The sequence below is a fragment of the Trachurus trachurus genome (assembly GCF_905171665.1).
Source record: "Trachurus trachurus genome assembly, chromosome: 13".
NCBI classification, from domain to species: Eukaryota; Metazoa; Chordata; class Actinopteri; order Carangiformes; family Carangidae; genus Trachurus; species Trachurus trachurus.
The window spans coordinates 11,129,417-11,190,364 of NC_139892.1; the positions used below are offsets into that span (position 1 = coordinate 11,129,417).

The following is a 60,948-nucleotide window of genomic DNA, read 5'->3' on the forward strand; positions in this document are numbered from 1 at the left end:
CACGGGCACCTGGCCACTGGGAAAGATAGCACTAATCATGATCACAATGCTCTTTCGCAACAACATCCGCTGCAGCTCCATCTTCATCACCTTCATCAGCATGGACCGGCTGCTGGCTGTGGTTTATCCTCTGAGGTCACGGCACCTACGGACCTCGCCCAACGCCTGGAAAGCTGTTATGTTCACTTGGTTGTTCGCAGAGGCGATTTTAGAGTCTGCTGGGGCCCTAAGCAAAAATCCCCAGGGGGCCCTCCAACCAGTGTTTATCACCATAATTTTATAAATAATCGAACACCAACAAAAAATGTATGAAATTTAAACTTTTTTTATTCCAAATGTCCAGTTATGGTGTAAGCTGGTGACATGTCGTCTTCATGATGGGCAGGTGTTGCTGTCTCACTGGAGGTGTAGCTACTGTACGTTCAACTGATATGACAAAAAAACAAAAGACAGTTTTACTTTAATTGATAACATATATGCCATGCCCTCTAAAGATTCTTTATGACAATATACACTTAAAGTTTTCACTGTCAGCACTGGGAGGAAGCACTTTGTCCCTCTGTTTTGCTGCTGTCAGAAACCTAAATAATAATCCTGAGGAGAGATAAGAGAGTGATTTTTAAATGTTTTCCTTGGGCATAGCTTTCATAGCACCAATAGATTACACTTTTATTATAATAATAATAGGCTACTCACTTCAATACAGTAACATAGCTTTACTATGTCACCCTGCTAGCTAGCAAGTTAATAGTGTTGTTACTTGCTGCCAAGGAGGCCAGCAGATAACGTTAAGTTAACCTTGCTCTTTTTTTTTTTGTTGTTGTCACTTAACGACCGTAACCGAGTGGAGCACCAGAACCGCACGCACCGAGTCCCTCACTCCAGTGCAGTCCCACTCGCTAACTGGTCACCACTGGTCTGAAGCTAACATTAGACTATTAGCATTTGTTCAACAGTTATTTACTGTTCACGTTACACTCTGCTCCACTTACCACCACTGTCTTGCATTCATTTTTACTTCAGCCTCTTTTTCCTTCACGTCTTGCTCCCAGGTGGACTCTTCTTTTTCCCTCGGCTTCATTAGAAACACCCAGTGATAAGGTGCTGGTGCATCATACAGGTTGACGTTAGATGGGATCAGGTCCGGAGAATGACATGGGGCCCCGTTAGGGGGGTTTCCTACTGAGATGTCATTGCAAATCGACGCTATACGACGATACGGGGAGGGGGGTGCGGTCACTGCGGGTAGCGCATTTTGAGATATTTCTGTCGATAAAACTGCCCTCGGGCCCCGACCCTCGGGGGGCCCCTAATGGCTCGGGGCCCCAAGCAGTTGCCTGCCTTGCCTGTTCACAAGCGGCGCCTCTGGTTGTTCGCGGTTGTGGTGAGCATCCCAGAGAGTTTGCAACTTTCAGAGCTTTTAATGAAAGACGAATCGTCCTGTTTTGAGCTTGGTCACTTACGTTGCTCTGTACCTGTACCTGTACTTGCTGTCTTTCTGATGGTGTTAATGTTCACCATGCTGGCCGTCAACATCGTGTGCACTGCTCTGGTGTCTTGGACTCTACGCAGACACCTGAATGACTCTGCAAGTGTCAACAACAAGGTGAACGTCATGCTGATTTTTGTCATGAACTTGGTTGTGTTCATCGTATGTTTCTTACCTCTGAGGATCGCTCTGATACTAAAACCAAAAATTGATATCACACCTTTAAGATGTCTTGCAACTTTGAACTGCTGCCTGGATCCACTTCTGTATTACTTTTCTTTGGACGCCTTCTGGAAGAAAAAACATGACTTGGATCGTCCAGGAGAACGATAGACAACACACAGTTTTCATATTTTCATGAGATATGGCACCAGATTGTCTGTGAAACTTAGTAAAAGAGACAGAGTAAAGACTTGTTAATGTGAGTCAACAAGAACTGAGGAGGTTTAAGGTCCTCTCGTGACTCATAATGAAAGTTGATTTTGATCTTCATCTCTTTGGTTTTGTGCCTGTTTACTAAGAAGTTTGATTGTGTGATCAGATAGTTGGCTACAGATTGAAATTTGGATCGTTTCATTATTCCACATCCGCTTTCCACAACACATCGTCTTGTTATGGAAGGGATAGTTCAACATTTTGACAAATTCGCCTATTGCCATAATCTCACAGGGGTACGTTCATTATCACAATCCAACAACTCCAAAACACTCTTGTGGATAAATTGTGACCTGCACATTCACCACGCTATGAAATCATCATGTAACATTACGAGACAGAGTTGTTTTCGAGGCAAATGTAAAGCCGGAACTACATTCCAGACACGGCTGCTGGGCGGAGTGATTTCAAAAGCGCAAGTAGTTCTGAGTATTTGCTCAATGTGTCGTAATGTTACAGAATTATACATGATTATCTCATAACGTGGTGAATGTGCAGGTTACAACTTGTCCACAAGAGTGTTTTGGAGTTGTTGGATTGTGTACTTGATGAGTTTGATGAGGGACAGGGGATCTGTACCGTTACGTGTTCACTGAGCAGCTCCTGTCTCTGCCCCGCGGATCTCAGAACAACATGCATTTAGGGAAATTTCTTTTGAGGTTTGTAGTTATAGTGACTGAAACCATTTATGGAGTGGAGGGGTGGGGGTTTGGAAGGGACGGGAACCGTGCTATTTGTTTGTCTGCTTGTGCTTTGGTTTTCTGTTTGTAGTTTTGTTTTGTTTTGATTGTTTTTTCTTTATAGTAGGCTACTATTATTATTATTTGGAATATATTTGTGTGTGGGTATAAGTACATATGTGTAAGTATCTGTGTAAAAAAAATGTTTTAAATATATTTTTTTATTGATTTTCAACATCATAATAAAACAAGGCAAAAGGAATGACAAGTCTGCTGCATGGCACTGCAATGTACATATCCAACCATACCTCTCACCAATGCACGCACACACACACACACACACACACACACACAAACACACACACAAACACACACACACACACACACACACACACACACACACACACACACACACACACACACACACACACACACACACACACACACACACACACACTTCACAGCACACCCAGAGGCACACATGCATACAGACACCACAACACTCACACACTCACGTAGTTACAGAACAAAACAAAACAAAACAAAAACAAAAAAAAGGGGGGGGGGGGTTATACGCTGATGTATTACATTGTAGCGTTTGACTTAATATTAATAACAAAAGAAAAACATAGGTTGCAGGACAATATAGACAACTTTACAAAAGCATATTGGAGTAGTGCTGCTCTTTTTCCATGAATGTCCGTGCAATGTCCCAGTGTCCTTGAGTGTTCGTGTCATAGTCAAAGAGCAAGTTGGAGGCGCGTTCCATGCTTAGCAGGTCCAGATAGTCTCTAATCCATTTCAATAATGCAAACATGAGGGTTTGTGTTGCTTCCAATTCATAAGGATAATTCACTTTGCAGAGAGAAAGCCTAAATTCATAAGTGTAGAGCTTGATTTGACATGTTCCAGTGATTGTCCAAGAAGGCATGTGATGGGACAGACAGGTACATGAACCTTAAACATATCTGTTAGCACCATTGTTATGCCAAGCCAGAATGTTTTGACTGCCGGGCAGTCCCATAAAAGATGTAATAATGATCCATGCCCCCCACAGTTATGCCAGCATTGATCTGACAGATCTTTATTTATTTTGGATATACGAGAAGGTGTCATATAAGCTCTACATAGTATCTTAAATTGTATGATCCTGTACCGAACACACCTGGATGACACAATACCCTTCTTCCATATAGCATTCCACTGTTCTGGAGTCAGTCAGTACGTTTACATGCAGAGCTTAAAGGTGTACAGAAATGGCCGTTTGTCCTGTTTGTCGCCCCGAGTTGTCACAAGCTGCAACACGAGTTTACCCGAGTAAGGAAAACGAATTTGATTGGTCGTTATCGAGCGGGCGGGATATTCAAAGCTTGGGGCGAGCCCGAGCTCCGTGTGTGTGTGCGTGTCTCAGACGTTTGAATGACGGATTACGAATCCAATATCAGTGGCTGGTGAATCGTGTACAGGCTGACGTATAATCCATGCGCCTGCATTATCCAATGCGAAAAAAAACACACACACTTTCATCCCGGATTTACTCAAAAATAGAATTTTGCACAAAGTTTGGTCTACATCGTCTGATAGATGAGTTATTACAATAATTGTAATTGTAAGTCGGACTTCTGTCCTTGTCTCAATTTACATGCAACTGAGAAAACCGAATAACTGACGGGGTCCGCCCCCTCGTGCGGCGTCACCCGTCGTTTCAGCGGGTTAATACGCCGCCTGTCCTGTTGATTTTTCTGTCACCTCGTAAAAAAACTGAATATAAACAACTTAGTAGCTTAATAATAAATTCTCAACTGCAGTTCCCGACCTGACGCGCCAGTCTGGGCTGGATGCGCGCTGAGAATAGGATACGGGCTTCCTTTCTCTCTCTCTCTCTCTCTCTCTCTCTCTTTTTTTTTTTTTTTAAATAAAACACTCTTGCTGGTTGCGCATGCATTGAATCAGCGCTGTTGTTGGGTTTTTTTTCTTTACTTTGCTGGGTTCGGGCGGCTTCTCTGCTCCACTTTGTGCCGTCTCTACTGTTGTGGAGCATGTGCGTGACAGTGGTGGTCCTGTCACTATGCCTCCAGTTGATCATGTGCCCTGGCTACTTGGCCAAGAGGATGTACCTTTGGGTGACTGGCAAGCGCGCATGACTCTTACCCGGGAGGTGTGGGTTCAATCCCCCCCCGGGTCCTCTTCACCTTGCCACACGCACATGAATTGTCCAGTTACTGTATACTCCGACTAAGGTGTATACATGACGGAGAAAATCGAATTCCAATCGCATTATCTGGGTGTCTTAACTCCGATTTCAGTCGGACTAAGGTGTTTACATGCACTTCAGTTGTCCAGTTATAGTCGGATTAAGGCAATAATTCGTTTTTTTCAACTGTCATGTAAACGTACTGACTGACACACCAAGATCCTTCTCCCATGCCTGTTGAGTGGATATAAATGGATTAGGTGAGGCAAATAACAAAATCGTATAAATACTCGAAGTTGTGCCTCTTTTTGTAATGGCTGACATTAAGTTATTATCTAGTTCTGTTTTATGTGCGAGGGTAAATTTGCCAGTGTAGCACTCCCCTTAATAGACCTTTTACTAAGGGCAGGCTTCTGGGTTCATCTGTTCTAATTTTAACCCTGATTTACAAGTAATTTTTTAAAGGTAATTTGGATTTCGTTTTAAATGCACACTCACTGATACACCTATATGAATTGAACTTTTAACTCTGGCAAAGAAATAGCATAGCTCAGGCTACAGCGGCAGCACCATTCATCCCATTAACCATTTTTCTACCATTGCAATGAGTCTGGAAACATTATTTGTGCAATGTTTCTTACCTCTGAGGATCGCTCTGATTATAAATTACAAAGCTGCAATCATCACACCTTTAACATGTCTTGCAACTGTGAACTGCTGCCTGGATCCACTTCTGTATTACTTTTCTTTGGATGCCTTCTGGAAGAAAAAACACAACTTGGATCGTCCAGGAGAACGATAGACAACACACAGTTTTCATATTTTCACGAGATATGGCAACAGATTGTCTGTGAAACTTAGTAAAAGAGACAGAATAAAGGCTTGTTCATGTGAGTAAAGACTTGGTCATGTGAGTAAAGACTTGTTAATGTTAGTCAACAAGAACTGAGGAGGTTTAAGGTCCTCTCGTGACTCATAATGAAAGTTGATTTTGATCTTTATCTAGTTGGTTTGGTGTCTGTTTACTAAGAAGTTTGATTGTGTGATCACATAATGATACAGATTGAAAGTTGGATTGGTTCATTATTCCACATCCGCTTTCCACGACACATCGTGGGATAGTTCAACATTTTGACAAATTCGCCTATTGCCATAATCTCACAGGGGTACGTTCATTATCACAATCCAACAACTCCAAAACACTCTTGTGGATAAATTGTGACCTGCACATTCACCACGCTATGAAATCATCATGTAACATTACGAGACAGAGTTGTTTTTGAGGCAAATGTAAAGCCGGAACTACATTCCAGACACGGCTGCTGGGCGGAGTGATTTCAAAAGCGCAAGTAGTTCTGAGTATTTGCTCAATGTGTCGTAATGTTACAGAATTATACATGATTATCTCATAGCGTGGTGAATGTGCAGGTCACAACTTGTCCACAAGAGTGTTTGGAGTTGTTGGATTGTGTATTTGATGAGTTTGATGAGGGACAGGGGACCTGTACCGTTACTGCCCCGCGGATCTCAGAACAACATGCATTTAGGGAAAGTGGCCTTTAGGCTGGAAAATAATGACATGGGTTATGTTGAAATTTGGGCTCCAATGGAAAATTATTTGATGTCGTTGTGATGTACATGTTTTTGTCCTTTTGATATTTCTTTTGAGGTTTGTAGTTATAGTGACTGAAACCATTTAAGGAGTGGAGGGGTGGGGGTTTGGAAGGGACGGGAACCGTGCTATTTGTTTGTCTTCTTGTGCTTTGGTTTTCTGTTTGTAGTTTTGTTTTGTTTTGATTGTTTTTTCTTTATAGTAGGCTACTATTATTATTATTTGGAATATATTTGTGTGTGGGTATAAGTACGTACTGTATGTGTATGTATCTGTGTTGATTTAAAAATAAAATGATCTATCTACCATTGCAATGAGTCTGGAAACATTATTTTAAGGCCGATAAACCCCCTAACCCTAACATCCTACTGAAAATTTTCCATGTGGTTTTAGCAGCCTATAATCAATCAACAAAAAATAAATTCATAAAAAAACAAATAAGTTATTTACCAGAAACCCAATATTTTACTGATCATTTTGACATCTGAATTAGGCCTATAATGTCCCACGCAAGGTAAAGAGTGATGTGATCGTCACACTAACCACATTTCCTGTCTTGAGCTGAGTGCAAAGTTTCCTGTTGTATTTTTTATCAAGCTTTTTAAACATGTGACACCTCACACTAATAAAGACGAGAAGGAGGAGCAAATGTTTAGTGTTGACAGCAGGATTTTTAAAGCAGCACACAGAAACATTGCTCCACTCATCGGACAGACTTGAACATGAGCATGAACATGAACATGAGCATGAGCATGAACATGAACGTCACTGCAGAGCCTGTTTACGCTGTGCTCTTCGGCGGCATCCTGACCGTGGGTCTGCCTCTTAACGCCGTGTCACTGTGGATCCTGCTCCGCCGCCACAGCCTCAATAGCCCCAGCGCCATCTTCATGGCCAACCTGGCACTCGCAGACCTGCTGCTCGCCATCTCCCTTCCCACGAGGGTCTACTTTTACGCCACGGGCACCTGGCCGCTGGGAAATGTGGCATGTATCATGACCACAATGCTCCTTTGTAACAACATCCGCTGCAGCTCCATCTTCATTACCTTCATCAGCATGGACCGGCTGCTGGCTGTGGTTTATCCTCTGAGGTCACGGCACCTACGGACCTCGACCAACGCCTGGAAAGCTGTTATGCTCACTTGGTTGTTCGTGGTTGTGGTGAGCATCCCAGAGAGTTTGCAACTTTCAAAGGTTTTAATGAAACCAGAACACAAATCGGTCTGTTTTGAGCTTGAACACTTTCTTCACTCTGAGTTAGCTGACAGGTTATTTGCTTTCTTTCTGATGGTGTTAATGCTCACCATGCTGGCCGTCAACATCGTGTGCACTGCTCTGGTGTCTTGGACTCTACGCAGACACCTGAATGAATCTGCAAGAGTCAACAACAAGGTGAACGTCATGCTGATCTTTGTCATGAACTTGGTTGTGTTCAATGTATGTTTCTTACCTCTGACGATCGGTCTGATTCTAAATTGCGGAAATGCGATCACACCTTTAACATGTCTTGCAACTTTGAACTGCTGCCTGGATCCACTTCTGTATTACTTTTCTTTGGACGCCTTCTGGAAGAAAAAACACGACTTGGATCGTCCAGGAGAACGATAGACAACACACAGTTTTCATATTTTCACGAGATATGGCACCAGATTGTCTGTGAAACTTAGTAAAAGAGACAGAGTAAAGGCTTGTTCATGTGAGTAAAGACTTGTTCATGTGAGTCAACAAGACTGAGGAGGTTTAAGGTCCTCTCGTGACTCATAATGAAAGTTGATTTTGATCTTCATCTCTTTGGTTTTGTGCCTGTTTACTAAGAAGTTTGATTGTGTGATCAGATAGTTGGCTACAGATTGAAAGTTGGATCGTTTCATTATTCCACATCCACTTTCCACAACACATCGTCTTGTTATGGAAGGGATAATTCAACATTTTGACAAATTCGCCTATTGCCATAATCTCACAGGGGTACGTTCATTATCACAATCCAACAACTCCAAAACACTCTTGTGGATAAATTGTGACCTGCACATTCACCACGCTATGAAATCATCATGTAACATTACGAGACAGAGTTGTTTTCGAGGCAAATGTAAAGCCGGAACTACATTCCAGACACGGCTGCTGGGCGGAGTGATTTCAAAAGTGCAAGTAGTTCTGAGTATTTGCTCCATGTGTTGTAATGTTACAGAATTATACATGATTATCTCATAACGTGGTGAACGTGCAGGTTACAACTTGTCCACAAGAGTGTTTTGGAGTTGTTGGATTGTGTATTTGATGAGTTTGATGAGGGACAGGGGACCTGTACCGTTACGTGTTCACTGAGCAGCTCCTGTCTCTGCCCCGCGGATCTCAGAACAACATGCATTCAGGGAAAGTGGCCTTTAGGCTGGAAAATAATGACATGGGTTATGTTGAAATGTGGGCTCCAATGGAAATTATTTGATGTCATTGTGATGTACATGTTTTTGTCCTTTTGATATTTCTTTTGAGGTTTGTAGTTATAGTGAGTGAAACCATTTAAGGAGTGGAGGGGTGGGGGTTTGGAAGGGACGGGAACCGTGCTATTTGTTTGTCTGCTTGTGCTTTGGTTTTCTGTTTGTAGTTTTGTTTTGTTTTGATTGTTTTTTCTTTATAGTAGGCTACTATTATTATTATTTGGAATATATTTGTGTGTGGGTATAAGTACGTATGTGTATGTATCTGTGTTAATTTTTTTTAATATATATATATATATATTTTTTTTTTTTATTGATTTTCAACATCATAATAAAACAAGGCAAAAGGAATGACAAGTCTGCTGCATGGCACTGCAATGTACATATCCAACCATACCTCTCACCAATGCACGCACACACACACACGCACACACTTCACAGCACACCCAGAGGCACACATGCATACACACACCCAGACACCACAACACTCACACACTCACGTAGTTACAAAACAAAACAAAACAAAACCAAAAACAAAAGGGGGGGGGGTTATACGCTGATGTATTACATTGTAGCGTTTGACTTAATATTAATAACAAAAGAAAAACATAGGTTGCAGGACAATATAGACAACTTTACAAAAGCAAAATTGTAGTAGTGCTGCTCTTTTTCCATTAATGTCCGTGCAATGTCCCAGTGTCCTTGAGTGTTCGTGTCATAGTCAAAGAGCAAGTTGGAGGCGCGTTCCATGCTTAGCAGGTCCAGATAGTCTCTAATCCATTCCGATAATGCAAACATGAGGGTTTGTGTTGCTTCCAGTTCATAAGGATAATTCACTTTGCAGAGAGAAAGCCTAAATTCCTAAATCCATGCCCCCCACAGTTATGCCAGCATTGATCTGACAGATCTTTATTTATTTTGGATATACGAGAAGGTGTCAAGCTCTACATAGTATCTTAAATTGTATGATCCTGTACCGAACACACCTGGATGACACAATGCCGTTCTTCCATATAGCATTCCACTGTTCTGGAGTCAGTGACACACCAAGATCCTTCTCCCATGCCTGTTGAGTGGATATAAATGGATTAGGTGAGGCAAGTAACAAAATCGTATAAATACTCGAAGTTGTGCCTCTTTTTGTAATGGCTGACATTAAGTTATTATCTAGTTCTGTTTTATGTGCAAGGGTAAATTTGTCCGTGTAGCACTCCCTTCAATAGACCTTTTACTAAGGGCAGGCTTCTGGGTTCATCTGTTCTAATTTTATCCCTGATTTACAAGTAATTTTTTAAAGGTAATTTGGATTTCGTTTTAAATGCACACTCACTGATACACCTATGTGAATTGAACTTTTAACTCTGGCAAAGAAATAGCATAGCTCAGGCTACAGCGGCAGCACCATTCATCCCATTAACCATTTTTCTACCATTGCAATGAGTCTGGAAACATTATTTGTGCAATGTTGCTTTAACCCCTTAACCCCAAGCGTAACACCCTACTGAAAATGTTCCATGTGGTTTTAGCAGCCTATAATCAATCAACAAAAATAAATTTATAAAAAAACAAATAAGTTAATCACCAGAAACCCAATATTTTACTGATCATTTCGACATCTGAATTTGGCCTAATACATAATTTCCCACGCAAGGTAAAGAGTGAAGTGGTCGTCACACTAACCACACTCCCTGTCTTGAGCTGAGTGCAAAGTTTCCTGTTGCATTTTTTTTATCAAGCTGCACCTTCATTTTAAACATGTGACACATCACACTGATAAAGACGAGAAGGAGGAACAAATGTTTAGTGTTGACAGCAGGATTTTTAAAGCAGCACACAGAAACATTGCTCCACTCATCGGACAGACGTGAACATGAATGTCACTGAAAGTGAGCCAGAGCCAGAGCCTGTTTACGCTGTGCTCTTCGGTGGCACCCTGACCGTGGGTCTGCCTCTTAACGCCGTGTCACTGTGGATCCTGCTCCGCCGCCACAGCCTCAATAGCCCCAGTGCCGTCTTCATGGCCAACCTGGCACTCGCAGACCTGCTGCTCGCCATCTCCCTGCCCACGAGGGTCTACTTTTACGTCACGGGCACCTGGCCACTGGGAAGTATGGCATGCAACATAATCTCAGTATTCTTTCGCAGCAACATCCGCTGCAGCTCCATCTTCATCACCTTCATCAGCATGGACCGGCTGCTGGCTGTGGTTTATCCTCTGAGGTCACGGCACCTACGGACCTCGACCAACGCCTGGAAAGCTGTTATGCTCACTTGGTTGTTCGCGGTTGTGGTGAGCATCCCAGAGAGTTTGCAACTTTCAAAGGTTTTAATGAAACCAGAACACAAATCGGTCTGTTTTGAGCTTGGTCACTCTAGTAAGGAACCTCCAATTGCTGTCTTTCTGGTGGTGTTAATGTTCATCATGCTGGCCGTCAACATCGTGTGCACTGCTCTGGTGTCTTGGACTCTACGCAGACACCTGAATGAATCTGCAAGAGTCAACAACAAGGTGAACGTCATGCTGATCTTTGTCATGAACTTGGTTGTGTTCATCGTATGTTTTTTACCTCTGATGATCGGTCTGATTCTAAAATCAGAAATTGACATCACACCTTTAACATGTCTTGCAACTTTTAACTGCTGCCTGGATCCACTTCTGTATTACTTTTCTTTGGACTCCTTCTGGAAGAAAAAACACGACTTGGATCGTCCAGGAGAACAATAGACAACACACAGTTTTCATATTTTCACAAGATATGGCACCAGATTGTCTGTGAAACTTAGTAAAAGAGACAGAGTAAAGGCTTGTTCATGTGAGTAAAGACTTGTTCATGTGAGTAAAGACTTGTTCATGTGAGTCAACAAGACTGAGGAGGTTTAAGGTCCTCTCGTGACTCATAATGAAAGTTGATTTTGATCTTCATCTCTTTGGTTTTGTGCCTGTTTACTAAGAAGTTTGATTGTGTGATCAGATAGTTGGCTACAGATTGAAAGTTGGATCGTTTCATTATTCTACATCCACTTTCCACAACACATCGTCTTGTTATGGAAGGGATAATTCAACATTTTGACAAATTCGCCTATTGCCATAATCTCACAGGGGTACGTTCATTATCACAATCCAACAACTCCAAAACACTCTTGTGGATAAATTGTGACCTGCACATTCACCACGCTATGAAATCATCATGTAACATTACGAGACAGAGTTGTTTTTGAGGCAAATGTAAAGCCGGAACTACATTCCAGACACGGCTGCTGGGCGGAGTGATTTCAAAAGTGCAAGTAGTTCTGAGTATTTGCTCAATGTGTCGTAATGTTACAGAATTATACATGATTATCTCATAACATGGTGAATGTGCAGGTTACAACTTGTCCACAAGAGCGTTTTGGAGTTGTTGGATTGTGTATTTGATGAGTTTGATGAGGGACAGGGGACCTGTACCGTTACGTGTTCACTGAGCAGCTCCTGTCTCTGCCCCGCGGATCTCCGAACAACATGCATTTAGGGAAAGTGGCCTTTAGGCTGGAAAATAATGACATGGGTTATGTTGAAATTTGGGCTCCAATGGAAAATTATTTGATGTCGTTGTGATGTACATGTTTTTGTCCTTTTGATATTTCTTTTGAGGTTTGTAGTTATAGTGACTGAAACCATTTATGGAGTGGAGGGGTGGGGGTTTGGAAGGGACTGGAACCGTGCTATTTGTTTGTCTGCTTGTGCTTTGTTTTTCTGTTTGTAGTTTTGTTTTGTTTTGATTGTTTTTTCTTTATAGTAGGCTACTATTATTATTATTTGGAATATATTTGTGTGTGGGTATAAGTACGTATGTGTAAGTATCTGTGTAAAAAAAATGTTTTAATATATTTTTTTATTAATTTTCAACATCATAATAAAACAAGGCAAAAGGAATGACAAGTCTGCTGCATTGCACTGCAATGTACATATCCAACCATACCTCTCACCAATGCACGCACACACACACACACACACACACACACACACGCACGCACGCACGCACACACACACACACACACACACTTCACAGCACACCCAGAGGCACACATGCATACACACACCCAGACACCACAACACTCACGTAGTTACAAAACAAAACAAAACAAAAACAAAAAAAGGGGGGGGGGGGGGGTTGTAGCGTTTGACTTAATATTAATAACAAAAGAAAAACATAGGTTGCAGGACAATATAGACAACTTTACAAAAGCAAAATTGTAGTAGTGCTGCTCTTTTTCCATGAATATCCGTGCAATGTCCCAGTGTCCTTGAGTGTTCGTGTCATAGTCAAAGAGCAAGTTGGAGGCGCGTTCCATGCTTACTGGTCCAGATAGTCTCTAATCCATTCCGATAATGCAAACATGAGGGTTTGTGTAGCTTCCAATTCATAAGGATAATTCACTTTGCAGAGAGAAAGCCTAAATTCACAAGTGTAGAGCTTGATTTGACATGTTCCAGTGATTGTCCAAGAAGGCATGTGATGGGACAGACAGGTACATGACCCTTAAACTTATCTGTTAGCACCATTGTTATGCCAAGCCAGAATGTTTTGACTGCCGGGCAGTCCCATAAAAGATTTAATAATGATCCATGCCCCCCACAGTTATGCCAGCATTGATCTGACAGATCTTTATTTATTTTGGATATACGAGAAGGTGTCATATAAGCTCTACATAGTATCTTAAATTGTATGATCCTGTACCGAACACAGCTGGATGATACAATACCGTTCTTCCATATAGCATTCCACTGTTCTGGAGTCAGTGACACACCAAGATCCTTCTCCCATGCCTGTTGAGTGGATATAAATGGATTAGGTGAGGCAAGTAACACAATCGTATAAATACTCGAAGTTGTGCCTCTTTTTGTAATGGCTGACATGAAGTTATTATCTAGTTCTGTTTTATGTGCAAGGGTAAATTTGCCCGTGTAGCACTCCCTTCAATAGACCTTTTACTAAGGGCAGGCTTCTGGGTTCATCTGTTCTAATTTTAACCCTGATTTACAACTATTTTTTTAAAGGTAATTTGGATTTCGTTTTAAATGCACACTCACTGATACACCTATGTGAATTGAACTTTTAACTCTGGCAAAGAAATAGCATAGCTCAGGCTACAGCGGCAGCACCATTCATCCCATTAACCATTTTTCTACCATTGCAATGAGTCTGGAAACATTATTTGTGCAATGTTGCTTTAACCCCTTAACCCCAAGCGTAACACCCTACTGAAAATGTTCCATGTGGTTTTAGCAGCCTATAATCAATCAACAAAAATAAATTCATAAAAAAACAAATAGGTTAATCACCAGAAACCCAATATTTTACTGATCATTTCGACATCTGAGCCTAATACATAATTTCCCACGCAAGGTAAAGAGTGAAGTGGTCGTCACACTAACCACATTTCCTGTCTTGAGCTGAGTGCAAAGTTTCCTGTTGCATTTTTTTTATCAAGCTGCACCTTCATTTTAAACATGTGACACATCACACTGATAAAGACGAGAAGGAGGAACAAATGTTTAGTGTGTTGACAGCAGGATTTTTAAAGCAGCACACAGAAACATTGCTCCACTCATCGGACAGACTTGAACATGAGCATGAACATGAACATGAACATGAGCATGAACATGAACGTCACTGCAGAGCCTGTTTACGCTGTGCTCTTCGGCGGCATCCTGACCGTGGGTCTGCCTCTTAACGCCGTGTCACTGTGGATCCTGCTCCGCCGCCACAGCCTCAATAGCCCCAGTGCCGTCTTCATGGCCAACCTGGCACTCGCAGACCTGCTGCTCGCCATCTCCCTGCCCACGAGGATCTACTTTTACGCCACGGGCACCTGGCCGCTGGGAAGTGTGGCATGCAACATAATCTCAGTATTCTTTTGCAACAACATCCGCTCCAGCTCCATCTTCATCACCTTCATCAGCATGGACCGGCTGCTGGCTGTGGTTTATCCTCTGAGGTCACGGCACCTACGGACCTCGCCCAACGCCTGGAAAGCTGTTATGTTCACTTGGTTGTTCGCGGTTGTGGTGAGCATCCCAGAGAGTTTGCACCTTTCAGAGGTTTTAATGAAACCAGAACACAAATCCATCTGTTTTGAGCTTGGTCACTTTCTTCACTCTGAGTTACCTGTATTTGTTAACTTTCTGGCCGGGTTCATGTTCATCATGCTGGCCGTCAACATCGTGTGCACTGCTCTGGTGTCTTGGACTCTACGCAGACACCTGAATGAATCTGCAAGAGTCAACAACAAGGTGAACGTCATGCTGATTTTTGTCATGAACTTGGTTGTGTTCATCATATGTTTCTTACCTCTGACGATCGCTCTGATTCTAAAATGCAAAGCTGCGATCACACCTTTAACATGTCTTGCAACTTTTAACTGCTGCCTGGATCCACTTCTGTATTACTTTTCTTTGGACTCCTTCTGGAAGAAAAAACACGACTTGGATCGTCCAGGAGAACGATAGCAGCTTTCCTGTTAAGGCGGCCGCCTGAACAACAAAGAGCTGCCGCCTAAACTAACGTCTTAAAAAAATTTAAATGTAGTGATATTCTTCGCCGCCATTTTGTTTTGTTCTTTTTGTTTTGTTTTGGTTGTTTTTTCTTTATAGTAGGCTACTATTATTATTATTTGGAATATATTTGTGTGTGGGTATAAGTACGTATGTGTAAGTATCTGTGTAAAAAAAAAAAGTTTAATATATTTTTTTTATTAATTTTCAACATCATAATAAAACAAGGCAAAAGGAATGACAAGTCTGCTGCATGGCACTGCAATGTACATATCCAACCATACCTCTCACCAATGCACACACACACACACACACACACTTCACAGCACACCCAGAGGCACACATGCATACACACACCCAGACACCACAACACTCACACGCTGATGTATTACATTGTAGCGTTTGACTTAATATTAATAACAAAAGAAAAACATAGGTTGCAGGACAATATAGACAACTTTACAAAAGCATATTGGAGTAGTGCTGCTCTTTTTCCATGAATATCCGTGCAATGTCCCAGTGTCCTTGAGTGTTCGTGTCATAGTCAAAGAGCAAGTTGGAGGCGCGTTCCATGCTTAGCAGGTCCAGATAGTCTCTAATCCATTCCGATAATGCAAACATGAGGGTTTGTGTTGCTTCCAATTCATAAGGATAATTCACTTTGCAGAGAGAAAGCCTAAATTCACAAGTGTAGAGCTTGATTTGACATGTTCCAGTGATTGTCCAAGAAGGCATGTGATGGGACAGACAGGTACATGAACCTTAAACATATCTGTTAGCACCATTGTTATGCCAAGCCAGAATGTTTTGACTGCCGGGCAGTCCCATAAAAGATGTACTAATGATCCATGCCCCCCACAGTTATGCCAGCATTGATCTGACAGATCTTTATTTATTTTGGATATACGAGATATACGAGATAGTATAGTATCCTAAATTGTATGATCCTGTACCGAACACACCTGGATGACACAATACCCTTCTTCCATAGCATTCCACTGTTCTGGAGTCAGTGACACATTAAGATCCTTCTCCCACGCCTGTTGAGTGGATATAAATGGATTAGGTGAGGCAAGTAACAAAATCATATAAATACTCGAAGTTGTGCCTCTTTTTGTAATGGCTGACATTAAGTTATTATCTAGTTCTGTTTTATGTGCGAGGGTAAATTTGCCAATGTAGCACTCCCCTCAATAGACCTTTTACTAAGGGCAGGCTTCTGGGTTCATCTGTTCTAATTTTAACCCTGATTTACAACTATTTTTTAAAGGTAATTTGGATTTCGTTTTAAAAGCACACTCACTGATACACCTATATGAATTAAACTTTTAACTCTGGAAAAGAAATAGCACAAGACTCTTTTTTAGATAAATAAACAAATCAATGACTTACTTAAAATGTATTCAAACAAACAGCAATACACTTTTACTGAAATTTATGTTTCAAATAAACCATGAAAGAATCTGATTCACTGTCAGTTATAAAATTAACCAAACTACCAGAGAGTACCTTTTCAGTTGAATAGAACACTTTTAAGTTTCCCAAAAATATATAGAATACTCCTTTAAGTTTCAATAAACTACTCTTAAAGTTTTAGGAATACCCCTTTAAGTTGCAAAAATACCTTCAAGTTACTCAAATGGTTACTTTCAGTAATAAACTCAAACAGGACTCAGTGGGCCCACACTCACACACACACATACACACAGAGCTGGCCCAAGGCATAAGCGAACTAAGCACCTGCTTGGGGCCCCCAAAGGGCAAGTAATTTTTTTAAATTGTAGTGCGTAACTTCTGTCGACCCTTGGAGAAACTGTTGTTACATTTAAAATTGTTGTTGCACTTTGCTGTTGAAAAAAAAACCAAATTTAAAGAGCAGATGATGTGTTTACAGTAAATGCATTGTCTTTTGGTTTATTTTGTAACTTTTAGCCGACCTTTAGGTGACATTCAGTATCCCAGTACTATATCAATTTATAGTAAATACTAAATGTAAATCAACTGCAGGCTGCACTTTCAGCTGAATTTGGTGCCATTTCAGAATAAAAACCATAGATGGGTAAAATCTGCCAGGATATGATGATTCATAATGACAGATTAGAAAAGTGAAATAGTATCATTGGCAGTAATAGAGGGCACCAAAATAAAGATTTTGCTTAGGGCCCCATGGAGGCTTGGGCCGGGACACACAGCCGGGCAAAATGAAAATAACCCCGTTGCAGGCCTGATATGGTGACTTTTGAGTGCGAGGAAATCCACCTTTATTTCCAATGATCCAGGAACAGTTAAGGAAAAGTCTTACCTCCGATCCAGAGAACAGCTGTTTGCCCGGCCCGAGTCCGGCAGGCGACAAGGCGGGTCGACTGGAGACAAGCGATGGGGACGATGTCCACCGGCGATGACGAGTCACACACACTGGCAGCGGCCGAGCCGAATCCTCATGCTCCCGCGGTGAGACCACAAGGCACAGGCACAGCCGATGTCAGAAGCTGGTTTAGCTCCTCACGGTCCGTTCCTTAATATAATACATCCATGTATGTTAATATAATACATCCATGGTCCGTTCGCTTTGATAGCGAATGCTAACAACACAGTTAGCTCAGTAGCTTCGAGCTGAAACTTCTCGAGCTGAACACCAAACAGTACTCCAATGTCTGGGTTCTGACTGTCGAGCAGACAGTCTCTAGACACGGAAAACTACACACTAAAGGTGATAGCTACAAGTTTAAAGGTTGACTATGTAGAATTACAAGAACAACAACAGAAAAAGAATTCCAGCAGTCGATTACCAGACCGTTGCTAGGGAAAACGGGCCGTTGCTAGGGACTCCGCTCTGATCAGAGGACAGCAGAGGAGGAGAACTAAGCAGGATATTTACCTTATGTTTCATTTTTACTGTCATTAACAGCATAATAAATGACATGTAGCTTGTTACAGGGAGAGTGGAGGCTCTCTGCCTTCCACATCGCTGCTGAAAACCAAACATGCGCTCAGAGCCTCCGGGGAGGAAGCAGGAAAACAGCGGAGAACGAGCCACGTGTCGGCTACGGGCAGGTACGAATGTAAACAGAACGTTGACAGAAAGTCAGTTGTCGAGCCCGTCAAAAAAATTAAAAATAATAATTCAGACTAAAAAAATTTGTATGGAAAAGCAATACTTTCATTCTGTAGGCTACCCCTCTAAAGGCCCCGTGGATGTATTATTTTTGAAAAATGTATCCTTTTGATGAAAAAGTTGTAGCTATGACGAGCTGAAACTTCTCGAGCTGAACACTATAAACAGTTACTCCAATGTCTGGGTTCTGACTGTCGAGCAGACAGTCTCTAGACACGGAAAACTACACACTTAAAGCAGAAGTGAGTGATCCGGTCATTTTCGCTAATGCTGCGTTCCAGGCAGGCTTTTGAAATCGTAAATTACAGCTTCAAGTCACAACTTACGACTTTGTAGCGTTTCAGGCAACCCACTCGTGTTTTTCCGACCTGTTTTACCTGTGAAAGTCACTATAACGGCCACTCGTAACTTCCGACCGGTGAACTCGTACCAGATCGAACTGGTACCACTTCACGGTCGGAAAAATACGAGTTTCCTTGAACGCACCATAACAGTCCTCGTCGCTACGTCACCACCAAGGGGGCAGTTGTCGGTCTGAGGAGTGAAGCTCACTTCCGCGTTCAAAAAGCTGCAATCCCCTCGGCTGTCGCTGGGGGCTGGCTCCAGAAGGGAGCAACTCCAATTGAGCCCCATGTTAAAATAGCCGATTTTACAGCTTAAAAAAACATATTTACAGCCTGGTACATTTCATTTTTTTGGTCTCAACCGATAGTTTCTACCCCCGCACACACTCTGAGGGGGGTGAATTTTTTTTAAACTCTACTGTTTTACTATTATTAGGTTTAAAGTTCTGGCCAATTAGGGCGCAGAACCGTTGAGTGACAGGTCCGGCGACCGCTGCTACGAGGCCAGTGGGCGGGCTCTCGGCCGGCCAACGGCCGCACCGCTCCAAATATGGCATGTAGAATCCAACATGGCGCGGCTCAAACCCCCGTAGTAGCGGCACAAAACAGACTCCCCCAAACCAATGGGTGACGTCACGGACGCTACGTCCATTCTTTTTACAGTCTATGGTCACCACATTCACGGCGTTCCTTGGCTGCACACACAGCCCTGCATGCCGTTCTCTCTCCTCATTGGATAAAAACTGTAGGATACGATAAATGTTTTCTCTTCGGCTCAGAGCAGAGCAGAGGGACTGAGAGACCCGTGTTTCAGTCCAAACACTCTATGTAAGTGATTGCTGTCAGAAGATATAACTATTTAAGACTTATATTAACACAAATATATCACTCACTTCTGCTTTAACTATCTCTGTAGAATTTCACTCTCGCAGCCATGCGTCTCCGTTGTGCCTTTTTTCGTCGTTGTCCCCCTTTTTTTCTCTGTCAAGTTTTTTCCAGAAACACACACTCTCGCACTTGCTCACTTCCGGTCTACACCTGTCAATCACAACCAGTAAATGACCTAGGATCACACTTCTTCTCAATCACCCCTTCCTTATTTATTACACCTTACTCTTTTACCAAACTATTTTAACCTTTATGAAATATTCCTTTTACATTTGTATTACATTTTAATAACAGTTTCAACCCAATATGAACCTTTTTAACCCATGAATTATACCTATTATTTATTTTGTGAGTAAGGATTTTTAACAGGGTTACACCAGTAATTGATTTAATTTGTAAATAGGCCAGAAACACTGCTTCTGATTCTGCATATCTGTGTTAATTTAAAAATAAAATTATCTTCTGTAACGCAAAAAAACAAAACAAAAAAAACAACATGCACAGATAATTAAAGGTATGAACTTACTCCTATGACTATAAGGATCATGGCAGTAGGCAAATTTGCCAAAATATAGAACTATCCCTTTCAATGCATTTAGCTGTTAAAGGGACAACGAGGAGTTTTGGAAAAGCGAAGCGTTTTCACACTACATTTATGAGTCTCCGCGCGCACCGTGAAATTCTTTGACCGGCGCAAGACGGACTCATGTTTTCATTCATCAAGAATTAAAGTCAGAGGTTCGAAGACGATCACATACTGTCGTAGTTCCGACCATAAACGGCGCCACGAAACCGAAAGTACAGAGACGCTGGTCGGCTCGACCAGCATCTCCGCCACCACTAATAATAACAAAATAACGATAGAGACAAAACGATATAGGCTATTTATCGAAATGGGCCCATTAACAAGTGGGTAACGTAGATTCATCCACATTAACGTGAGACTTTTTTATAACCAAATAGAAACTCCTCGTTGTCCCTTTAAAGCAGAAGTAAGCAATATTTTTGTGTTACTATAAGTCTTAAATAGTTATATCTTCCGACAGCAATCACTTACATAGAGTGTTTGGACTGAAACACGGGTCTGTCAGTCACTCTGCTCTTCTCTGAGCCGAGGAGAAAACTTTTCTCGTATCCTACAAGTTTTATCCAATGAGGAGAGAGTGGGTTCCTCAGACCGACAACTGCCCCCTTGGTGGTGACGTAGCGACGAGGACTGTTATGGTGCGTTCAAGGAAACTCGTATTTTTCCGACCGTGAAGTGGTACCAGTTCGATCTGGTACGAGTTCACCGGTCGGAAGTTACGAGTGGCCGTTATAGTGACTTTCACCGGTAAAACAGGTCGGAAAAACACGAGTGGGTTGCCTGGAACGCTACAAAGTCGTAAGTCGTGACTTGAAGCTGTAATTTACGGTTTCAAAAGCCTGCCTGGAACGCAGCATTAGCCAAAACGACCGGATCGCTTACTTCCGCTTTAAGGAAATGTAGCCAATCACTATTAAAGCAGAAGTAAGCGATATATTTGTGTTAATATAAGTCTTAAATAGTTATATCTTCTGACAGCAATCACTTACATAGAGTGTTTGGACCGAAACACGGGTCTGTCAGTCACTCTGCTTTGCTCTGAGCCGAGGAGAAAACTTTTCTCGTATCCTACAGTTTTTATCCAATGAGGAGAGAGAACGGCATGCAGGGCTGTGTGTGCAGCCAAGGGATGCGCGTGAATGTGGTGACGTAGGGACAAGGACTGTTATGGTGCGTTCAAGGCAGCCCGTAACTCGTGTTTTTCCGACCTGTGAAGTCATACCAGTTCGATCTGGTGCGAGTTCACGGGTCGGAAGTTACGAGTGGCCGTTATAGTGCACTTTCACAGGTAAAACAGGTCGGAAAAACACGAGTGGGTTGCCTGGAACGCTACAAAATCGTAAGTTGTGACTTGAAGCTGTAATTTACGGTTTCAAAAGCCTGCCTGGAACGCAGCATTAGCCAAAACGACCGGATCGCTTACTTCTGCTTTAACTTGTATTGAGCAAATATGTTGAAGTATACACTAGCGGCCTACAGAGTGCGTTTTTAGGGTGTTAGGGTTAAAGCAACATTGCGGAGTGTCCACTGAATATTTGGGGTCACTACGCGAGTAGTTTGTCGACGGCTCCATAGCATGGATCTATAATGCAGCCATGCACCATACACATACGTATATGGCCGGCTCACTCTAGGCTACAGTCAGGGAAAAAAAAAAAGAAGAAGAAAAAAAAAGAAAAAGGTGAGCGTGTGACATATGCCGTAAAGCAGGTCGCACTCCACGGCTCTACGCAGAGAGGGGAGGCGCGGTGTTCCTATACCCGCACGGGGAAGTTAGATGCAGTTTCAGCCGATGCGACGCGACCCGGCTCAGGCTGCAGCGGCAGCACCATTCATCCCATTAACCATTTTTCTACCATTACAATGAGCCTGGAAACATTATTTTAAGGCCGATAAACTCTGCAATGTTGCTTTAACCCCTTAACCCCAACCATAACACCCTACTGAAAATTTTCCATGTGGTTTTAGCAGCCTATAATCACTTAACAAAAATAAATTCATAAAAAAACAAATAAGTTAATTACCAGAAACCCAATATTTTACTGATCATTTCGACATCTGAATTAGGCCTAATACATAATGTCCCGTGCAAGGTAAAGAGTGAAGTGGTCATCACACTAACCACATTTCCTGTCTTGAGCTGAGTGCAAAGTTTCCTGTTACATTTTTTTTATCAAGCTGCACCTTCATTTTAAACATGTGACACATCACACTGATAAAGACGAGAAAGAGGAACAAATGTTTAGTGTTGACAGCAGGGTTTTTAAAGCAGCACACAGAAACATTGCTGATTGCTGATTGCGGACAGACTTGAACATGAGCATGAACATGAGCATGAACATGAACATCACTGAAAGTGAGCCAGAGCCAGAGCCTGTTTACGCTGTGCTCTTCGGCGGCATCCTGACCGTGGGTCTGCCTCTTAACGCCGTGTCACTGTGGATCCTGCTCCGCCGCCACAGCCTCAATAGCCCCAGTGCCGTCTTCATGGCCAACCTGGCACTCGCAGACCTGCTGCTCGCCATCTCCCTGCCCACGAGGGTCTACTTTTACGCCACGGGCACCTGGCCACTGGGAAGTATGGCATGCAGCATGATCACAATACTCTTTTGCAACAACATCCGCTGCAGCATCTTCTTCATCACCTTCATCAGCATGGACCGGCTGCTGGCTGTGGTTTATCCTCTGAGGTCACGGCACCTACGGACCTTGTCCAACGCCTGGAAAGCTGTTATGTTCACTTGGTTGTTTGTGGTTGTGGTGAGCATCCCAGAGACTTTGAACCTTTTAACATTTTTAAAGGTCCAGGAACCGGTCTGTTTTGAGCTTGTTGACTTAGGTTACTCTCGGATACCTGCAATTGCTGTCTTTCTGGCCGGGTTCATGTTCATCATGCTGGCCGTCAACATCGTGTGCACTGCTCTGGTGTCTTGGACTCTACGCAGACACCTGAATGAATCTGCAAGAGTCAACAACAAGGTGAACGTCATGCTGATTTTTGTCATGAACTTGGTCGTGTTCATCGTATGTTTCTTACCTGTGACGATCGCTCTGATTCTAAAATGCAAAGCTTTGATCACACCTTTAAGATGTCTTGCAACTTTGAACTGCTGCCTGGATCCACTTTTGTATTACTTTTCTTTGGACTCCTTCTGGAAGAAAAATCATGACTTGGATCGTCCAGGAGAACGATAGACAACACACAGTTTTCATATTTTCATGAGATATGGCACCAGATTGTCTGTGAAACTTAGTAAAAGAGACAGAGTAAATGCTTGTTAATGTTAGTCAACAAGAACTGAGGAGGTTTAAGGAGAAATGATCAGGTTTTAATAAATAGACAATTTATGCTCAGCTGTGCCACTCGTATCTGCAGTAAATATATGCTACTAGCTTGAATAAAACCAAAATGCAATAATACACATTAGCATTAATGATTTTATTTGCCTAAAATATTTAATATGAATACCACTCCAAAATATGTATGTCATTGGGAAAATGTTATCAGATGTGATGTTTGACATTAGCTCAAAAACCAGGAAGAGGTAAGCTTATTTTGTGCCAAGACCGGAAAAACATAACCTCAAAATTGTGGGTTTTGTTTTTTACATTTGGGTTTCATACATTTATGTTGGTGGACTTTTCTTCTTTTTTTTTACCGTTCAACAGAGGGAACTTAGCTCTTCCCCATTCTCCCAGGCGATAAGCTAATAGAGACCAATTCTGCAGCTTTTTGGTGTTCAGTGTGGTTGAAGAGAAGTGGGTTTCCCAAAATGTCTATTTTTTATGTAATTTTTTGAATCTTGTGTTGTGTTTTTTCTTTAACTTGAACTCTTAAGACTGCCACATCTTTTGTGTTTAACTTCCCGTTATGGTTTGTTTATTTAAGTGGCCGAGAAAGGTTCCCAAAAGACAGACACAACATTACCTTTCCAGTATCACCATCATTGTGTATGTGTAATGATGCTGGTTGACTGTCTTATGTGCATATTCTTCCTAATAAATCTGTTGATGTGACTCAGGCTTTTGGTGTATTTGAGAGTGTCTCAGCCGTGGAGGCAGCAGATCTCCAGGCTTAAACCCCACCAGACTGCAGAGCATCTGTGAGGATCTAGTTAACCTCATGTGCAGATTTGAAATGATCCAAAAGTAATCGCTGCTAATGTGACTGAGCTCTGAGCGCTGGCAAAATAGCCTCGTGTCTCTGACTGGTTTAATATCATCCATATTATTCCTCCATATACAGTATATTCAAAATAAGCACAAATGTCTTAAAAGGTCAGATGAGTCAACCATTGGAGGGTGTAGTGCATCTTCATTATCTGTTCAACATCCGACCACACGGACGTTCAGAGAGGAAATCCTCGCTGTAAGGGAGGCGTGGTGGGTGTGATGCAACAGCTAGATAAAGAGTGCATCCAAACCAAACTAAAACTATTTGTACAAATAAAAAGAAACCCAGTTTAAATATTTCTGTCATTAAGACGCTTATTTTAATGAATCAATGCCACAAGTATTAATAACTCTAATTTATATCTGATAAGAATACCTCTAGTTACCTGGTTTGCTACTGAGAAAACACAAACATTATTACACAAAGCTGAGATGTATGATAAATTATAAATAATAATGTTATCACCTCACTGCAAAAGGTACTTACTGGATTAAATAAAGCATTTATGGATGCTACATTTTTTCACTACTTTATTCACAGACAGATTTCATTGGCAGACAAAATATACAGATCAGAGTTTGTTTTGTTTAACTAACATATCATATTATATGCTCCCTCTCAGTAGTATTGACTTTAGTCCAGACCCCTGGACTAAGGCTTTAAACGTTGGTTTACAAAACATTCTAACAGTGCTGTTTTTCTCTTATAGATAAACACATGCACGGAAAAACAAAGACATTAATGCAGCAATGAGAAGCTTTTGAGGAGCAAAGAGAAAGAAAGAAAAAAGAGCACAATGAAAGAGAAAAGCCGATGAAAAAAGAGAGCATCAAATATAAATATGGATGTCCACCAGTTTCAATTATGATGGGATATTATACCAAAAAAAAGAAAAAGAAAAAAAGATGAATGCACTCTAATGCCCGATGCACCTCTCTCAATCTACAATGAAGTGAAGCTTTTTAAATCGGAAATAAAAATCTTGGGGGAGGAGCGGGGGTGAGGAAGCAACAGGCAAGAAGATTAAGATGCAAGCAACTAGTCACCAGTAGTTACATGTTTATATCACTGTGAGAGAAAAAAAAGATAGAAACTGAAATCTGGATAATGTTTTGCTCAAGAAAACAAGATGTCATGCTCTGCGTAGATGTTGTACTGTATGTGTTGGCAGAAACACAAAGTAACCTCGAGGGAAGGCCGGAAAAAAAAACAGTCCCCTCCTTTAACGACAGTAACTATCACACAAATCCCCAAAGAGCAGGAGGAGAGGTCTTGAAAGTATAATTCATTACTGGCTTAAGGACTTTGCTACATGGAAAAATCCTGTGATAGAACCAACAGCTTGGTATTGCATCACACTTAAGGGTAATTATTACCTAGGGGGGATAGAAAAGAAAAGAAAAGAAAAAAGAAACAGGTAGGTAGTGACATAAAAGAAAATGTTCTACAAAGGGCATCAAACCAAAATCACAAGTAAAGTGCAACTCAGACGTGATCCGATCCACCGGAGGGTGCTACAGTGGCTGGGGGATGTGACTGGAGATGTGGCTTTGGGTGTGTGGGTGGGACGGCAGGGACAAGCGCGGTGTTCACGCTTCATCGCAGATCACAGTCTCCACCACAAATGTATTCTCGAAGTGACGGATGTGGTGGCAGTCCTTCGTCTCGCGCTTGTTGATGCCTGCGAGGGAAACAGGGTGAGACACAGAGAGGGGATCGGCAATGTGACTTTGTCCGGTGCGTGCTGAGCTTCAGATCTAATCACAACAATAAAGCTCCTTCTATCCCCCCCCCCCCCAACAACAGAAACAATGCACATACCGCCATCTATCAGCCAAGTAACGACCATTTATCTAAAAATGTGACTTACGTCTACGGGTGACTCGGCGGTTCAGGCGGTACGTGTCCTTCCCGTTGCACAGGCGGTAGATGAAGGGTCCCAGCTGACGCATGTTGTGCACTTTCCCAGTCACCACCATGTCTTCGTGGATGATGTAGGTCTGAGGCAAGTATGTTCCTTTCTGCAAGAGACAAAGAGGAAGTGGCACCATAACAACAAGCTCACTGGGATAATGTTTTCCAACATTGACGGGCTGGATCATGGAAAAAAAACAACAACAAAACAAACACACACCACACTCGACTCGTCACACTAGCACTAAAAACTGCTTCCCTCTGCAGCACAGTGGGGTAAATATTAATAAATCTTGGGGAGAGTTATTCAGAAAAGAAAATTGATTTTGAGCCAACTATGGGTCCTTAAAGGGACATTGTGTAACTTCTCCTGTTATCTATTTACGAAAATTGATTATTTGGTTCAAAAGTCTGTTTTTCATTAATCAGTAATCCCCTCCATCAACAAACTGAAGTGTTCCTTTCAGCTCTGAATTAGCCGTTCATATCATTCATATCTACATGGAGTGGGTAAGCTCGGTGCTGGCTGCCATGTCGTGTCGCCATGTTTTTACGTTCAGTGGCAGCGTGACGGTAGGAAACCACGGAAACTCAGCGGAGACACCGGAGCTGTCGGCTCAGGTGGAGGTGGCGTCTGTGAAAAGTCACCGCGGTAACGCAGTGAGGAGGAATGGAGCGTTACACTGATGCTGCATTCACCTGCAGTCGGACAGACGGCCGTCGGTAACAAACCAGATGTCACTTTAGAAGTCGAGAGAAAGCCGGGGAAAACGTGGGTCCGGTCAACAATACGACATCGCCATGACAACATATTGTCACGTGTATTGTTTTGCCTCGTGCTGACGGACCACTTGTTTACATAGAGGCTTGTTTATGTCGTTACCTGCAGCGGCTGTTGTCCGTCTGCCGTCTGCCCAATTTCAGTGAATGCAGCATGAAAAATACGATTGAGTTGCTTGCGATATACAGTCCGCAACACTAGATGGGAGTAATTCCTACACAATGTACCTTTACAATTAGTGTAATCACTATCAGACGATGTAGCCCAAACTTTGTGCAAAATTCTATTTTCAATACGGGATGAAAGTGGGGTAGTGTTTTTCGCATTGGATAATGCAAGCGCACAAATTATGCGTCACGTTGCTCACGATTCATCAGCCAATGATATTGGATCCGTCATCCGTCAATCAAACGTCTGAGAAATCCCTGCGGTCCATCACTTAGCCTTGCTAGCTAAGTTAGCAAGCTATAATGTAGCAAGCCTACTAGCTAACAGTTAGCTACGTTAGCTAAACACACTCACACACACACACCCCACCCCAAACATTAAATATCCCGCCCGCTTGATAACGACCAATCAAATTTGTTTTCCTTACTCGGGTAAACTGAACACCTAGTCAAAATCTGGAGTTTGACAGGAATTTGGAGGCAGATATTGTGCTATATTAGTCATGTAGCATAGTCTCCTTCTTTCATCTATTTGGGCTATTTATTAGTTTTATCTGATGCTAAAAATCGTTTTAATGTCGGTTAAATGTGGCACTGATTGTTGCTTGTCAAGAGCTTCAGTGCATTTACCAGAGGTTATAATGCTCACTCTGAGCAGCAGAAAGTTAGAAAACAAGACACCCTAAGCCTTCACAACCGACCTGTGGGAATTCATCTTCCCATTAGATAAAGAACAGCAAACTAACTGGCTAGCTCAGATATTTTTTGTACAAGCCGGTGCAGACAAAAGACCAAGAAGTATAATTAGGGATTAAGCAGCGCTAGAATTTTCCTAGCATGCAAACTCTGCAGCTACAGCCACAAAAGTTTCCTTAAAACTGCAGTTTTGTCACCTTGACGTTGATAAGAAGCTCCCAGAGGTTGCGTGGAGGCATCACGATGGTGGTGTTCAGCTCAATAACGTAGCATTTGTCCAGGGCGATGTCATGGTAGGCAGTCAGTCCCTGGGGAGAAAAAATAATGTAGTTTTAACTTCTTATGATCTGCCTAATTTTAACCATGCTACTTGCAAATGCCTGAGAATGTGATCCCTAACATCATCATAATCAGATCTGAACTCAACTTGTCCAATATTTTTGCAATTAGCATGAGCAAACTATTCCTGTCATTGTGCTCTTTATCTGTTATTAGCATTGAGACGGTAAACATGGAAACAATTACAGCTGTTTCCATTGTCACTGCAGGCACATCGGTATGTTGACACTGGCGTTAAGCTCAAAGCGCCACTGTGCTAAGTTTAGTCTCTAAGATCTCAAGGTGCTGTTTTATATTCAAGTTCAAAGTCGACTCAATTGTCAAAGCCGTCATGTGAAAAAATACAGAAGAATGATGCAGATGCAGTTTCTCACAGACCTCCTGCTGTAAACAAATAACAGATTGTACAAAATCATTATTTAATAGATTTTCTTTTCAGATTCTTTTTGAAATTAGTTGCTTGTAGTTGAGAAACTGTGCTCTTTTCTCCGTCTCCCTCTGTTCGAGTTGCATCACGTCAAATACAGTACTCCGTATATGTGCGTGTTTGTATCCTCCTCACTCTGTGGAAGTCGTGGATGATGTCAGCCGGGTCGCTGCCTCCGAAGTGAGGCACGGGCACGGAGATCTTCTCGTAGTTGTCGGCCAAGTAGATGCCCACGTTCTCCTCCAGCTCCTGGCGCCCACGCAGCGGGGCGTACACAGAGTCTTCGTACAGCACCCGGCAGTGGAACAGGTTCTCCTCCGGGATCTGAACGCACCACACGAATCCAAAACATCAGGTCAACACAACAGCTGGAATAGAAGTAGGGATCGAACGATATGTTTTTTTCAGGGTCAATACCGATACCGATTATTAGTCATCAAGGAAACCGATAACGATATTCATTTGCAGTAAAAATTTTAACTTTGGTGTCAGAATTAAGAATAACACACCTAGGATTAGAGTGAATACAGTTAACAGTTAGTTTGTTTTTTGTACGCTGTGAAAATCTGTGATAAAAAGGCCTTCAATTTTTGCAGAATAATAGTTAAAGGGATAGTTCAACATTTTGGCAAACTGGCCCATTGCCATAATCCCTATAGTTTTAGGAGTAGGTTTGTTACCTTTAATTGTAATTGCAAGCTGTTTTTAGAACTGCGGAGCAGAGCCGCTACGGAGGCTAATGGGATTTCTTGGTTTCCCTCATCAAACTCATCAAATACACAATCCAACAACTCCAAAACGCTCTGGTGGACAAGTTGTGACCTGCACATTCACCACACTATGAGATAATAACAGAACGTTACGAGACAGAGTTGTTTTCAAGGTTAATTCATGCAAAACCACTGATGAGCGTTCCTGTCAGGGGCAGTTTTTCGGCAAGCAGTGATAGCATCTGTCTTGAAAACAACTACAAAAGGCAACCATTATTATCTCAAAGCGTTTATTATCTGCCATGTCGATAATCGGTCTATCCCTAAATATAAGACCAACCAGAGACACACACAAGGCACATAGTAGAGTGTATTTAGATCTTACATGAGGTATAAAGTAGTAGCGGTACACGTAGATGGAGGCAAGGACCAGGCCGGCCATGAACACGACCAGGCCAAATGTCAGGCAGCACAGCCCATTGAGGACAGACTTCTTGGGCCTCAGCGGCAGAACCAGCTCCTCCTCATCCTGGATAACACACACACACACACACACATATTTATTAATACTTCAAGGAAAGGGAGCAGAGAAAAAGGATTTCCAGTTCAAACTTTCAGCCTACTCATCATAAGCGTGACGAGCAGCTAAAAAATGACCTGAATTAACCGACTGTAGAAATAGAAAGCTCGCATTATAAGTGGCGATGCAGCATTTCAACCAGGAATTAGCAGCACGGAGCTCAGCCAGGAGAAGGCACGATGACGGCGCGCTCGCTAATGAAAAAAAAAAAAAACTTGACATGAGATGGTGAGTAATCTTTCCCAGACGCCTCCAGTCTCGCAGCCCATCTGCCGGAGCCACGCGCCCAACCTGTGTTGGCAGGGTGGCACTACACCCAGATAGTAGCCGCTCACTCACTCACTCACTCAGTCATTTACCCATTTACAACGATAATGACTAACTTTAGAGGCGCCTGTGCTCACTGTACTGTAGCTGCTCTGCCATGTGTGCACGTGGCAGGTAAAAAAAGAAAGAACAAAGGTTGCTATTCTTAACCAGAAACAACAATTGTGTTTGAACTTCAGAGAGAAAGGATGACAAAAAGAGGCAGTGAGGATTTGTTTGTTTTGCAATGCAGAAGAATCTGGGGCTGCAGAAAGCAGGATTGCATTGCACACGTCTGAGATGAGTGTTACTCGAGGAGAAACATTTTGGAGACAGAGAAGTACAAGGCGACAACTGTGCGAACACACAGTTCTGCGAGACTGAGTTCTTTGTGTCCTCCCTCCCCACTGAGACGGATAGAGGCTCTTTAACACCAGCGGAGAGCGTGACACACCATGAGGCCTGTCTGCGTCCTGTCTCTCTGTCTGCTCGGTGCATCTTTGGTTGAACACATCTCTTTAAAAAGTCAGCACAAACCTCCCCCCTCCTCCCTCTCCCCCTGCACTAGTGTAACAACATCCACTTCATATGCGTGCCTATCTATACTCCATTATGCTGCCACCTCTTCGGGGGCCTCGGCCATGTAAATTTGATAAGGGCTGAGCTGGAGCCATACTGGGATGCCCCTACAGCAAAGTTGAGGACTCCGCCGCTCCGCTTCCTTTAAGGATTTTGCATGTGCTGCAAGCCACAACAACCCATCTGCCATTTTGTCAGCTAAAGCTTCTGCATTTCTTGCATTTCCTTTTTTAAAAAAAAAAAAATTATATAAAGCTGGGGAGTTCATCCAAATCTGCACTGGAGGGGATAAAAAAACAACAACATCATTAGCAGCCATGTCACTTCAAAAGGCAAATCCTAAACAAAGAAAAAAAAAAGCATCTGGCATTTGCACACTGGCATTAATAATAACTTGCAACACAGGCTGCAATAAGCGCACTAGTCTGGCGCAGTGGGAACCATCACAGCTATGACATGTTTTTTGTTTCCAACCAAATGGCGAAAGATGCTGTCAAATAAAAATGTAAAAAAAGAAAGAAAAAATCCCCCTGCTGCTGTTCATGGCTGTGCAGGTGCAAGGCTGCCCCGAAAGAGCACACACGCAAAATAAAACAACAACCAGGATGCAGACAGGAGGAGGCGCCGCAACAATGACATGCAGGCATTATGGGAAAATAGGAGAATATAATAATAATAATAATGATGATATTGATAATAATAATAATGATGATAACAACAAGGCGCTCACCAGCGGATGAGGGATGAGGATTTCGGTCTTGTCGCCATCATTCTCCTTCTCCACTTTCTGTCCCGCGACGGACTGGAAGCTGATCTTCACCATGGCTCCGGGTCACGGCTGTGTCCGCTCGGCTGCAGGCTGCAGGCTGCTCCCCGCTCTCGGTGCGCGGTGTGTGTGCGTGTGTGTGTCTGAGTGTGTGTGTGTCTGTGTGCGTGTTGTGTTGTTGTCTGTCTGACTGTGGTGGTGGTCTGGTCCCCCTCACCTCGTCGACGGGCCGCCCTCTTCTCACCGCTGGGCTGCTTCACTGTCTGTTTTTGTCTCGATCCACCGGAAGTGTGTTTCTTTTTTCTTTTTCTTTTTTTTAAAGCTGCCCTTAAAGGACCAGTCCGCATCAGCTGAGCTCCATTAAAAACAAAACACAACAAAAAAAACCCATTGAATGTAATACTGTCAGCTCCCATTCGCTGTTTAATTACACGTTACAATTAATTAACTAATCTATATTCATCTGTTCTGGGTGAATAAACAATAAAATAACAAAGCCTGTGTAATGCTGTTAGGGCACTGTAGAATAATAATACAGGTGCAGATAGAAACAGATGAGGTTGAAATTGACACAGTGCATGAAAATACACTTCTTAAGGTGGTTATTGATGATAAATCACTACAGTATATTGAATATGTAAAAACTAAAGCTCAGCTGTCAAGATGCATTTCAGTGTTTAACATCACTAGGGGTTACTGTTTAATTATGTATTTGATTATTTAACAACATCTTTTCTTTGTAAATTTTATATATTTGATTTTATAGGATGCTAACCAATTAGCATACTGTCAATCAATTATTTTGTTTAAGTTTTTTCTTCTTCAAGTATACAAGTTATGAAGTGTTCTATTTGCTTTTTGTTTTTGATGCTTATCATCATTATTACTACTCCAACTGCTATGCTTTTCATTTTTGTTTTATTTTACTAGGTTCTCTATACCATCTTGCCTGTTACATGTTAAAAATCTAAATAATATTAAATGTTAATGTGCATTTTAGGCTAAACTTCACGGCTTCTTCTTGTGCATGTGATGAAATTAAATCAGCTAAAATCAGTGTTGTGTTTGTAGCAGTGTACGGAGTGAAATGACAGTGTGACATTGTGCAGCTGTTTCCAGCTGAAGGCGTTAAAACCCCACTGAGCACCACCTGCTCTGCAATAAACTGCAGACTGTTGTTTCCTCAAAAAACAAACATATCAGTGCCGTGTCCCTGCAAATATGACTTCAGTTACCTCTGATGATAATAAGAGTAAAATCTGAAGTTTACTGCTAATGAGAAAACAGTGGAAATGTTGTTTTAAATGCATCACTGTTGTGAATGGCCCCTGCAAGCAATTACAAAATTAGTGTATGATATCTGGTGATTGCTTATAACAAAAGGAAAAAAAGGGTAGTGAACACAGGAAGAAAATGACCACAGCTTTATTTTATTCCAAATGTTTTTTTTCTTTATTTTGATTGTAGGGCCCAGGCCTTTGACACTTCTGAAAGCACCCACACACTCTATGCTGAAACTGGAGTCAACGTCAGCATACAGCCTCATAGCCAAGAGTTCAACTTCTGACATTTTAATGTTGTTCAATATTTGGAAGAAAAAAAAAAAGAAGAAGAAAAAAAAAAAGAACAATTCCAGTACAACGCCTTTAGTACAGCATCATGCACAGCCAGTGGAGGAACATGCATGTTCGATGTGCATGGAGGAGGTTGTGATCTGCACTGAGATGGTTTTTTAAAAATTATTATTAATTTGCCTGTTTTGTAAATGTGTAAATAATGTCTCGTTACACAGAACCGTGTCGTTTGCAGCAAATTAACAAAATCTGTGGTTTTATCATCAGTTTTGCTCAGCACCAACATGCCCCAAAGTACTCTGCTACCCACAATGCTTTACGCTCATAATTGTACTGGAATTATAAACCTCCCCCTTTTGTTTTTTTTGTTTATTCAAAGAGAACGGCTCCAACGTGAGAACAAGGGAGGGAAAAACGTAAGAATGATGTGCCGAGTTGCCAATGTCCTGATGAGCTCACTCGCTTGCTCACCCCCCCCATGAAGCACACTCACTGTGGGGCCACACAGCACTCCCAGGCCGCCAGCCGAGTGGTGAGAATGAGTGAGCAGAGAAAGAAAAAATAATATTAACAGGTAAATGAAATTGAGGAGGGGATCCTCGACTCCAGTTAGGTGATGTTGATCGCTCAGCACCTCACAAAGTGCACAAACACACAGGCTTTAATTTTTCAGATAATACTCTCCCAAGTCCCTCCCCTCCCTCCCTACCTCCCTCCCTCCCCCTTCTGCACTGCTCACACCCCTTGCAGCAGTCTGAGATACTCAAAATGTAGATGGAGAATAAAAAGAGGATTAACAGATCCAGAGCTAATACCATGACATTCCTCCGCTGTACAAATTGTTAATATCCTATAGGTTAGCTAAATGTGAGCTGGCCCTTTAAGTTATGTACAAAGAAACCCACCAGCAACCATTTCAGCAGTAAAATGAAATGCAAAAAAAACAAAAAAAAAAACAATGTCACTTAACTTGTTTGTTTCCTTTTATGGTTTAGAAAGTAATTTGATTACAATTAACCAAAAACGTGATGTTTAAGGTAATATATATATATATATATATATATATATATATATATATATATATATATATATTCATATGTCAAGGTTAAACAAAAAAAATCTACAAAGCAAAAAAAAAAAGCAAAAAAAAAAAAAAGGCATATGTACATGTTCACCCTGTCCCAGAAAACAAAAAGAGACCCGACTCTCAGGCTTTGACACATTTATACCTTGCATCCCCTCCCTCCCTCCTTCCCTCATGTGCTTCAAGTGCTGTGTCGTAACAGAGCGCACAGGAGGTAAATGGTTCTGTGTGATGGCATCTGAGAGCTTGTCCCCCACAAAATAGGTCCAAAAAAAAAAAAAAAAAAAAAGATGAACCACTGTTGCTTTATCGGATGAAGGCATTGATGCGAACTGTTAGCGGTTGCTGTGATGCACGTGCATTTTCCGAGTCTGCGGCGCTTGAACACGGGGAGCCAGACTGGGCAGGCCATCACAGAGCCGACACCGGTGGGGGGGGGGGGGTCGGGGTCGGGGGTGGGGGGGTACAGCCTTGGATCCGTCACATTTCAAGGCATGCAACAAACACACCAATGTTCAACTTGCTCGTACCGTTTCCGTCACAAGGTTTTCAGCGGATATTCTCGCAGTATGTGTGTATGCATGTTTTTTTTTTAATGTAATACATATACGCGTGTAAACTTGTAGTTCTTCTAGTTTTGATCCTTGGTGCCGATCAGGAAGTCTGCCTCACTTTGAATGTATGCACGGACATTTTCTGTCGCTATGTTTCGATGGACTGTTTGTGTGTGTGTGTGTGTGTGTGTGTCATTATAATATACTTTACATGTCTCAATGTGCAAGAAAGCAGCAGCATCTATTATTTTCTCTTATTTCTTTTGAAGGAAAAAAGACTGAAACAGAAAAAAAAAAAATCGCATGTTCTCTGAGGAGCAGAGGAGCTGGCGACTTCCTGATGAGTTGACATGGGTACGTTTTGTGTTTCGTTGTTTTGTTTTTTTCATTTGTTTCCTCGATTTTTGTTCAGAAACCTAAGAACAGCAGCTGCTCATGGTTCCGTTAAGCAGACGTTGTCCGGAGGGGTTTTTCCAGACGTGGTCCTGGTGGCTCCTGCCCCTCCCATCCCATCCCCTGATACCCCCACCCACCCCCCCCAACCTCTGCTCCTCCCCCTCAGGCTTCCTGCGGGGCGGGCCTCTTGAGGTCCCTGATCTGTTTGACCAGGTAAGTCTTTTCATCGTTGAACTGTTCGTCCTCTGTTCTGTCGTTCTGGAACTTGCTGAGAAACTCGATGAGTTTCGTCTGGTTCTTCAGCAGGATGTCCAGGATGGGCTGAGTCTTGTTGGGGTTGGCTACAAACACCTGGTGGGGGTGGAGGAACAGGAGAAGGACGTCACTGTACTGAATGGAGATTAACGCTGAGCACACACACACACACACAGTATCCGGCACAGCTACAAGGACACGTGTCCGCTGGGCCCGTGTCGCTCTCAGGTGATTTACAGCTGCTGCTTTATGTGACACCACATTTGAGATTACTTAAACTTTTCACAGAGGTGCTGCGGTGTTGTCGCTTTTTTTTATGAGTTGTCAAAATGGAAAAGGAGGGAGTTTCAAGTTGATTGATATCGCTGCTTACAACTGCAGAAGTCACTTTGTCGATATTGCACTTTTAAAAAACAAAGGACTGATCCAAAGTGCAGCAGCGTTCAGCTGCACAAGGTGAGACAAATGGATTAAAAGTGTGAGGATAAAATCTAAATCAGTGCAAGAGAAATGCGAGATAATGTCCACTGTCCAATTGTCCACTCAGAAGTGAAAAATGATTGAATGGACATTGATGGAAACTTAATTGGACCATGCTCAGTTTTCCTTGTAGTTTTTGTGATTTCCTATATACCGTGTTTTCCAGACTATTAGTCACATCTGTCAAAAAATACGTCATGAAGAGGAAAAAAACATATAGAAGTCGCATCAGTCTATAAGTCGCATTTATTTTTGAAACATTTAATGAACAGCCGGATCTCATATAATGGCTTTGTGTACACGGACAAATAATGGTCGGCGCCAAATAGCCTACTACAGGCCGGGTCAAAAAGAAAGAACAAAAAAGGAGGGATTTAGAAATAAAAGCCTCCCTGTCCTCTTGTGGTCATAGAAGACGTAGCGTATATTTTCGATATAAGTCGCTTCTAAATAAAGGTCGACTTATAGTCCGGAAAATACGGTAAATATTCCAATACAACTTTCACTGTAACCAGAGTGCTGACGGCACTACATGCACCTCTGGGAGTGTTTTTATATCCATTGTTATAAAATTGGCTTATTTGAAAATCCAATAAATAAAGTTATTTAACAAAAAGACACATTAAAACCATGATTTGATTTTTACCTTAAAAACATGGAAAGCCTCAAACTGGATGTTGCGGCTTTTGTCCCGTAGCAGATTCATCATTAGTTTGAGATTCTCCGGTTTGCTGATGTATTTCGTCATTATGGTGAAATTGTGCCGGTCGAGAAGCAACTCCCCCAGTAGCTGGATCACGTCAGAGTGAGAGACACCAAGTATTATTAATTAAAAACTTGCAGACTGAACATTTACAGAAGTGTACTTTCTTTTGCCCTCAAAAAAGTTAAGTGTAGTTTATATGGAAAATCTGCATAATTGAGAAACATTACTAGTGTCAAACAACAACAACATCAGATGTGTCAGAGACAGCAGGTTTCAATCTTAGGTAATATTTTATGCAGTGGTGGATCTGTTGCTGAAATTCTTTTAAGAGCTACAAAATACTTAATTTTCACATTAAGGTGAAGTTATGCACCCGCTATATCGTCAAAAACAGCAGGCAAGTGAACAGAGCACAAGATTAAAAGTGGTTTTCAATTGCAGTATTTCTTGTTTCCACCACTAGATGGCAGTCACAACAAGTCAATGGAGGTGGAAGGATTTTAGAGAAACCCAACACTGACAAGACCCCATCTTTAAATAGATCCCTGAACAGAGTTTCACTACGACGTGGGACCTATTTACAGGGACGAATCAGAGCCCTTACCTTGAGGGACTGCCTTTTAGTCACGTAGTTTTCTGAGTGGAGTAATTTCTCGTATTCGCTAAAGAACTACAGAGAGAGAGAGGAAGAGAGAGGGGTAATCAGAGAGTGGGAAGGCAGTAAAAAGAAGAAGAAGTGGTTGGCAGGGAGAAGGAAGAGTGTCATCTAAATGCATCAAGTTGTGGTTGTATCTGTGTCTTGTATCAAAGTGCAATTACAGGAAAATTAGAGACTTTCACACACACACACAGGCTGACAGCTACTTGATGTACACAGCCTGCACATGTTGTACCAAATGGCTGGTTTCAAATTGTTAGGACACAGAGACTGAAATTCTGCCAAACACCCCAGACGGCCACAGTTTTTATTCATATTTAACTCGTCTAACAAGAGCAGTTTGGTTCCTCTGCTCCATTATGATTAAAAAACAAAAAAATCAATACTTTAAAATATTGGTACACAGTAAATTTTAAGATCTCCATCATTAAAACGCTGGTGTGGACTTACTCTGTCATAATGCTGCTCCAGAAACTCTGCACTCAGTAGCTTGTGTCTTGTGAGGAGGTCCTGGAAATAGACAATGCTGACTATTAGTTTTATTGATTCAGACTCAATGGTTTTCACTTTGCAAGGTCCCGTTTGGACAATACAGGAACAACAAAGTCACACACAAACACACACACAAGCAGAAATAATCCTTAGTAATACATTCCAAAAAAAAACAACAACCCAGAAAACATCTGAACCTAAAATTAGAGAGAGAAATTGTTTTGGGTTACAGTGTGATTACTGATATTTAATATAATCCCTTCCAAAGACAGAAGACTACTGCTTCATCTGTAGTAAATTAAGCTGCTTTTTTTTTTGGGGTGGAATAAAAATAATAAATTGCTTTGTATTAAAAGAGATCCTGCCATTAATGCCAGGATTAAAATCTGACCACTAGTATCTATTTAGCAGTGGTGTCAAATGTATTTGAATTGCTCCACACTGACTTCAGTCTTTTTAAAACTGGGCCCTTGTGATACAAGGCTCCACAATCAGCAGTGGTTTAACCGCTAATGTGGTTAAACGTGGGCTGTTAATTCATCTAAATGTAATCAGAGACTAAATCCAAGTGGAACATTTCATACATTTTTCACAAGAACCGCTGTGACTTTCAGTTTTAAACCGTCATGACAGCTCCAGTGGTTCGTTCAGTCTCTAAATCTTCACTCTAAAATCTACATAACAGCCCAGTCTGTCCTGTTATAGCAGCTCCAAACCCACAGCCTCCAATGCTGTTTGTGTCAATGTGTCATTGTAATTGCAATATCAGCAGAAGCAGCAGCTGCTACTTGCCACCAACACATCATCAAATTTGCCGTTTGAGCTGTCAAGTTAGTTACTGTGACTCAAATCTTATGACGGAAAACCAACGACAACAAAATTTTTAGAAAGTTGGAAATGGGGATGTTGAAGACAGATGTCAGCGAACTGTACAAATCATCTCAGCTGTAGTAAACAGTCATTTAGTTACTTCTAAAATTATGTTTTATGCCATGGGCTTTGACATCGTAGGGTTAAGCTTTTACAGAGCTTAACCCTACAAATAAACATAAATCATCGGCCGAGCAGCTGAGCCAACTTACTTTAAAAGTGGCAAATGCATCTGAGGCGATGTCGAACGTGGACATCTCCACGTATCTGAAGAAGTCGTAGAACTGCTCCGACCAGAGCGTGATTTTGGCCAGTGGTTCATGTCTGATGCACTCTCTCAACATGATCCCGCAGTTTAGGGCGATCTCTGGAGACTCATACCTGGACAAGACCAGAAGAAAAACACAGAGACACATATTGTGCTTAATAGTGGAAATGACTTATTAATTACTCTATATACAGAGTAACACTTTTGTTTGCACATGGTGGCAGTTCTCTTGGAGTACGGCTTTGTTATCATATTTAAATGGGATCCATTAGATGTAATTAAACAAATACAGAGTAATGGAAAACCACAGTGTGTAGTTCACCAAAAAATGTCCTAAATGACATGTAGTAAACTCTGGACTATATCCCTTCAGGCCACTTGGGTTGCAGTGGACGAGCAGTATGGAGGAAGATTACAAGGTTTCTATGTAGTTTTATGGACCTTTTTGTGTCTGGCCATATTGACTCTCATATTGACGTACCCCCCTCCCGGGTCTCCAGATGCACTTTGAGGAATAAAAAACTACTCCGGAGTATTCATCAGCATGAGGGTGAGTCAATAATATGAAGTAAATTTAAATTTAATCCTTTAAAGAAAAGATTTTTAAGTGTTGTTGGGGTTGAAATCACATTTGTGTTGGCATCTGCATCTGCAGTAACTACAAACTCCACTAACAACAGCTGAGCAGAAACATAAACCTGTGTATTCACAGGTTGTAAAAGCTGTTTTATTTTTATTTTTCCTCTCCTTTCTCTTATTGAGGGAATTCAAACCAAAGAACCAAAGTTAAATTCTTCATGTTGTTGTATCACAGGAAGCTGCACAGGCACAGCTTGTGTTAAAATACAATCTTGCCTAATTGGCACAAACATGTGAGTTTATTTTCATTCTTCGTCTTTAGGCACAGTTGAAAACACGCCCCTCGTTTCCTTTGATGTTAGGAAGTTATTTAGGAAGTTGCTCGGACAAGAATTTAAATGATCAAGGGGAACGTGATCTGTGTGTGTGTGTGTGTGTGTGTGTGTGTGTGTGTGTGTGTGTGTGTGTGTCTTACCCTTTAAGCAACATAAAGAGGATATTCTGCTGGGTGCAGAGGTACTCCACCGTGGGTGTCCGAGTGCCAATCTGACGCCTTAGGATGTTGTTGAAGATCTGAGCCACGTCTTTCTTACCCTGGTGGCAACATAATAAATCAACACAGGCCTCATTAAGCTAAATTGTAGATATACAACACACAGGAGGGAGATCAGGGTAGAGAAAAAAAGAACAAAGAAACAAGATGTCCTCTACAGATAATAACAAGGATATTGACAAATAGCCTCAAAAAACAAAAGTGTCATGCTGACAAAAATGAAGCGAATGAGTGAAGAACTATTTAAAATAGCAATTGAGTCACTGTCATATTTCTCTGTTGCATCCTTGTGATTTGTTATTCTGCACCAGGGAGGGAGGATGAGAGAGCGTACAAAAGGAAGAGAGAGATCACACAACACAGTGAGTCATACAGTCACAGGGGGAGTCTACAGAAGCAGTTACCACACAGCACCAGTCTGACACATTGCAGAGAGACATGAGTTTATACACACACACACGCGCGCGCAAGCACAGACAGGTCTGTCACGTACACCTGACTTCTCCTACTACATTTTTAAAACATATATATCCTCTTCTTTCACCGTTTGCACCGACCTTAGACAACATACTCACTGTGCAAACCCCGCCGCATTAAATAATTAATACTCCACTTTCTCTTTCTTTCACTCTCATTCATTTATTCATTCATTCAACATTTTGCTTGTTTTACTACTTCAAAAGGAAACAGGAAGTCTCACCTCAAAGTCGATGAGCTGCAGGTCTGCTATCAGGGTGCTGAGCAAGCCGCTGTTGTAGAGCTCCTGGGCGAGCTGGGCCACTGCTTCTGTCTGGGGCTCCTTCTCATTAGTCCCGTATAGGATCTCCTTCATGGCCACCAGGCTCTTCGATACCTCCTCCGTGGCCTGAGCACATTGCATATACAAGCACACACATCATCATGACTAATTCAAGCTTCAAAAATCTCTTTATGGCCCCAATTGATGTTTCAAACATGATGAATGCGACAAGAACGACTGATACCGTGTAAAAATCAACCGTACCTTCTCTGCCTTTTTGTCAGAGATGTCGTGTTTTTCAAGCACCGTCATGCTGTCCTTAAGGTTTTTGACGATGTCCGCCGGCGACTTGTGGGACTTGCCAAAGGGGAAAGGCATGGCGGAGCGTTACCACGAGCAACCAGGCAGCGGACTGTCCACCTGAGGAACGAAATGTAAACAGAGGAGTCAGAGCTCTGTAAACATGGACGGGATCTGCGATAACGCGCCGGTGTTGCACTGACTGAATACTGCCGTTCCAGACAAGTGGGTGGTGTATTAAGCAAATAGTGTAAGTTGATTACAAATACAAAGCCTGTGACTCACACAAGTCATACTCATGCAAACAAACAATGCAAGTCTGGAGACTAGAAACTGACGACAGAACTTGATAAGATCTGAACGGTTGATACAGAACAACAACATGTGGAGGTTCAAACTTCACATGTCAGGACATGGACATGGAAAATAAAACTATCTCAGTACTGTATGGGTATTACACAATATAAAGTTAAACTAACCAAAATGTTCCATTAAACATCGTCACCTTCATGACTGCAGTCTGACTTTGTCTACCACTCACTGTTGATGTGGTGAGACAAGTGATCAGTATTGCATAACATTATTACACCACCGTCTCTCGTAATATGTTATTTATAATTTAGCATGAGTGCTGTGATACTTCTGTGTTTGTGATGTGATGTTGTACTTCCTTTCTGTTATACTAGGTCTAAACACATTGACTCTTATAAGTCAGATGTTTTATAGCTTATGGTATTTTCTTTTTCTAAAATAAGAGGCAGGTATTGAAGGTGTCAAAATTACCCCACCTGTTTACAACACACTGATTTTGAACACTTATAATAATAAACTGGTGAATGAAATCTAAGGTGAACTCATCTGAGTTGTCATACTACTGATGTTAGTTGAGGCAAATTATCTCGGCAGTCGGTGAGTTACTTCATTGACCTCATGTCGTATCAAAAATAACTTGAGACTAAAAGAGACAGAAGCAGGTGTGCTGTTTGAGCTCATTTCCGAAAATGCAGATGTAACGCAATTGTTGCTGCGATTGGTGTGGTCATCTGGAGAGAAAACCCAGGTACGGTACAGTCCAAGTATCCCACTGAAAAGCACCGTTGTAAAACAACAACACACTGGCAGAGAGCACTGATGCCAAACTGTGACTTCAGCCTTAACACAAGAACCCGCAGGTCTGTACTTAACGCTTATAAAACTCACAGAGGCAAATATTGAAAATACAAAACACACAAGAGAAAAAGATTGTGTCTTAATGGTGAATGTCGTGTCTAGATCTGATAGCCTACATTCACCATGTCATAGACCAAAACCCTTTGTATAACCCACCCCGTGGACAGTGTTTAACTTATCTCTATATATTTCCCTTTTCTCTACCAAAAAAAATCTATCCCAGGGTAAAAATGAACGATGCCACAAAAAACAAGAAAGAAAAACGAAGCACAGGCATGAGTAATGCATCCAACAGATCCATATCTCGCTGTTGCTATTATTTAACTGGGTTACTTAACAAGGCCCCTTATCTGCTCAATTCAGCGACACACCCGGCCACCTTACTGTGGGGCGAAAGCCAAGTTTTCTGAAAGGATAAGAAACAAGCTGAGACAACCTGGGGCATAGGAAGGGGGTGATATTAGCAGCACAACAGCCTATATGTGCCTCTTTGATATCAGCGCAGGTCCTGTGACCCCACACTACCTATTCTAAGAGGACCAAGACAGAAAAACACATCAATAAAACCTAATCCCAGTCTCATGATCATTTGAACTAAAAATATTTGCATTAAGCATGCTGCACCGTGGGACATCTCCCCAAGGTTTTACCACAAGGACATCAACATTTACTGACACATAAAATGAAGTAGTATGAAACCAACCTGTTGTCCTGCTGGGATCCTCTAAAGCTCTAAAAACACAAACCCTTCGACAGTCAGTCACACTCTTCCTCTTAGGTCTTGGCAGGGAGTCCACATTTAGAAAGCAACGCTGAGGCCAGGAATATAAACCAAGCAGCACTGAAGTGGGAGGTGCAGCAGGTCACCAACCATTCATATATGATGTGTCATGAGTGACTGGGCTGAAATGTTACACCTGTCCCCGCCGGTGGTTTCACTGGTCAGTCAGGCTCTGGTACTTGCTACTTGCTTGCTTACACGTTTATTAATCTAAAGGCACACACCTCAACTTCGCCAGGTGGCCAAATCCGTCTTTCGCTCAGGTTAATGCCCCGTTAATGTAGCCAGGAGCCAGCAGACAGACAGCGGAACCGCCCCTTTCATGCTCCTGACCCGCTTCAGTTATCAGTGACGCAAATAGGGAGGCAACGCATATGGCAGGTTCACAATCAGCTGGTCACTGTTGTTAACCCACAATGACTCCTAGTCCTGTACTAATCAGGTATGCTGGAGCTGGAGCGATGTCAGGCCAATAAACGTCAGGGGGAGGAGGGGTGGGGGGTGATGTGGGCCTAACTTTTACACACACACACACACACACACACACACACACACACACACACACACACACACACACACACACACACACAGAGATTGACCTAACATGGCCCTTGCAGAGACGGAAACAGGTCCAAGTACCTGCCGGGTGTCTTTAAAAAGGGAGATTTTATATACATATATATATTATATCGGTTGGCGATAATTACCCGTCATAAAACATAATAAAAGCTAATCCGAAAACCGCTGAAACGTCAAAGTCACTCCCACCCCTTCAGTCATGCTCTGCTATCATCATCATCATCATCATCATCTGGCTGCAAACTAAGCTAGCGAGCACCTTGCTAATGCTAGTCAAGCCATTATTAAGCCCAACTTATGAACATGTTTCGCGAGGTTATGCATCGTATTTTAGCTGCACAGTTAAAAGCATAGCTTAACAAAAAGAAACTTAAAAAATAAAGTTGCAAACCCACCCACTATGAGTTAGTTGGTGACCACCACACTGTCCTGACAGTGAGCAGCACCGCCCATCTGTGTTGTTGTATCCATGCCTGTCTGCTTGGTGGTTTGTGATGTTGTAAAACCTGCCAACTTTGCGCAATGCTAACAAACAAAATGGACACTACAACTTGTACTAGGTCCTCGTGGAGATATATTCTGTGTTTAGCAATAAAAATATACATCTATCTACTCATATTTATTCCTCTCTCTGCAGCTTTATGTAGCCGTTTACCAAGCTAACGTGGCCTGTGATATATTTGGAAGCACTGGTACAAAATGCCTTTTAAGTGTGAATTGTGACATTATTATTATTTTTAAATGTCTTCTTTTAATTTATTTTTTGTTAAATCTTTGTTTAGTGTGTATTTATATGTGGACCATGAGTCTGGAATAAAGTGTATCTATATAACAGTTATCCATCCAATATTCAATCACTGTCCACCTAACAACAACACTGCTGCTGCTGCTGCTGCTAATGCTGCTGCTTTTTCTTGTGAGGCCTCGGTAGGCCCTAATGCTTATGTTAAACCATATCTGGCTGCTTCATCTTCATTTATATATAAATATATATAAACAGCTTAAAGTGTAAGCAGTAAGTCTATCGTGGTCGGTTTTAACCACGTAATAATATCGCTAGCGCTGGCTAGCATCACGTTAGCTCGGCCTTTAGCAACAGCCCGTCAACACGGAGCTAAGTGCTAAAGGCTAAACACGTTTCTACTTCACAGACTGAGCTAACGTTAGCTAAATTGAGCTAACTAGCTGGCTAACTTTAAGGCAGCAATTTCTAGCTAAAGAAACGCTTGCACACGTTTATTCACAACAATATACACATTCACATACACACGCACGCACACATACAACACCATACCTTGTATACGGCGTTTTCGCTAATTCCCCCCCTCGATTTGTCAAGACAGCAACAAAAAAGGCAACTCCGACAGAGGCTCCTTGGAACAAAAAAACTGCTGCTTTGTTTTTTGTTTTCCTTGTCCGTCGCCTCCCCTTGTTTGTAGCCTACTACTGTTAATTGTTGTGCGGCGGTCCCTGTTTCCTAGTTCTTTCTCTGGTGTCGGACTGGTGTCGCCAGCAGCAGCGGAGCGCTGATCACTGCAGCAGCGGCGTCTACCGCCTCCTCTGGCCGTCTGATGTCATGGCAACGGCGGCGGCTCGCGCTGTGCTGGGTTGGTTGCACAGCGCGAGCCGCCGCAGCAGGTGATCGTAGGAGGGCGCGCTCACCCCGTGGACGGAGCATTGGACATTTAAATATGACGACGACAACCAGGTCCAGGTGTACAGTTTTTGGATTTTTTTTTTTTTTTTTTCTGGAACTGTCTGCGTATGAATAGAATAGAATAGAATAGAATAGAATAGAATAGAATAGAATAGAAAAATACTTCATCCCTGGAATGGAATAAAGTCGTCCAGCAGCTTACAAGAACACGTGACAAGATAGATAACATACACACACACACAGAGTAATAAATAGGCTAACTTTACTTTAAATTATATAAATGATAATTTAAGTACAATGAAAATAAAAGTGTATAGCTTTACAAATGGCGTTGTGCATCTTGGTGGCAAATCTTTCTGTTCTGCAGGTCAGGGAGATCATGAGCCTGTTACTGTGGCTGCTTCTCTGACCTGTGGGAGTCCTGTATAGAGTCACCCATGGCCTTCTGTTTACACCCTATCAACCACAGCCTCCACCATTGAATATGTTTCTCTCTCTCTCTCTTTGTCTTGTTGTCACCCTTAACCCCCCTGGCATGTTTATGATTGTTTGCATATTAATGTTCTATAGATAGATAGATAGATAGATAGATAGATAGATAGATAGATAGATAGATAGATAGATAGATAGATAGATAGATACTTTCTCCCAAATGAAATTCAGATTCTCATCTGCACAATCAATCACCAACAAATCAATCAATAAAAATAGTGCATAGAAACAGATGTAAACAAATAATACGCAAAGTGCTTTACATTTGAAGCAATCAAACAAATACATTTAACAGCATCCATAAAATACATTTAAAAGAGGAAAGTTAGAGCTAAATAAAAACTGGGTTAGCCTAACTAAAAGCCTCCCAATAGGTATGTTTGTTCTTCTTTTCTTTTCTTTTCTTTTTTTAAATGTCCACAGAGGTTGTCTGTTCACCTCACATATAGTTTTGGTGCAAAGCAACTTCCCCACTTTGTTTGTGGAGTGATTTGGGCAAAATCAAAAGACCATGGATCTCAGGGCTTTTTGAAATAACAACAACAACAAAAATAATAACAGAAATGTAGGTGAAAGGTGCTTGACAGGTGACTAAAAGGGAGCCAGTGCACAAGTCAGCTAAAACAGGAGTGGAGGCACTGCTCAGGGACTGAGTCTGTTTTCCATGGTATGGTCAGAAACGGTGGTGGGGCTGGCATGTTGTCATCTCATCCTCAAGGCCAACAGCTGATTGAACTTCACGTCAGTCACTCAGTGTTGCAGTATTCTGGAGAAAATGCATTTAAAGAAGTTTGATGATGCAAAATGCAAAGAAAACATAAAAACACACAAACCAACATAGGTATTCTGCACACACAATAGATTTTACAGATGTTGTGTTAAATGAATAGGAATCACTGATTTCCGTCATGCCTTTAAGATTAAGATTAACTTCATTGTCCCACAATGTGGGAAATTTGTTCTGGGCCATTCACCCATGCTGCAGCCACAACTAACACAGAACATGCAATTACACACAATCACAGTAGATATGCACATCAATATCATACAAAGTGCCAGAGAGTGCAAAAAAACATGGATTGCATGCATTGAAAAATGAATAAATAGCACCAAGTAAAAAGTGCTAATTTATAGCAAACACAAGTCACTTGAGCTCTGGTCTTATCTGACCTTATTTAACAGCTTCATTGACACGGGAACAAACAAGTTTTTGAATCTGTTAAGCCTGCAGTGAGGAACTCTACCAGACAGTAGCAGCTAATACTCGCCATGCAAGATGTGTATGGCGAGTGTTATAAAGTATTATACAGTCATATATCTAGATCATATTGTTGCTTACTGCACTCTAGTAATCATTACAGGATTATAATTTAGCAGTCGGTCCAGAGGGCATGATCTCCTCCTCACTATAGGTCAAAGGTTAGAGGCGTCATAACTTCACAATGCAGTTACTGTAAGTCTTTAATGCCTTAATGACCAGCAGCGAATATAAGTTATATTTTTTACTGCCTCGTACATAACGTAGCTGTTTCATATTTCACTGACATTTTAATGGCTGCGTCTGTTTAATGTGGTTAATGTGGCTGTTTAATGGCAGCAGCTAATTTAATGATTTGCGGTGGCCATCACTACATGCTACTGTTGCTGTCATCACTTTGTTTTGACTGGATGATTAATGGCCAGAGTTAGCAGCTAAAGTTACTGTTTTTATGAGACTTTAGATTTGCAGTTGCTGAACTTGGCAGCTGATTTGTGTTGTGGTGTTAGATTAATGATGACCAACTTGAGCGAGCAAGCTTGATGTTAGTTTTTAAAGTTTTTTATATTATCGAAACATTAAGATTTGTGGTGGCCATGTTTAGCTATTGGAAAAAGGGGTTTTTATACGCACATCAGGCTGTCTTGAGGTACAAGGCAATAAAAAGTGTTATGAAAAAACCTCAAAAAAATCATGTCCCCAAGTGTTTCCTCAGGTATTCCCCTCTACATGCTGGTCCAATCTGACCTAAAACCAATCAAAAACACTAAATTTTTAGGTGTGCCCTTTGGTAATTATAGGTGTGGCTCATGCACACTGTCAAGTTTTTTTGACTAGAAATGGGTTCCCACTGATTATCCTATGTATGTGATTGTGTGTTTTTCTTAGCCCAATTGTTGAATGGTAGTGTATGATGTTATGTTCTATTTTTTATTTTTTATTTCTACATTTAAAAATTGTTAACTTTTCCACTGGTTAACACAGTGAGGAAACTTTAAGCTGAAGGATGTGCCCCTCACCTTCAGGCTTGCCCCTTTTCACCCAATTGGACCGCACATCAATACACCTGTGACCCATGTGGTCCATGTTCCTCTATATATAGATGTGAGTGTTCTTTTGTTCTGTTAGAACCTAAAGACCCACACGGTCGAAAGCGTTAGTGTGCAAATAAAGTCACTGTGATATCCTACCAGAGTGTGTGGGCATACTGTGAACTGGCCTTTGCATTGCTGCAACATACACCATAGTACTACCTCTGACCATGTCCTCTGGCGCCCCTGTGTTTTCGTGTTTTCTTGTCCTCTTTTTCATGTACATGATATGCCCATGGGATTCTGCACCATTGCACATTTTGCACTATGCACTTTTTCACTATGTAAGGTTGTATGCTCCAACGTAATTTCATTGTTATTTATGGCAGTGACAAATAAATGATTGATTGATTGATTGATACCTTCTCTTTTGCATGTTTAGCTATTGGAAATGTTACAATACATGTCTATAATTCGAAAGAAGCAAGAGAGAAAAATATTACCCTAAAAATAGTCTAAGCTAAACGTGTGTGTGTGTGTTAGGCTATTTTTCAATACTGCTTCCACATATGGTGGAAGAAAACATTGCATGGCTGCAAAACTGGAACAAGATGCTGATTTTTTGTTCATTGTTAATTAGGCTTTGTTATTATTTCCCATGGCAAAGGCTTCAAAAAGAGATGCAGCCATTGACACTTGTTGGAAAATGAGGCTGCTGAAATTTTTGAGCAGGTTAAGTAGACATAGGCCTAATTGATGTTTTAATGAAATGATTACGTGGGCTAATTGGCTTGCCTGTTATCTTCACAGCGTGGTGTGTTGGTATATAGGACCTATACTACCATTACACACAGGGCACACTGGTCATCTACTGGTCACCTGCCAAGGCCTCAGCGTCCTCCTCCTCCTCCTCCTCCTCTGCCGGACTGTCCGCCCTCTCTGGAGGTTATTACTCTCTTCATGCTGATTAGGTTTGGATGAATGGAGGCCTTTGTTTGACTCCGGTTCCCACGACCCGGCATTCGCCTGGCAGTCGCGTGGCTCTAAAACAGCCCCCCTCCCCCCTCCTCCCCTCTCCGCCTCCTCCGACCTCCTCCCACTTTAAGGGACCTAAAGGTGGAGGGACATCTGGTCAGTCTGACATCTGCTCACTAACTGTTATAGCAGCAGACTTAAAAACACGGATTGTGATCAAAGCAGGGATCTGAAAAGACCCCCCCCCCCCTCCAGAAAACAAATAAAGGAGACTAGTGTGTGATGTCATTAATATTCAATATCAGACCAATTAGTCTGAGTCTAATCTGGAGAATTAGCAGGATTTATACGGGTTATAAATCAGAATGACGCAGGTAAAGTTGTTTTAACAGGAGCAGGCATCCTCTCAGGTGATCTATCAGTCTATTGTATGTTCCGCTGAGCTTTGAGCTTTTTTGCAGGTAGTGTAATGTTGCTTGACAAAAGAAAGGGCCTGGGGCTCCCCGGAGTCCAGCACGGTAACTGCACACTCTTGTTCATCCCTGGGAGAAGAGGAAACTGCAGTTTTTTTTTTTTTGTCGGCTGGAGGGTGGAGAGGGGGATGGTGCATGGTTTCAGGCTGGACATCTGTCGCTTTTGAGTATTTTTCCTTCTTCTTCTTTTTTTTTTCTAGGTCGGGTCTCTCGGTTATTGAATGGAGGCAGTGACCTGTCAGTCTTGACTGATGGGACCCCGTGTGTGGGAAAATCCCACAGCCAAAGAGTTGGAGCATTCACATGCTAATGGTGCCCTATAAATACGAGGGCCGTGCCGCGCCGAGGGCCCTAGAGACGCGTTGAGATCCAGAGCAGAAGCGCACGGACACCAGAGACAGACAAACAAACATGACTGCTTCATCCATGGCGCACAACGCGGGGAAACATCCCAGTGCCAAGGAGGAGAGAAAGGTATATTGAACACCTGGAAATGCCAAAAGGTGAACTTCCTAATGGGGGGGCCAGCCTTTAACCGCCTTTTTACCCTCTCTAACTTCACAGCTGAGGAAGCCGCTCATTGAGAGGAAACGACGGGAGAGGATAAACAACTGTTTGGACCAGCTGAAGGAGACGGTGATCGGAGCGTTCAGGCTGGATGTGAGTTCACATTTCACCACATGTCTTATCTGTTCCATAGCTACAAGTTAAAAAAAAAAAAAAAAAAAAAAGGAGAGCCAGTTTAACTTTAATGCTGCTCATCCCTCCACAGCAATCCAAACTGGAGAAGGCTGATATTCTAGAGATGACGGTGAAACATCTGCAGAACATCCAGGGCAATAAACTCAACGGTGAGGATGAACGTGACTCTGTCTCTGTGCACCTGTCACTGTGTATCTATCATATGATATCTGCAACTTATTGATGTCTATGAAGCTTGGCTGATGTGTAGTATGTCGCTAAACCACTTGATGGGTTATGTTGAAGCTCTTGACCTATAGCTGACATTAGGCAGCAGAGGGCAGCATCAGCACATGCAACACTAAATGCTGCAGGGTAATTCTGTTAGGAGTGGATGGCCTCAGCTGTGAAGTGTAATCTGGTTGTTTTTTTAATAGATAAATAAAACTGTGTGTGTGAGCTGTGGTAGATTTGGAGTATTAAGCGGCCCCCTGAGGAGGAACAGCAGTAGTTCAAGCTGGTTTTTCCTGGATGCATGTTGTTGCCTTCACCACCAGGTGTTGCTATTTAACCTGTTGTCCGCCGGGGTCAAAGAAGGAAGGATGAAAGGAAGGAGGGAAGGAAGGAAAAGGGGATAGAAGGAAGAGAAACAGAAAGGAAAAGATAGATGGAGGGAGGGAGAGAACAGATTGGGTCAAAAAAGAAGGAAGAAGTAAGGACGAAGGGAAGGAACGAAAGGAGGGAGGCAGAAAGGATTGTGGAAAGAAGGAAGGGGAAAAGGAAGGAAAGAAAGAAAGATGGAGGGAGGGAGAGAATAGATTTGTTCAAGGAAGGAAGAAGGGAAAGAAGGAAGAGAAAAGGAAGGAAAGAAAAATGGAGGGAGGGGACTGACCAGGTCAATAGGCTTTATGCACAGCTCCACTACTTCCTGATCTTAAGACAGCTCCTTTATTTCCTGTCTGTCCTCACAACAACGGTCAGACACACCTGGATTCATCAGTTTGTCCAATAAGGAAATAAAGGAGCTGGCTAAAGTTCAGGAAGTAGTGGAGCTGTGCATAAAGCCTATTGGATCAAAAGAATAAATTGGGAAAAGGATTGTGGAAAGAAGGAAAGGAGAAAGGAAGGAAAGAAGGAAGGATGGAGGAAGGGAACAGATTGGGTCAATTTGAGCCAGAAGGACAACAGAACAGGAGGGTTAAACATCTTTTTCCAAAACCCTTCCCTCTTGCAGACCCCACAACAGGCCTGGAGGCCCAGCAGAAATACAGCACAGGCTACATCCAGTGCATGCACGAAGTCCACAACATGCTCCTCACCTGTGACTGGATGGACAAAACGCTGGGCTCGCGCCTCCTCAACCACCTCCTCAAATCCCTGCCCAGGTCCAACACCAGCAGCAGCAGCAGCAGCAGCAGCGAGCAGCCTCCTCTCAGCCAGCTCTCGCCCAGACACGGTGTCCCTCCTCCTCCGGCCGGCCAGGGCGTCGTCCCCGGCACACCCCTCAGAGGAGAAGCTGTTCCTGGGAGGCAGCTCCAGAAAGACGGGCCCAATTCCTGCCACGCCGCTGGACGCCAAGAGAGAGCCACACTCCACAGCTCCCACCTGGGGATGCTGGAGATGTGGAGGCCGTGGTGAACGGGCGGGGTGGATTTAATGATCGTGGTTCTCCGTTTTTGTTAGACCATCCTGTGTTATGTATCTTATAGATATGCTGCTCAGAAGACAAACGTGGGGCAGTTTTGTTCCAATTACTATTATTGTAGGTGTGCTGTAATGATTCTATACAGACCTTCTCTCAGTACTTCCCTTCAGAAGTCGACCTCTTGTAGCCTGCATTATAGAAGGCTCTTATTAATCTTTCATGTATTTATTGTATTAACAGCTTTATTTATTTGATATTATAAGGCATGACTTTGCTTCTTAGACCACTTGCTTCTGTCTTTCTCTATTGCTGTATACTTAACCTAAATATTAATAATAATAATAATAATAAAACATATTCACATTTTATTCAGCTTTCTGAATGATGCTGTTCATGCATAGTTGCTCTCTCTGTCTCTCATGGTGGTCAAGCTTGGCATCAAAAGGAGAACCTGGACTATCTGTGATGTGTTAATATAAATAGGCTACTGTAATATAACTTTCACTATTAATTAGGGGGCGATTAGCATTAAAATCCTATTTAAAATAAGAAAAAAGAAAGATATTTTGTTCTAGCTAAACTTCTTGTAACACATGACGCTGCATTAATCCAATATCTTTGTATACATTTTAAATCAAATATTAATCAGCTGTGAAATTGGTAACTCCCAAAAGCAAAATCAATTCTGTGGCTCATATGTTATTGCCTGTAGCTTGTTGTTTTAATGGCTGCAAATATGCTAAATAATTGAGTGTCCCTGCATTAGCAGCAGCAGCAGGCAGCTGTTTTCAGTAAATAAACTTAAGATAAACACACAACTGGCCCAGCAACAAATGTCAGAGAAGGTTAATAGTAAAGAAGCTTGGTACGAGTTAAATCCAGATAAATCCAAATGTTCTTGTCTTTTACTGTATTTTAGCTCAGATTATCTTTAGCTGTGTAGCGCTGTGTGACAGCACAGAGTTGTTACAGTCAGAGACCCAGATGTTATAGATAACTTAGAGGCTCTTTTCTTCTTCAAAGCTGCATGTGACAATGGAAAACTACCAGGACCCTGAAAACTGAAGCAGCTAAACTGAAAATCATCCGTCACCTGTGGCTTTCCTGCTGTCATGTGTCAAACTGTCGGACATGGAAAAAAACCCACATCAGATAACAGGAAACGTGTTATGTCATGTCTGTTTGTTCGCTAACATATTAGTCACAACAACTGTGGTTTAGGGGTTTAGACCAAAACCATTCAGGGTCACAGCCAGGTCATCAGTGGAAGTCAGTGCAGCCGAATCACCGAACAGGTGGAACTGGTTATTGGTTAATGTGCTGAGGATTTTAAACTTGTCCTGCCCGATGACTGTGGATGGTGACAACAACAAGACATTTTGATCATGTTGCAGTGTGAAACACCTGCTTTTTCTACTTTATGTTGCTGACCAGATATGACCAGTTTTTCCATGCATCATTTTCTGTTTTATGATGTTTAAACAACACAAAACACAACAGGGAGGTAACTGAAGTGGTCACAAAACCCTAAATTATCTACATGGCACAAGACACTAGAAGATCATGTAGAAAATGTGTTTAAAAGTGATTCAGGTGAGCTGAATTGGGAATATATCACTTTTCAAAAGTTAATTGCAATTCACATGAAAATATCCATAAGAAGATAAACACAGGGATGGAAAGACAAGTGATGTGACAGTCTGACTGGCTTGTCTGATATTGGTATTGACTATAGCACTGAAGGAATGTGGAAGCCTCCAATCAACCAACAGCATATCCCAGTGCTCTTGTAGTTTGGAGGACAGTTACCATTTGATCCTGACTGGCAGCTTTAAGATCACCTCTCCATGTAACAGGAAGACAGAGACTGGCCATCTAGATAAGAGAGTCTCTCTCCACTCGTTACTGGATAATAGTGGAGCAGCATAAGATGAAGTCTGATGAAGGCCAGTGCAAAGAATATTATTATAATCAAATCTTTAAATAATGATAATAAAGTCACAAATCTAATTTCAGTCATCTGAAATGGTCATAACTTTTACATTTCCTTATGTGGCTAAGGTTGAGCGTTCATGTTTTCATCAGGGACTTTAAATAATAACTAGTCGTGACCTCAGTTTTGATCAGAGGAACTAATTTTCACACATCAGTGATGCAAACACCAGTGTGTAAAAGGAGTTTATAGCTACAGCTCTTTTTGATGATTAAAAGGACCAGACACCTTCAGTCTGATGATCTGTATAGGGCTGCTGATTTCACTTGTTCTCTGACAGACAGATCAGCATTTTATAAAGTTGCATGCAGCATTTGGGTTTGGGAGCCTCAGTCTCCTCCATCTGTGCACAAAAAGATACAGGAGTGGAGGAAGAGGTTTTAAATGAAGCTGTGATTCATCATTTGTGAAATAGAAAAGGTAGATAAGTGCATATGGCCATCTCTCCAGCTATTATTACTGTTATGATTGGTCGCCACATGGCGCCAGTCGGCGGGTCTGAAGGGGAGAGGTGGGGGGTGGGGGGTCCCCTCTGCGAGCACACCAACAAAAGCGAGCCGGGACAGCTGCTCCCTCCACAGTCCACACCATTAAAGATCTGGAACAGGGATCTGGGGGTGGCGAGGTGCCAAAAATCCTCCACTTCAAAGGTCTGAAACTCTTCCTTTATTTGGGGCACTAGAGTTTAGTGGCGCTTTTTTGCGGAAATGCTGCGCAATTGTGGAAACACCGTGCGTAAAAGTCTGCGTCTGGTGATGGGCTGGATCATCACATGTATAATACCTGGAAGGTGGCACAGATGCCTGCTGGGGCCTTTTCGGAGCAGACAGAACTGACTATTGTAGAGGACATTTGCATGATAATGCCTTGTACAGAACTCGTATAATAACGAGGCCAGAGGGCTGAGCGCTCTTATTAGACATAAACAAATATACATTGTGCGTAAAAGACTAAAGCAGCACCTCCAACTACAAATGATACTGATACCACAGCTCAGCATCGGTTCATTCCTCACAGACTGGCTGTTATTTAATGGATGACAACCTCATGTTTGGCATCTTTGTAAAGAGAAAAAAATAAAAACACCGTGCTGCAGGTGCGTTGAAGTTCTCAGCAAAAGCAACCAAACATTGTAGTTTACTACAAACTGTGGCAGCAGAGCAACGTGAGAATGCAGTTGCACACAAATCAGAAGTCACAAAACAACGAGCAGAACAAACGAGGCGCAGGGGCAACACCTGTCGCTTTCTTTGGAGAAGGGCCCTTAATTCCCCCGGCTGATTCAGTTTGGGTCGAGGGGCCGCCAGCAGCAGCTGCCAACTGAAGGCATCGCGTTACATCCGCCAAACAGCCGGGTAAATCTGCAGAGGAGCGGACACAAAGGGCGGCCAGCAGGGAGAGTGGGGAGGGCAGGAAAACAGACACAGGCAGACTCTGATGTAAAAGTGCATTTAAAGCTGGGAATATGAAGCAGCATTTATATAATGCAGGTAATTAGAGGATTATTTGAATGCATAAAAACTTCAGTCAACTCCATAATATTAAAAAGCTAACAGTTATGAACATAAATCACTGAGTTTCCACTATAAAATCAAAGTAATAAGGCAGGTACATCATTCTGCTGATATACATTCTGCTGCATGATGAATGCTGTGCAGCTGAATTTAAAGCACATACTTCATTAGTAGCTACAAATAGAGAGGGGGGTCGGGGGGGTGAACGGCGCGGTCGGGCCCTCAACCCAATAAACTGTCTGATTAAAGCCCGTCCAGCTCTCCGAGGCGCAGACCGGGGCTGACCGGAGACAAAAGAGGTGGCCGCTCATTGGCTCTGGCCGTGTGCGCTCTGTTGTCCCCCAGCAAGAGCGGCTCAGCCCCTATTCACATGTTAATAAGCCCCTATAAATACTAACAACAGCCACTCAGCGCCAGCAGCACGTCTCAATAGGATTGTACAATAAACACAGGGCGCCTCGCCTCGCCTCGCCTCGCCTGCGAGTTTGTTGATTTTTTTTCTTCTCCTCTCCCCCCTCTTCCTCCTAACCGGTTCCGTTTGCCAGCTGCCCCCTCGCCGAACACGACTCGAGAGGGGGGAAACAACACCGAACCAGCAGCGGGGAGAGAAGCCACAGTGAGCGGCGATCCGACCAACAACATGGCCCCCTCGGCTCGGCCCAGCAGCACCGGACCTGGGTTGGAGGACGACGAGTCCGACTACGGGATTCACAAAGCGGACAGAAAGGTACGAAGCCACGCACTCTGTCCGGACACACACCTGGCTCTCACGCACTTGTCACGCCGTTTTATTTATTTATTTATTTTACTCTGCATGATCAGACGCTGCAACCTGCAGAGTTGTAGGCGACGAGTTTGCAGCTCTTTGAGCGGAATTTACTAATTCACGGATGCTTCTTGTTGTATCTCGTTTCTTTTACGCCTGCGTAGCCCATTCATGGACCAACGGTTTTAAGGATCGACTCCCTGTAATGTGTCTCTCGCTTATTAAAGTGTGATGTTTGCGTCCCCGTAGATCAGGAAGCCTCTGGTGGAGAAGAAGAGGCGAGCTCGCATCAATGAGAGTCTACACGAGCTGCGGACCCTGCTGGCTGACACAGACGTGAGTATCTCGCTCCGGAGCGCACAGAGCTCACCTGCCCTCTGACCCGGAGGTAGCCTGTAAGATTCACGCCTTGAAAAACTGGGAAAATAAATAAATAAATAAATAACGAGCTCTGCTGGTTGTTTCTTCCAGTTTCACTCCAAAATGGAGAACGCGGAGGTGCTGGAGATGACGGTGAAGAAGGTGGAGGACATCCTGAAGAACCGGAGCCAAGGTGGGAGCAACATTTAACATTCATCCTCATCCAGGCCAATTAGGAAGAATAATTAATCAGAGATAGGCTAGTAGATGCATATTCCTAGCACTAGCTCTTAATCTAATACTGACAACTTTAGTTTAACCTCTCTGTATGAACCACATAACATTTTGCACCTAGTAACTGTCTATTAAAGACCTCCTAATATTGTAATGATGCCAATTAGGTTAAAAAAAATATTGAAATGATGTTGGTTCCAGCACACATTTCATATAAAAACGACACTTTAAATGAAACTGGGTGATGAAAACTGAGACATTGTTTGTAAATGACAGGTTTTGTGCTGTCACCTTACGGCTTAAGGTATCATGATCATCCCATCCCTGAAAGTCAGGAGATGAAACCATGACTAAACTGTAATGAGATGAAATTATAATGATGGAAAAAGTGCTGAGATCTTATGTAAAAAACAGTTTTAAACTACTCCATCACAAGGAAACATCCACAATCTATCAACTGGAAGTGGAAACAATGGGAAAATGTACTTATAGGCTCTAAGATTTATATAGGCTAGGTTATATTAGTGGCTTATCTGACTTTAAATGCTGTTTATACAGTGTTGAGCTTTTCATATCTGTAAGAATTTCTCCTATTTCATAAGAAGTTTTGAAATCTGAGATGTAACTGAGGCAACAAGCAGTGGTGCAGTTAAGTGTGGTTGTTTGACATCTCTCTCTCTCTCTCTGCCTCCTCCTGCAGAAACAGACGCACTCAACAGAGAAGCCAGTGAGAGGTTTGCAGCCGGCTACATCCAGTGCATGCACGAGGTCCACATGTTTGTGTCCAGCTGTCCCGGCATAGACGCCACGGTGGCGGCCGAACTCCTCAACCACCTCCTGGAGTGCATGCCCCTGAACGAGGACCACCTGCAGGACGTGCTGATGGATCTAATCACGGACACTTCTGGGAACGGCAACGGCGGCAGCACTTGGCACGGAGGAGGAGGAGGAGGAGGAGGAGGCGGCAGTGGCGGCGGCGAGTCCCTCTGCACGTCTCTGGCCTCGCCCGGGGGACGGAGCTCGTCCTCGGCCCTCTCCCCGGCCCCGTCCACCACGTCCAGCGAGGACCTGTGCTCCGACCTGGACGAGACCGACAGCGAGCACAACCAGAGCTCCACAGAGGGAATGGAGAACCGGGAGGCGCTGAGCTCGCCCACCATGACCTACCCTCGCTCCATGTGGCGGCCCTGGTAGAAGACCGGATACTAAACCCTCCTGCTGAATGCAAACATCTGAAAATCCCACCTTATGGACACTTTAAGTTTTTGGTTACATACTTTTTTTTTTACATTTCTGGACTCCCTCTCCCACCTGCAGACAACTGTCCCCTGTGCATGGACGGATCCTTCTCTGGACCCTCCAATAATCACATCTGTACAATAATAAGAGAGGAGACCAGACCACTGCCCTGACGTCAGCCTTTTTTTCCATGACCATGACTGTGGATGTTTCATGATTTCACCCACAACTGATGCAGCAAGTTCACAGCCGTGATGTGGAATTATGGGAAATGTAGAAAGAGTACAGGAAGTGAATTGGACGTGACAGCTCATCGGAAAAACATTCCTTCAGTTTGATATCACAGATTTACTTTTGGACTTATCCAGCATGGGGCCTTCAGAGAGAACTCCCCTTCCCCCTTTTTTCTCACACCGGCTTGTGATTTATTTCTCCCTTTACACCTGGACAGACCCCCCCCCCTCTCCCCCCTTCCTCCCTGACTGTCTACACACTTATAACCCGACAGAGGCCAGAGAAGGAGCAGTTCCTTCATCTCCTTCTTTTGTCAATAACTCTGTGTATATAGGATTTTTGTATGAGGAGAAAAGCTCTTTTAGAAGATTGGCATTGCCTCTGATTAATATAAATATTTCTATTGTATTTCATAAAGGCCTGTTAGTATATTGGACCATGTTGTTAGCCTCCTTTTCGGAACGACCACTTTATGTTGTAATGTTGTTTAGAAATGTTTTTGCCAGTATAATGTTCAGTTTGATAAATAAAACTATACTGAAAAGAGTTTTTTTTGTCTGATGTGACTCACTGCACCACAGGATGACAAAAGGAAATTGTTTATAACTGATTACTTTCTAGATATTAAAGATAAATTAGACACTTATTGGTCACAAATTGTGTATTTTATTATGAGAGCCATTTGGTGCCAAGGCTAAATGTTCCTCTTTGACTTATTGATCATTAAAATGAGTCATTATAGTAGCTATATGTTGTTATATGTAACACCCTCTGCTTCTGTGATCCGAGCCGCAGACCACGAGGACGCGCGGTGCGTGTGCGCACATGAAAGAGTCGCACCTCTCCAAGTACCTACAGTCGCTCTCACCTCAGATACATTAGGCTTTTTATCAAAGGGCTGTTAGATCCTGTCTGTCTGGGGTCTGGACCGACCATCGGCCCACAGCGGCGGCGGCGCGCAGTCCCTCCCTCCCTTACTCCCTTACTCCCTCCCTCCCTTACTCCCTTACTCCCTCCTTCCTGCTGTAACTCGGGACAATGAGACGCTACATACGATTCTCACCCGGGAAAACGCAAACACGGATAATTCTGGTGTCATGAAGGAATCATTAACACAGCCGGGTGGTGGTGGTGGTGGTGGGAGGTGGAGGGCGGAGGGGCCAGGGTGTGAACGTCGGAGGAAACGCATTGAAATGAGAGCGGACGAGACACGGTGATCAAAGCTGGAGCCATTTGACAGAGGAGCGTCAAAGGCCGCGGAGCTGAAAAGACACTAAAAAAAAAAAAGAGGGAGGAAACAAGCAGGCTCAGGTTCTTCAAAGGGATCAGGCAACACACACCTATAGACACACACACACACACACACACACACACGCAACAATCTGCTGCAGGACTGACACCCAAAGACACCAGGGGTGTGCAGCTTTGGAAAACCAGTGATGAGGAAGAGAAATCCTTCCTGATCTTATATAGCCTACACTTAAACGCATCTTTAGCTCAGTGCAAAACACAGGTCAGACATTTTAACGCCCATAAAGTATAAGAGAACTCTGGGAAACCTGTCCAGAGTGAAACTGAAGGATATGGACAACCAACCTGGCAACCCAAAAGTTGCCCATGAACGTCAGAAATAAAGCAAGATAAAGATAGATAGATAGATAGATAGATAGATAGATAGATAGATAGATAGATAGATAGATAGATAGATAGATAGATAGATATTTTATATAACAGCAGACACACACTCATCTTTGCTGCCTCCCTGATTGAAATGATCAGTTCTGGGTAATTACTCCCATCAGCTGTCGCCATGTTTCACCAACCAGCTCCATGCAGTTCAACGCCCACGTGACACGACAGCTGCCGTTTACTGGAACAATGACTTTTTTCAGTGGCTCTATAATTGTTTCTTTGCCAAAGCCTGTTTCAAACAGAGAAAATCAAATTACAGTGCAACAGAGTCCTTAAATATACTCTCTGGGCCCCAGTCAGACACAGCGGCGGTCATTGTATGGAGTGGATGTTTAGGTACATGATAGCAACAGGCAGGTGGTTGAAAGGCTGGGATGTCGTTTTTAAGGACCACAGGCCAAATTAAATTATAGACATACCCTGTTCTGCCTTAAATTGAGTCTTATATAAATTATATTGTATATGTGTGCAAACCAGAGTGAAGGACTATGGGAGAACTTCAACCCCCCTCCTCCTCCCTGCACGTCACCACAATCTGCTCAGTGAAAATGACAGACTGGACACATCCCCACATTTAGTTTTTAGGACTCCTACATCAGCTGTGAGTTTTCTTTTTTGCGCGCTCGTGCTTATGAATTCTGAGGTTAAAGGTCGCTGAAATGCAACAGTTGGCGTGAGAGAGGTTCAACGGCGTGGAGGCGAGCATATGGTGGTGAAATAGATCCCTGGGGAACCCTACTGCCATCCTCGGCTGCTCCTCAACTGTCTCTGACTCTCTCTGAGAGGGAACAATCACTTTGTACTCACCGCCAGCAGCAGCAGCAGCATGCACCAACATCACAGCAAGAAGATTCATTATAAATGTTGCTATTATTGTTATTATTTGCAGGAAAATGCATCAATTCAAAG

At 42.5% G+C, this 60,948-nt stretch overlaps 8 protein-coding genes across 9 annotated transcripts in view; 6 read left to right on the top strand and 2 right to left on the bottom strand.

Annotated features, from left to right (window-relative positions):
- LOC310995312 (lysophosphatidic acid receptor 6-like) overlaps positions 1-8,040 on the top strand; it is an 8,313-nt gene extending 273 nt beyond the window's left edge. Inside the window, exons 1-2 of the mRNA XM_083984326.1 lie at positions 1-75; positions 7,444-8,040. The exon at positions 1-75 is cut by the window's left edge and continues 273 nt beyond it. Coding sequence (XP_083840452.1) covers positions 1-75; positions 7,444-8,020 — 652 coding nt within the window. The 3' untranslated portion in view covers positions 8,021-8,040. The remainder of the gene's footprint in view (positions 76-7,443) is intronic.
- Positions 8,041-10,720: 2,680 nt separating this feature from the next.
- LOC310996216 (lysophosphatidic acid receptor 4-like) lies at positions 10,721-11,575 on the top strand (the record flags this gene model as incomplete). Its single annotated transcript, XM_083985599.1, has 1 exon — positions 10,721-11,575. The coding sequence occupies one exon, from the start codon at positions 10,721-10,723 to the stop codon at positions 11,573-11,575; it is 855 nt and encodes a 284-aa protein (XP_083841725.1).
- Positions 11,576-14,458: 2,883 nt separating this feature from the next.
- LOC310996217 (lysophosphatidic acid receptor 6-like) lies at positions 14,459-15,340 on the top strand (the record flags this gene model as incomplete). The annotated part of the gene is made up of 1 exon (XM_083985600.1): positions 14,459-15,340. The coding sequence occupies one exon, from the start codon at positions 14,459-14,461 to the stop codon at positions 15,338-15,340; it is 882 nt and encodes a 293-aa protein (XP_083841726.1).
- Positions 15,341-22,634: 7,294 nt separating this feature from the next.
- LOC310996218 (lysophosphatidic acid receptor 4-like) lies at positions 22,635-23,513 on the top strand (the record flags this gene model as incomplete). The annotated part of the gene is made up of 1 exon (XM_083985601.1): positions 22,635-23,513. The coding sequence occupies one exon, from the start codon at positions 22,635-22,637 to the stop codon at positions 23,511-23,513; it is 879 nt and encodes a 292-aa protein (XP_083841727.1).
- Positions 23,514-24,887: 1,374 nt separating this feature from the next.
- On the bottom strand, positions 24,888-32,023 carry itm2ca (integral membrane protein 2Ca). Its single transcript, XM_083984330.1, has 6 exons — positions 31,722-32,023; positions 29,912-30,055; positions 28,952-29,140; positions 28,248-28,358; positions 26,363-26,513; positions 24,888-26,173 (listed from the first exon to the last, which is right to left on the bottom strand). Exons 1-6 carry the CDS (start codon positions 31,812-31,814, stop codon positions 26,082-26,084), a joined length of 780 nt encoding a protein of 259 aa, XP_083840456.1. The 5' UTR covers positions 31,815-32,023; the 3' UTR covers positions 24,888-26,081.
- A 2,373-nt stretch (positions 32,024-34,396) lies between these two features.
- Positions 34,397-45,351, bottom strand: cab39 (calcium binding protein 39). 2 transcript variants are annotated; one of them, XM_083985525.1, is made up of 9 exons: positions 45,090-45,351; positions 41,230-41,385; positions 40,927-41,091; positions 40,149-40,267; positions 39,039-39,207; positions 37,915-37,974; positions 37,411-37,476; positions 36,747-36,890; positions 34,397-35,716 (listed from the first exon to the last, which is right to left on the bottom strand). In XM_083985525.1, exons 2-9 carry the CDS (start codon positions 41,341-41,343, stop codon positions 35,528-35,530), a joined length of 1,026 nt encoding a protein of 341 aa, XP_083841651.1. In that variant the 5' UTR covers positions 41,344-41,385; positions 45,090-45,351; the 3' UTR covers positions 34,397-35,527. The 2 variants fall into 2 exon arrangements, with proteins under 2 accessions (XP_083841651.1, XP_083841652.1); XM_083985526.1 differs by lacking the exon at positions 45,090-45,351 and adding an exon at positions 43,139-43,272.
- Positions 45,352-50,092: 4,741 nt separating this feature from the next.
- On the top strand, positions 50,093-52,000 carry her8.2 (hairy-related 8.2; the record flags this gene model as incomplete). The annotated part of the gene is made up of 4 exons (XM_083984736.1): positions 50,093-50,155; positions 50,246-50,341; positions 50,454-50,532; positions 51,597-52,000. The coding sequence occupies 4 exons, from the start codon at positions 50,093-50,095 to the stop codon at positions 51,998-52,000; spliced, it is 642 nt and encodes a 213-aa protein (XP_083840862.1).
- A 3,996-nt stretch (positions 52,001-55,996) lies between these two features.
- On the top strand, positions 55,997-58,151 carry her13 (hairy-related 13). Its single transcript, XM_083985584.1, has 4 exons — positions 55,997-56,241; positions 56,530-56,616; positions 56,752-56,833; positions 57,575-58,151. Exons 1-4 carry the CDS (start codon positions 56,155-56,157, stop codon positions 58,066-58,068), a joined length of 750 nt encoding a protein of 249 aa, XP_083841710.1. The 5' UTR covers positions 55,997-56,154; the 3' UTR covers positions 58,069-58,151.
- The last annotated feature ends 2,797 nt before the right edge of the window (positions 58,152-60,948 follow it).

Coding starts and splice junctions, on each gene's coding strand:
- cab39 (XM_083985525.1), bottom strand. CDS start 41,343: ATGCCTTTCCCCTTTGGCAAGTCCCACAAGTCGCCGGCGGACATCGTC. Junction 39,208..40,148: donor CTCTTTATGTTGCTTAAAGG/GTAAGACACACA, acceptor GGTCTTGTCCAG/GTATGAGTCTCCAGAGATCG. Junction 35,717..36,746: donor AGGCTTTCCATGTTTTTAAG/GTAAAAATCAAA, acceptor CACCCCCACCAG/GTGTTTGTAGCCAACCCCAA.
- itm2ca (XM_083984330.1), bottom strand. CDS start 31,814: ATGGTGAAGATCAGCTTCCAGTCCGTCGCGGGACAGAAAGTGGAGAAG. Junction 29,141..29,911: donor GCTACTACTTTATACCTCAT/GTAAGATCTAAA, acceptor TGGTGCGTTCAG/ATCCCGGAGGAGAACCTGTT. Junction 26,174..26,362: donor CCGCCGAGTCACCCGTAGAC/GTAAGTCACATT, acceptor TTTCCCTCGCAG/GCATCAACAAGCGCGAGACG.
- her13 (XM_083985584.1), top strand. CDS start 56,155: ATGGCCCCCTCGGCTCGGCCCAGCAGCACCGGACCTGGGTTGGAGGAC. Junction 56,242..56,529: donor TTCACAAAGCGGACAGAAAG/GTACGAAGCCAC, acceptor GCGTCCCCGTAG/ATCAGGAAGCCTCTGGTGGA. Junction 56,617..56,751: donor CCCTGCTGGCTGACACAGAC/GTGAGTATCTCG, acceptor TGTTTCTTCCAG/TTTCACTCCAAAATGGAGAA.